The sequence below is a fragment of the Notamacropus eugenii genome, chromosome 7 (genome assembly GCF_028372415.1).
Source record: "Notamacropus eugenii isolate mMacEug1 chromosome 7, mMacEug1.pri_v2, whole genome shotgun sequence".
Taxonomy (NCBI): domain Eukaryota; kingdom Metazoa; phylum Chordata; class Mammalia; order Diprotodontia; family Macropodidae; genus Notamacropus; species Notamacropus eugenii.
Window position 1 is genome coordinate 14,192,208 of NC_092878.1, and position 60,948 is coordinate 14,253,155.

Sequence of the window (60,948 nt, forward strand, 5' to 3'; positions counted from 1 at the left end):
AATTTACGAAAGAAGAGCTTACATAGTTTTTTTGTGATCCATGCCTGGTACATTACTGAAAACTTACTAGAACTGTTAACTCATATGCTTTTTTTCTTATCTATATGAGTTATGACAATAGACTAAATATGTCTCCTGATGAAAATGTAAGAACAATGAAGTATTTGAAAATGATTTTTTTCCACAGAAATCACATTTTCAGAGTCACAAAATTGATGGAAATGTGGAGAGAATACAATGAATAGTGCTAAAATTTTTTAAAATTAAATTTGATTTATTTTCAGTATTCTACAGTTACTACCATATAACTTAAAATTTTCCCCTCCCTCCCCCTCTTTCCCCCCTCTTTCCTCCCCCCCCCAGAGATAGCATACAATTTTATATAGGTTCTACACATACACTCCCATTAAATACATTTTCACCATGGTTGTGTGGTGCTAAAATTTTTTGCCACTATCATAGAGTATTCCTTTGCAGATCTGAAGTTGATTATAGGGTCTTTCAGAAGTTCTTATTTGTAAATAATATTGTGCTGCTTTTGTCAAGGCCCAGAATACTGGAGATTCATGACCTCTTATGAAGAATAAAACTAATAGGTTACAGATTATGTTATACAATTCAAAAGGTTGCTCATTGATTTAGCCTGTCTCTCTGTCTCTCTGTCTCTGTCTCTCTCTGTTTTTCCATCTCTGTTTCTGTCTGTCTGTTTTATATAGGCCCTGAAAATGGACAATGCTCTGGTCCACAAATTGAATAAGAGAATGGGTTGTATTTCATGTGGACTATTATGTGGTGCCTTTAACAATCCCAATGTTTTTCCTGCCACAAATACTCATCCTTTTAACACCAATAATCTTCAAGAGATGAATATTATCTATATGGGAATTAAGAAGCAATAGCTCATACAATGAATCACAATTCATGACCCAAAGGACGATAGAGAGGCATGGTAGTGTAAGTAGACTGAAGTATATTATCGGTGATGAATTGCCTACAGGTAGAGTCATAAAATACACCATGAAGCAAAATGGAGAAGGAGGGCTCACCATTTGGTAAGAATAAGGGAAGAGAGAGAGTTGCATTAAGTTTTTAGCCCGATGTTTGAGTTTTTGGCTATTATTTTTAAAGAATTTCAGTGTTTTTTGAAAACATAAGTATGTGTTCAATCCGAATTTCTTGTATTTTTAATCTTTTTAAAATGAATGCATTATGACTTTTTTTCCTATCCCAATCATTTCCAAAACTCCTATTTTCAACCAGTCCTATAAGTATTCATTTATCACAAAGAAGAAGAGGTACGTGTAACCTATAACACAGTAACCATTCAACATTTCCAGCTTCCATAGTCCTCCACCTCTCCAAGGAAAGGAATAAGGTTCATTTCCTCATCTACTCCGCAGGTCTGGTTTCATCTTAGTTATAGTGTGATTTTAGTTTATGCGATTGTAGCTGTGGTTATTGAGTACTTCATCTTACTGAAAACTTACAAAATGCACCCATTTGGAACTTAAGGACAGAGAGGAAGGCTACCAGCATGTTCTATAGCTTGCTTATGGAGGATTTATAGGGTGAAGGATGACATGGATAAAGACTGCCTAGAATGAGAGGACTTGGAAGGTCCTCTCTCTGTGTGTTGGTCGCTCATCCATAAAATCAAAAAGTCAATTCTTGGTTCCCAAAGCAGTTAAGGGATATCTTTTATTTTCTGGACTTACTGTTGCTTTCATTCTGTGAATCCAAGAATAAGAAAAGAGAACAGTTGGTTTGTTAACAGGAGTGTGCTGGTAAATGTTTAACCAAAGGCTTTCTGAAGCAAGATGTATTTATGACATATTTTTAAATTTAATTTTTATGTTTCACATTTTCTTCATCTCTTTCTAAAGTCTAGAAATCAACATCAATTCTGGAATTTATTCGTTGATTTTCCAAGGTGTAAATGCTTACACTGAAAATTTAACAACCTCCAAAACAACCCTGATGGTTACACAGTGAAAAAGAGAAAATTAGCATTCTACACTAAAATCTCTAGTGCCACATGTACAGAGAGGGGCCACCAGGACTCAGTGTACAAGTGGTCTTTCACATCTGGGAAACACTACATCCTCATTTCTACCCCCTGAAACTCATAGCTTCAAGACAGAGTTCCAGTAACTTTTCTGATTGCCCCCAAGTTGTTAAGGTTTTCTCTCTCTTGAAATTATTTTGTATAATTTTGTAACTTCTTTGTATTTAACTATCTGTTTACATGTTTGTTGCCTTAGTAAAATGTAAAGTTCTTGATGGCAGGGACCATGTTGTTTTTAATTTGGTTTCCCAGGTAGGTGGCACAATGGATAGAGCTCTGTGATCTTCCTGACTTCAAAATGGGCCTCAGGCACTTACTAGCTGTGTGACCCTGGGCAAGTCACTGAACCCTGTTTGCCTCAGATTGCTCATTGATGAACCAGGCTAGAGAATGAAATGGCAAACTACTCCATTATCTTTGTCAAGCAAACCCCAAATGGGATCACTAAAGATCGAATGTGACTGAACATCTGTTTTTTGGATTCAAATGAATGGTATGTGTGTCATTAAAGGTCACATATAAAAGAGCAAACCATTAAATTGTTCCCTAAAGAAATTCATAGTTTCATAAATAATCACCTTTTGTTCTTTATACATTGAAATGTTCTCTTATTGATAAAGAAACTTCTATTTACTAAGACAATTTATACTAATAGTTCTAAACAAATTATGCAAAGGAGTCAACTTGTAGTTGTGTTACATCAAAGCCTTGATTTATATTTTTTCAGTTGATTTTTAATTTTAGCTTCTAAAATCATATCACCTCAGTGAATGGCCTCAGTCACAAATAATGTGAGTAGACTGTAAAAATGCGTCTGTTTCCAGCAGTCAATAGCAAAACGGAATGATGCCATCCAAAAAGTATAGAATTAGTGACACTATTTTGAAACCTATACGATCATCAGTGCTTTCAGGTCATAGTTTCATTTGATTTTTATTATGAGCTGAAATTCAACTGAACCAGGACAGTCAAGCAAGGTATGAAAACATGAACTTCCTGGGAAGATGTCTGATCTCAGCTCTTAACTCTCAGAAGTAGTAGGAGAAGAATATTTCTTTTTCAATTGACTTTTATTTATCTTTATGTGTCTTCCATTGTTTTGCTGAAGGTAAGCACTTAATCATTGTGTGATGAGTTGAATTGTCTGTCATTAGAGCATAGAACCACATGTAAAATTCATGTATGCAATTTTGTTTATTCTGAAGCTATCCCCATGACTTTTCTCAGAGCAGCCTTCATTTCCTTATTTCGGAGACTATAAATCAGAGGGTTTAAGAATGGTGTCACCACTAAATAGAATAAGCTTATGATCTTTTGTACATCACTTGAGTTTTCAGATGTTGGGCTCACATACATGATCATAAGGCTCCCAAAGAAGAGGCAGACTATGGCCAGATGAGATCCACAGGTGGAGAAGGCTTTACTCTGGCCAGCAGCTGAAGGAACTTTTAGCACAGCTCTTAGTAGGAGGATATAAGAGCCGAGGATATAGAGTATAGGGAGAAAGAGAACAAGGGAGCTTAGGATATAGAACAGAATTTCAGTGGCAGGAGCAGGAGCGCATGACAGAGACATCAGTGGATCCATGTCACAAATAATGTGGTCAATGATGTTGGGACCACAGAATGATAGTTGAGAGAGCTGGATAGTAGATAGAAAATAGCTTAAGAAGCCAAGCACCCAGCACACAGACATCAAGGTGAAACAATGCTTTAGGGTCATGATGGCTGGGTAATGTAGTGGGTGACAAATGGCAAGATAACGATCATAAGCCATGATGCATAGGAAATAGATTTCAGTTGTACCCAATGAGGAGAAGAAATAGAACTGGAGAAAGCAGCCAGCAAAAGAGATGGTTTTGGTCTCTGAGAGGAAGTTTTCTAACATGCTGGGCACAGTGGAGTTTATATACCAGAACTCCAGAAAGGCAAAGTTTCCTAAGAGGATGTACATGGGGGTGTGGAGTCTCTGGTCCCACCTCACTGCACACATGATGGCCCCATTCCCTACCATGGTCAGGATATAGATGATGAAGAAAAGAGAAAAGAGTGAGATTCGTGTTTCCCAGCGAGCAGAGAAACCCAAGAGGATGAATTCAGTCACAGTGTGTGCTCCTGACTTGTTCATTGAACTTCGAGCTGTGGAAAAGACAGAAAAGTTCATCACACCAATGACCTTGTATTTTAGACATTACTAGAACGAGGATTTTAATGAGGACTTTGTAGTGTTTGTAGAATAAAGATGTTGTCATTTGCAAATTAGTTTATAATAATCCCATATCTCTCTCAACCCACAGCCTCTCTATTTTTCCAGCAAACTTTTTCTGGTGCCTCATTCAAGGAAGAGGAGAAAGAAATAAGTATTTATTAAATGATTACTTTGTGATTACTTATGTACATAAACATATCTTGTTTGATTCTCAAATTCAGATTTCAAGCGACCATCATGTCTTCATTAGCACGATACCACAGACTCAGGCACCTGAAGAGAAAAGACTTCAGGATTTCCCTTGTCCTCGTCCAAGAATGTGGTAGCAACTTCCTAGGTATTTAAGGAAGATTTATTAAGGGAGACTTTTAGTGAAGGTAGCATTCAGTGACAGCAAGGTTAACAGCCCAGTTTTCAGAGCTTCATCTAGGTTAGCTGTGGTTCTTTGTATACCATGAAACATTTGCTTTCTTTCACTAACTCTGGCAGCAACGTTGAGGTCTCTTTTCTGAAACATCGGTAAATAATATTTTGGCAGTATTTTAATCTGCAGTGATTGGTTTAATCTGAATGAAAAGACAAAAACGAACTAATTCCTGACCTTAAGAAGCTTATACTTTCTCAGGATCTTCATTTAATTTCATTACAGCCGTTGAATTGCACTTTAAACATATCTCATTTGACATGGAAAATAGTGCTTGGAGTTAGGTGCCACAGATATTATTTTCTTGAATTTGTAGATGAGTAAACTGAGGCTCGGAGCTGTAAATTTACTTGACTATATATTATAGACCTAATAATATTGGTGGCAGGATTTGGATTCGGGTCTTTACTCTGAATTCAGCATTCTTTCTATCAAGTCATGTTGCTTAATGTAGCTAATGCATATTAAAAATACTGCAAATTGATACATTTTCATTACAGTAAAACATATCCTTATAAGGCCTAACCTTGGGTATTTACATTAAGAAGTCTAGTAGAGGCTTTTAATGCTAATAAATCAAAAGACAATGATTCATAGTACACAGTGCATACATTTTCCATATTACTAAGCAGATATGAAACCCAGTGCTTAGTACGGAATTTTCTGCTGCTGATTAAATGTATCCTTTATTGTGTCCTGATGCTTGATAAAGTTTATAATACTTTGCAGAACAATCATTTCTGCAAAGTTGTCTGTGAAGCAAATGCCACCAATCACAGAATCGCAGAGTTGGAAGAGACCACAGAGATCGTCTAATGTGATCTAATCCCGAGGTTTCAAACACACAGCACATGGGCTGCATGAGACCCACACCCTCTTGAGTATGACAGGAACCAGATTAAAATGTAAATGGGGAAACATATAACAAATAAAGAAAAATACAATAGAACCCAGATAATGTTGATTTATGTCCTCCCTCCTCAGTCAATATGTAGCCACAGGATCCTTCTGTATGATTTAGTAGCTCCATTTCTATTTGAATTTGACACCACCAGTCTAACCCACATGTGAACATGAATCCTCACCATAATGTAGCCCATAAGTGGTCATCTACACTTTGACTAAAGACCTGCCACAAAGGGTATCTTGTTCCCTCCTGAGACTATCCAACCTAATTTATGGTTAGCACCAATAGTAAATTCCCAATGAATGTCAAGCTTAAGTACCTTAGGGACTTTACCTGTGTTTCTCACTCTGTCTTCTGGGGCAGCTAGGTGGTGCAATGGATAGAGCACCAGTGCAGGAGTCAGGAGGTCCTGAGTTCAAATCTCACTTCAGACACTTGACACTCACTAGCTGGGTGACCTTGGGCAAATCACTTAACCCCAATTGCCTCATCCTGGCTCATCTCCAATCATCCTGATGAATATCTGGTCACTGGATTCAGATGACTCTGGAAGAGAAGTGAGGCTGGTGACCTGCACAGCACTTCCTCACTCAAAACAAAAGTCAAGTGCAAGTCATGTCATTATTTCTCCGATGGCATGGTCTCCTTCAGCAACGGACAAACACATACACTCTGCATCCAAATAGAATAAGTCTCATCCCTTTTACCTGTCTTAGTCCTTCAAATGTTTTTCTTTTTCTGGCTTAGCACTTTTGGTTCCATTGAACAATTCTTGTCAAGATCTTTAACCACAGGGTATTATCTTGAGGTCTTTCACCAGCATGGTCATTATCCTTCCTCTGGGTGTTCAATGTTCTTTCTAATATATGGCACCAAGAACTAACCATGCTATTTCAGAAATGATCTGACCAGGGGAGACTTTCACTTTTGGACAATAATTTCTGTAACTCATGTCTCTCTGGATGCAGTTCCATATTGAATGAATAACTTTTGATGATCACACTACTAATTCATTGAGGTTATAGTTCACTAAAACCCCCAGATGATTTTTGGATGGAATTGCTTTCCCCCTTTTATAACTTCTGTCCTCTCTTTTTTATTTCTACCATCAACCTAGAAGTACAGGTCTTCATTACCTCTTGCTTCGAATATAATTGTTCTTAACTTGTCTTCCTGACTATTGTCTCTTTTAACCCCAATCAATCCCAGAGAGATTGTGTCACACTACTGTCCAAAGATTTTATGACTTTTTTAATCTATTGAATAAATTCCAAATGACTTGATCACCAAAGTCCTTTCCAGTTCTTACATGCTATACTTCTGAATTCCTTATTCTTGTTGGTATTCAAAATTCACTCTACCTTTCTGGATAACATGTAACTGGCATACTTAAAAAGAAAGAAATGGCCTAAGAATGTACTTATTAGGCTTCGGCAGAACCCGAAGCCACAATTATTGAAAGATAACTACCTAGAGTGCTAACTCTGTCCAGATCAGCACAGTTTGACAAAAAAGAGATAATTCAGGAAACAATCTGGGGAAGACACAGCATGTACTCGTCTGGATACCTTACCCTCAGAGACAGCTGATTGTGCAGTGAATAGAGTGCTAGGCCAAGAGTTAGGAAGATCCGAGTTCAAATTTGATCTGAGGCATTTACTAGCTGTGTGACCCTGGGCAAGTCACTCAACTGTTGTCTACCTCAGTTTCTTCAACTCTAAAATGGTTATAATAATAGTACCCAACTTGTAAGGCTGTTGTGAGGATCAAATGAGATGATGTGTGTGTAAGAAGAGCTTAGCCAAGTTCCTGGCACATAGTAAAGGATGTATAAATGGTAATTCCCTTCTCTGGAAGGAAATCATGCTGTTGGGATATATGTGCAAACATACACAAAAGGGAATCAAATTTAGGACTCAAAGCGCCAGAGGTGTGTTGTCTCATCTCGACAAAAGGCTGAAATCTTTCCCTCCTCTCTCCTTATATTTGCTTCCTATGCATTTGTAGTATTGAGAAGGCCAGTGGAAATTGCATCATTAATTCATCTGTTGTGGCTTACTACTGAAATTTCCTGGTTAATCAAAGACTATAACCCAGTAGAGATATCAGGGCATTCTCCTAATCTTGAGACTAAATGAGCAGGGTTCCTGCTCATAAGATCAGCAGGGTTACCTTTTCATTGTTATAGCAACAATCTTATCTCCTACTCCCAGTGCTGTGCTGGAACCAAATCAGAGGATAGTGCAATTTTCACTGTGAGCATTTTTACTTGGGAATCAACAGAGAGTACCAATCAGGACTTGATTTATTGTTCTGCTGATTGCCTATGTCTAAAATACTCTTGAAAATAATGCTAACCATGTTATTTAAGCTGAAGGAGTATTGTGCCTACACTTCTCAAACCCCCTCCCAACCAATTTGTAAACATTTCTCAGCTTTCTTATTATAATCTATTCTTGAGTCAAACTAATTACCACCATCTTTGGACATGCCTAGCGCTTTTATTCAGCTTGATGCCTTCAAGTATGCTGCTTTCTTTCCTCTTTATCAGCATTCCTTCCCAAACCTATTGGTGAAGTTCTATTATTTCTTATAATTTTCTGTAGAAATAAAAAATGCATCTTTCCAATTGGGTGCTTAGAGTTAAGTATATTTTCTCTATAAATCTATCAATCACATGATTTCTCATAGGAAAACTGAATGGTCTATCTAGATTATCTTTCTGGAGTTTATATAGTTTAGGAACGATTTAATCTGGGGTTAAGTCAGGAGGAGACGTAGACACCCACCAAAGGCAACAAATCAGTATGGAAGATCAAGTAGAAAAAGGGGAAGAAAATCTACATTTGAACTATAACTTAAGACAAGCAGTCATAGTGGAGGGAATGCTACTGAAACATTAGCTGATGACATCATAGAATCCTGCAAAACCAATTCCTGGGTATTGTCTTAATGATGAATTCTGTACTAATAAGTTTCCACATGTATTGCTTATATGTCATGAATTATGCCTTATGACTTCATGTAGGAAGAAGAGGGGGGTCTAAAGTTGAGAATCACTCATAGACTTTTGAATGAATACTCAATATTAGCAACATCTTGTTGGAGGTCAATTTTGGGAGGAATACTGAGAATGCCAATTTCCAAATTATTCTAACAGTATATTTACATAAATGTACAGTATGTAGTGTTACTTGATACATAAAAATTGTAGGTCTCAAAGCATGCCAGAATTACAGAGATTAACTGTAGCCATAACTCAAATTTTCCTAGGAAGAATTGTGTAATGCATGGGCATGGAAAGAAAAGATAGCTACCCACTGTGGTCTTATCCAAAAGTTATGTCAAGAACTGAGAAGAGAAACACAAAGTTTGGGCTTTCCATTCAAACAATTCATTCACTCACCTGAAACTAAGCATTCTGGATTCTGCACTCTGTAGGTTTTTCTTCTGACCTCTGATCCATACTTAATGGTCACCCAGAATATTAAGAAAGCTCTATACTAACCGTGGCATTAACTTTGGAACTTTCCTTTTCTCAGCTCTGATGGAGTACAGAATAGACTGCACAGGAACAGAGAATGTTGGGTTCTTTCCAGTAATTAGTGCATAGAAGAAAGCAGAAAAACAATGATCAGATGATCATCAGCTTAGATGTTGTCTTTACTTGGTACTTGGCATTTCTAGTCTGGGTTGAAGAAGAAACCTCTGGAAAACCTGAGTGACCTTCCTGGACCCTCATTGGTTAAATAGATGAAGTTGTTCAATGAGTGGTATATGGTGTTTATTTTAAACCAGTTAATAGCTAGAAACTCTTAGAATCTGATCACTGATGAAAGGGATTTAAAAAGGGGTGTGGAGATGGCAGAGAGTCAGTCTCCCACAGGACATGATTTATGTTTCATGTAAATTATTTCTTTGAAGTCCCAGGTTTCTTCTCAGGCATTATTAGATGCTGCCTTAAATGTCCCTCCTGCATTAGCACCTCCTCCCTCATCAGTTTGGATGTACATTGGATACTTTGGTATAACTAGACATAATGAAGGAGATAAAAATTTGGGGAACTATCTTGGTGGATCTCAGGAGAGCTTCTATTTTTAAAAAAGGGGGATAATCTACTGAGAAACCATCATCTCTTGGGAAAGAGGAAAAGATTAATGATCCACAGGTGTCTTCACTGTCTGATGAAATGTTTCCTCAGGTGTAAAATGAGTCAGAGAGGGAAATGGCAAACCACTCCAATAGCTTTTGTCAAGGAAACCCTAAACTGAGTTACAAAGTGTCAGACATCGTTGAATAATGACTAAAGAACAACAATAGCACAGTGCTTATCTCAACATTTTGGTTCTCATTCCAGCAATTTTTCAAAAATATATCTGTTGCTAATCTTATGAGGATCAGATAATACATTGAAAAAGAGAAGTAATGCTCAAGTAGCAGTTTATTTGGAAAAAAATTTTGGGTTTCAGAATCTGCAAGGCTTTTATGAATGTCTTGAGATTCAATAGGAAAACAAAGTAATGGGATCTTTGGCAGCATTAAGAGAGGAAGAATCGCCAGGAATAAAGAAGTGATAGTTCTTCTCTACTCTGCCCTGATCATCAGGGTACTGCAAGGCCTTGAGACCATGTAATATGATAATTAGCTGAAGAAATTGAGGATGCTTCAGCTGGAAAAGAGAAGTCTTGATAGCTGTCTTTAAACACTGGAAGGGTGGTTGGGTGGGACAGAGCTGCCTTTGGGAGGTAATGGTTTATCTGTCATCAGAAGTCTGAAACTTGATGAACACATCAGAAATTGCATTCAATGGTTGCTAAGGTTCCTTTAAGTCTAAACTTTTGTGTTTCTGTGAAATCATGTTGATCCCAATAATGTGCTGCCTTGTAATTGTATCGATTCCCTGATTGCCAAGGCTTATGGTTCTCTGCTTCTCTTTTGCCACATATCATTTTTTAAAAAATTAATTTATTTGTTTTCAGTTTTCAACAATCACTTCCATATGTTTTAAATTTTCTTCCTCTCTCTCCCTGAGATTGAGAGGGCATGCAGTCTTATATGAGTTCTATACATACATTCTTATGAAACACATTTTCACATTAGTCATGTTGCATAGAAGAATTAAAATGAACGGGAGGAAACCATGAGAAAAACCAAACCAAAACGAAATGTAACACAACAGAAAACAGTCTGCTTCATTCTGCGTTCCAGTTCCATAGTTCTTTCTCTGAACGTGGATGGCATTTTGCCTCAAGAGTCCTTTGGGAATGTTCTAGGTCATTGAATTGCTGTGAGGGTTGTCTATCAAAAACAGTCCTCGCACACTGTGGCTCCTAGTTCTGTTCATTTCACTCAGCATCAGCTCATGTTAAATCTTTCCAGGCTTTTCTGAAGTCTTCCTGTTCATCGTTTCTCGTAGCACAATGGTATTCCATTGCATTCATATACCGTGACTTGTTCAGCCATTCCCCAATTGGCCACATATTGTTATATTGAATTAAGAACTACTAATGAAGAAAGTTACATAATCAAATGATTAGCTCCAGAATGAAATGGTCAGTGGAGCATCATATACTAATTTGCTTATGACGGATACACTGTAGTTATGACATATGTGAATAACTGTGTTGATGAGTGGATGAAGGTCAGCACTGTAATCATAACTCTAATGTTAGGAGGCCTAGGGCTGGGGGCTCCTGGCAAAGATACAGGTATGTGTCCATCACTTCCCTTGCATTTTAGATGATGGTTAGGATGTGTGGAGAGCTTAATTCTGATGTTCTTTCTGGACCACTTAACGACTTGATACCAGACTAGACTTTCCTGACATATATATATATATATATATATATATATGCATATATATATATATATAAACTCTATTTATGTGCCTGTTTTTGCCTACAGAGAGAGGTGCCATGTCTGAATGTGATTTTATTAGCCTGTCATCTTACAGCTTTGCATGTGGGCAATTCCAATGTATGAGTTGAGTATTCATAGCCATACTCACTGCAAGTTTGTAGCTAGCCCTATACCTGTCTTACAATTATACAATTTTGAGCTGAAGGTTACCATAGGGATTCTCTAGTCCAGAGGTATTAGACTCATGGTCTACTAAATTCTGGAGTGCCACCCAAATCAGGTTTAAACATAGTTGGGAAATATTTAACAAAACCAACAAAAACACAACATAGACAATGTTAATTTTTGACTTTCTGAACTAGTAAGTAGTCTATAGTTCTATATGAGTTTGATATCACTTCTCTAGTCTGTGTCCAAATACAAAATCATAGTAATTTGACCTGAAGTGACCTTAGATATCATCTAGTCTGGCCTCTCATTTTAGAGAACCTCACAGATCTTAAATGATTTGCTAAGACCAAATAAACAGTGACAGAACCAGGACTGGTGTTTGGGTCTCTTGTGTTTTCCTAATGTAGGGTTCTTTCCATCATATCCTTATATCCCATTTTGCCTATAGTAGATTGTGCCCTCATTGGGAGCCATGATAGTCTCATACTACTGTACACAAAGTTCTCTTGATTTTGTTCATTTCACTTTTCATTATGTCGGGCAAGTCTTTCCATGTTTTTCTAAAATTAACCAGCCTATAATTTCTTATAGCATGGTAGTATTCCATCACAATTATATACCACAACTTCTTTAGTCACTCTCCAATTCATGGGCATCCCCCAAATTTCCAATTTTTTGCCACCACAAAAAGAACTACTATAAATATTATAGAACATATAGGTTCTGTTCCTTTTTTTTCCTGATCACCTTGAAGTAATCAGTTATAATTCTCATTCCAACTTCTGTGGTGGAAAGTTGAAGAAGAAGGAGAATACCAAGAGGATATCTTGAGCTTAAGAAGGAGAAAAAGAAGAAAAAGAAGGAATTGTAAAGGTGATTTGAGGGCTATGGAATTGTGAAAAAGGTCACAGATTGAAACTGAGAAAGACAAAAGACTTAAGGAGAAGTTAAGGAGGAAGATCTGTGCTAAAGAAGATGGAAGACTAGAGATTCAACATAAGGAATTGACTTGAGAGGACTTTAGGAAGAGAGGAAAAAGATGAAGGACTAAAGAAGAAAAAGGTGAAGCAGAAGGAGGAGAATTATTTGAAGAGAAGGAAGGAAAAGAGGAAGAGATGGAGAAAAAAAGAACTCAAAGTAGATAAAGACAAGATAAGTAATAGGGAAAGGAAATGAAATCAGGTATGTTTTTCAAAATGCTAATTAGACTGTAGAGAAGCAAGGAGAGTGATTTCTCCAAACTTGAAGCCAAATAGTTTTCCATTTGTTTAGAGGGGATAATAACAACATCTGGATATACTCAACTTCAGGATTGGTGAGAATAGTACTTAGCATTTTCTTGCTGTGGGAGCTGGAATGTAGATTCAGGACATACTTGCTCCCAAGATTATAGTGGTCTGGATGGGTACCAACAATCATGGGTACAGATCTAGGGAGGTGTTGACCAAGGCAAAGACCAAGGATCTCACTTTCAGTGAGTATGGCCATGTAACGCCAATATGATGCCCACTGCAGCCACTATGAATGTGCATGCCTATTTCAAGGATAAATTCACAAAACATAAATAACTGTCTTCCTAAAAGATGAAATTAAGATATTTATTCCAATACCAGAAAGGCAAATCCACCATGGTAACAAAGAAGTTTATACACACCATCACCAATCCAGGGAGCACTACCATCCCCAAGCCTTCCCTCTATTAGGCCTCCCCACAAACAAGCTCCCCTAGGCAAAATTCCTCCCTCTCTCACTCATGCTAGCTGCTCTGCTCTGCCTGCTCTCTCTCTCAGCTCTGCCTCACTCTCACTTCCTGCCACACCCTTCATACTACACTCACTTAACAAGCTCCTCCCACCATGGACTCCATGCAACTCAAGCTCTATGTGACGCAGACTCCATCACAGTAGGCGGCTGGGCGAAAGCTCAAAGCAGGTCACATAGGCCCATTAATGGGTGGGAAAGATCTCCCCATTCCATTAACATTACAGGCCAGTAGGCACAATTTTGAATGACCTGCATTTAGTATGTAACGTTTTTATTTCTACAATAGTCAAATGATTGCTCTCTGGGTTTAATACATGGATTAGTCTTCCTTTTAGAAGAGAAGATAACAAGATTTAAGGACTTTTTTTCATTCTTTAGGTTATCAGGGAGAATGAAATAAAAGAAGTATTTTCTTAAAAACACAGAAGAAGGGCTTTGCTTTGCCAACAAAAAGAAAAGTTTTCTGCAGATTCAGATTAGCAAGTAGAATACTATCACATAGAGGAGAAAGTGAAGAAGAGATTCCATTAGCTACATGGAACTAAGAAAGATCTGAAGATCATCTTGGTAGGGAGGGACTGGAACCTCTTAAAAAGATGTAGCTGTTTTCTAAGGAATGAGGATGTGTATCTATGGGTGCTGCCAGATGAATGATCCTTTAGTTATTTTGGCTGTTCTTCCTGCATTTTCAAAGAGGACCAATGACATCACAGTGATATCTTGACTTGTGTGTGGATTGGATTTAAGTGAAGCAGAGTTGTATAAATTTGTCAGCCTCACTCTCTCTTCCATAGTCTTCTCAGTGTAGTGGCAAGATAAAAGTCAGGGTGACTGCTGATGACAGGGGATGCAGTGGATGATTTTGGTGCCTTTGATATCTGTCCAAACTCTAAGAGCTCATAATGCCTGCTTCAGTCACCTTCATGGTCATTGAAACAAATTGTTTTCATCTTCCCATTCTGCTGGAGGGAAGTCTTCACATGCTTGGAGTAAATATCCCTTTTGCTCACCAACAAGTCAGAAGCCTTTCAGTTACCCTTAATCTGGTTTAGCCTGTCTGCTGAAATGGTTTATCGGAATGTGGCTCATGTTCATGCTGCAGCTTTTTGGAGCCATAGGTAAGAGCTGGTGACTACTTGGACACCAAAGGTGGATAAGCATCCCTGAAAAGGACACAGCAAGCCCTCATGCCAGAGGTGCTAATTCTCCCTTAACACCCCACAGTGTCCCAGGAAGAAGAAGTATGTAGTGGTAGTAGGTGGATCCCTGATGAGGAGGACAGAGAGGATGCTATTTGTTCACCAAATAGCAATAGAGATGTCTGTTGTTTTCCCTGGTCATGTATTCAAGAAATGTCAGAAAATCTTCACAAGATTGGTCAGACAAGCTAACTATTAGTTGCAGTAATTCACATGTTCACATAATGCCAGAAGGATCTAGAAAGCATTTCTAATGATTTTAAGGACTTGGGCAAAATAAATAATCCCTGAATAGTTTATTGGCACATATCAGAATTCCATTGTTGTTGCTTATTGAACACCAAGGATTCAAAAGAGGAGGGCAAAATTGGGAAATCAAAAGTTGACTATGAAGACAGCATCTGAAGATTGTTCTTGGACCTCTGAAATGTGGCTTAAAATATGAAATATGAATAATGCATAAAAATAAAAAATAAATAGTGGCCTAAAATATAAATAAATTACAAATAAAATGTAAAATATTATTATTGACTATAATTCTTCAAATTTAATCAAAGTACTTTTAAACTGAAAAGAAAGTTTGAGAAAATTATCTCTCATATATTCTAAGGAAGGTAAGACAGAGTATCTTCAGTGTTAGTAGAATAGCATTTGAGATTCCCAGAGGTTCGCAGGAGACAAAGAATGAAACATTAGCCTGGTTTCAGGTATCTATAAATAAATGCACAAAGAATGGGTATTGGGCAACATGAGCAAGAGATTGTAAGGAAAAGAGACAAATTTGATCTCATATTTATCACTGAGACTTGTTGAGACTATAAACTGGATATATTTCCATATTAGAATAATAGCTAAAAGATACAGGATACAAAGAAACAAAGGAAAGATGGATGGTTCTGAACACAATGTGTAATATTGATTATAAGGCTTTTTTGAAAATGAAGTTAATTGCTGTTTATTTTGAATCCTCTGATATTCTGCTGTACACATGGCAATGCTGGTTTTTCTTTTCTTATTTTTCCTTTAAGTTTAGTATTTAAGTTTATAATGTTTCTTTTTCTTTTCTTACTGTGTATTTGAATTTTAGTATTTAAGTTCAAAAAAATTGAACAAAATAAAAAAGCATAAAAAGAAAAAAGATATATGACAGGAAAAAAAGGAGGAAGAATGTAATTTTATATTAAAACAATATACACAGGTGAGGAAATCTAATAACCAAAGCAGGGAAATATGGTAGAGTTGGTTTGTATGAAGACTGGAAAATGCTAGACTAGTTAGTGGGGAAGAGGAAATAGATGAAGTATTAAGAAAATAGACTACATATCTCACACTGAAATATATCATAGAAGTGATGGTAGACTTCCCTGTTAGAGTGTTCCCAGTCTGGTTTGACCTTCCTCTGATTTGGTCATGGTGGCCCATACTTCAGTGAATTGTCTAATTTCTCCAAAAGCATTCTAGATGACAATTCCAGATGACAACCCCATCTCTAAATATCATCTTTCTGTCAATGTAGCTCATGAGGTGAACACTCAACTGCAGTTTAGGTGAGGGGGATATCTTGCTCAAAATCTCTCTGGTTTATGTCCCTACTCAAGAGAACCAAAGAAATTATATATAAATATCTGGTTTAATTTGCTTTCTCAAAAGGTTCCTCAGATACTTTTGAAACACTCAGTTTTGTTAGAAAATGAATTTATTTTTATTTTCTTTTCTAGGCACAATTTTACCTACTTTATTAGTTTATTCCATTAAATGTTTTTTTGTTTTGAGGTCTGGCCCTGTGATTTCATCAGCGTAGGGAGTTTGTTGTGTGGAGATTCCTTCAACTAAATCAGATCTGTGACTTATCGGTAACTTATAGTCTTAGAAAGTTGCCTGGAGCACCCCTTGAGAAGTTAAATGATTTGCCCATGGTTACAGTAAATGAATGTCAAAGATGGGATTTGACTCGAGGTCATGCTGACATAATGATCACCTCTTATGCCATGCTGCTTCTTACCATTAAGTTAAGAAAGTGAAATTATATTCACTTATTATTAACTTTGGCAGAAATTGAGAATTTTAAGACCTCCTCAAGCCAACAGCTACTACTTCAACTTTTTACTGGGAGTGGTATGGAAAGAGCCCTTGTAGCTCATTCCAAAAATATTGAAAAGACTCAGAAAATGAAAGTCTATGAATTCAGGTTCTACAAATCAAGAAATTCCCATGATTTGGAAAGAAGATGAATGCAGAAAGAGGGTGCATCTCACTGTATATCATAATAGCTAAGCCTTTATAAATAAAGATGCATGGAATGGAAATTCCACTTAAAAAACTCTGGCTGAGCCTCACAAATGCATCCCAAATGTACCTAGATGCCATAGATCTTCTGCCACTGCTAGTTGTGTGTGAAATGATGACATGACTTGCACTTGACTTTGTTTTTGAGTGAGCGAAGGCTGTGCGGATCACCAGCCTCTCTTCTCCTCCAGAGTCATCTGAATTCAGTGACCAGATATCCAACAGGATGACTGAGAATGACCCAGGATGAGGCAATTGGGGTTACGTGACTTGCCCAAGGTCACACAGCTAGTCAATGTCAAATGTCTGAGGTGAGATTTAAACTCAGGTCCTCCTGACTCCTGCACTGGTGCTCTATCCACTACACCACCTAGCTGCCACTGCTAGTACTGAAGAAATGATTACAATACCAAAATGTCTCATAATGGCCTCTTATAAATGAGACATCACTATGTAGCTAATTTGATTGCTGGGCTTGGCCTCAGGAAGACCTCTTAGGTTGTAGCCCTAGGCAATTCACCTGACATTCATTCCTCTTAAAAAGATCCTTAGTATTCATCTGCTTTGTTGTATTCATCTGCTTTGTTGTATTCAGAGTAAAGAACTGTGGACTTGGAAAGAAAATGAATTTAAAAGCCTGTATTAACCATCTAGCATGTCCCAAGCAGTATGCTAAGTATTGGGGATTTAAACGTAAAATAAAGGTAGTCTGCATCTTGAAGAAACTTACATTTTAATATGGGAAGACAAAACAAAAGGGAGTGGTGAGGATGACTAGAGAGATGAATATTTTGTTTGGGAATGTTAGAGTGGAATTGAGTAGAGAAGAAATGGAGGGGAGCACACTGACAACCCAAACCTTTTACAACCTCCAGCACACCCCTGGCTGTTTACTAAAGAAGAGGTGATGCTTAGCATCTTCCACTAAAATCTCTTTTGTTTCTTTATTTTAGCTTCCAAAGCCATACTGCTTCACAGAGTGTTGCTAGGCACAAATAGAATGAGGTGATTGCATAAAAATGTGGTTTTTTTTTGCCAGAAGTCAATGTCCAAACATCATAGAACAACCCAAACTGCACAGAATCAATAATACCTTTTTGACACTTACAAGATCTTCTATGTTTGACAGGTAATGGTTGTACTTTATCTTAATGTCATTCAGCTGAAGCTCAGCTGGACCAGGAGAGGCAGTACATAAAAGGCTAAAGGATTGGAGACCTTTCTGGGATGATGCCCTCTTTCAATTCACTGAATTATAATCTTCAAACTAGTAGGAAGGTTATTTTCTGTATTATATTTTATTTATCTTTGCATCTCCTCCAATGTTTTGCCAATAAAAAGCATATGATTGTTTGCTGAAGTCATGAGAGTAATGAACCACATGTAAAATTCATATATGTGACTGTTTATTCTGAAGCTTTCCCCATTACTTTTCTCAGGGTAGCCTTTGTCTCATTTTGAAGGCTTTATAGATCAGGGAGTTTAAGAGGAGAATCTCCACTGAGTAAAACAAGGTTGTTATCTTCTGTACTTCTCCTGAGATGTTGGGTTCACATACATGATCACAGGTTCCCAAAGAAGAGACAGACCACAGCCACATGGGATCCAGGTATGGAAAAGGCCTTATGCTGGCCAGCAGCTGAAGGAACTTGCAGCACTGCTCCTAGTAGTTGGATGTTAGAGCCAAGGCTGTAAAGTATGTAGAGTATGGAGAGGAAGATGATGATGCAGCTTAAAATTTAGAACAGAATTACAGTGGCAGCAGGAGGAAAACGTGACAGGGTCATCACTGATCTATGTCACAAATAAAATGTTCAGTAATGTGAGGACCACAGAATGACTGCACATGCATTATCAAATTGTTTGCCATCCCAGGGAGAGACGAGAGAAGGAAGGGAGGAGTGAGGGGAGGGAGAGAATTTGGAACTCAAAATTTAAAAAAAACATTAAAAAAATTTTTTGCATGTAATTGGAAAAAAAGAAAACATTAAAAAAATGGAGGCAAGGGAGTCAGTAGTTCTACTAACTTAAAACCTCAATCTACGTAGTTGTTCCCTCAGTGGATTTTCCATTTTAGCTTCTTAATGGACAAAGGCTTAAACAATACGAGTAGATTATATAAAAATGTTGTCTATTCCCTGAAGCCTATAACAAAACAAAATGGTATAGTTCAAAGGGCATAGAATCAGTGATACCATAATGGTACCTATAAGATCAGGCATGTTTGCAAGGTAATAGTTCTACCTGGTTCTTTTTTTAGGTTTCACAAATGTTTTATTGATGCCCTTGCTTTGTACATCATGGTTGTTTCTAGATTTACACCGTTGTCTTCCCCCTCCCCCCATTGAACCCTCCTTTATAACAAAGAAAACCAATTATCAACAGTACCTCATAGTCACCATACTTAATAATGCATACAACATTCTACCCTACTGTATCCCTTCCTTCCCCACCCCTCCTTACAATGAGACAGGTACGTTCCTTTATTTATTCTCTAGGATCATTTTTCCCCTTTCTCAATTGTCCAGAGCTCAGATTCTTTCTTGAGATATTTTCCTTTCTATTTTAGTTGTCATTGTGGATAGTATATACTGTTTTTACTTATTTTAATCCATATTAGTTCATATAAATTTTTCCTTTTTTCTCTGAATTCCTTTGATCATATTACAAAATAATATAAACTACATTTATGTATCACAGTTTCCTAAGTTATTCTCCATCTGATGAGGATTCACATTGTTTCCAGTATTTTGCTACCTTAGAGAGTCCTTGTCATTCTTGCCTCTATCTTTGAACTCTTTGGGGCATATGTCTAGTAAAAGGATTTATTGGATCAAAAAATATAATCAGTGAAGTTACTTTTTTTAAAAAATAATTTCAAATGGTTAGCTAGGATGGTTGGACTTATTCACAACTCAACCAACAATATATGTGTTGTTTCTTCCCTCAGTCCCTCAAACACTGACTATTCCTCTTTTTGTTTTCTTGGTCAGGGTGAAAGGCAAAACTTCATTGAGCTTATAATTTGTATTTCTCATATTATTATTGATTTGGGGCACATTTTGAAATAGTCATTAGTGCAATTTATAACCTGCAGTTCTTTAAAAATGTGTTCATATTTTTTGATCATTTATCTATTGAGGAATGGCTCTTTTTTGTATCCTGAAACGTCAAAGTAGTCCTGTGAACACAAGTGGTATTCCATAAATTCTTCCTGTTGATTCAACTCAGCTTCTATTTATTGAAATAATTTGACTTTAATGAATAGTGAGAAGGAAAAAACTGTCAGGACTTTGAAATTAAGTGAAAAAGTACTATTAAACTTTCTGACAAATAGAGGTTTTTCCTTTCATCTCCCTTTAAAAACAAAATTGAATCTTATTTCAAAAATGTATCCATACTTTCATTTAGGAAACTTGAGGCGTTTGACAGTCTTGTCTCTGGAGTTCCAAATTTCATGCTTGCATTTACTTGGATTTGTCTCATGCTATCTGTGTGACTTTACACTAGTTCAGCAAAACGAGAATGAGAATCCAGAGACTCCAATTGATAGTTACTGCAATCTGTCTTCATTAATTTCATACTTCTATAAGACTGAGAACAGACATCCAGATTAGGGCACTGTGCTAAGAATCTGAAGTCTGAGAATAAGGAAGAACAGTTGAGGAATTGTGTGGTAGTGATAACAGAGGTAAGCTGCTTCATGGTATGGATGAGAGGCGCCTGATCAGATAACCCTTGTGTCTCTTGTTCTTTGGAAACCTTAAAAAAGGCCTTTGGCAGACCATAGGAAGACCTACTCTGATTCCTCAAGTAAAAAGAACTCAGCAGACACAAGCTAGGTTAGTTTGGTATGCCATGACCCAGACAGCTGAAGCTCTTTCAATACTCAACATCGAATTTGGAGTGAAAGCTGACTGAGTGGATTAAGATTAAATGTCTACATGAGTCCTACTGTTATTGAGTTGAGATATAGATGGATCACGACATGTTGCACATGAAAGGATGAGGAATCATCCTGAGATGTTCTCAACTCACCCCCAAAGTATAACCTGCAGCAGCAGTGGGAGACTGTGCCTTTCTCAATTGTCTTTATTCATCTTTGCATTTCCTCCATTGTTTTGCCCACAGGAAGCATGTAATCAATGTTTGATGAATTGTATTAGAGTATAGAACCACATGTGAAATTCACACATATGGCTTGTTTATTCTGAAGTGATCCCCATGAGTTTTCTTAGAGCAGCCTTCATTTCCTTGTTTCTGAGGCTATAGATCATGGGGTTTAAAAATGGTGTAACAACTGAATAGAACAAGGTTATTATCTTCTGTACTTCTCCTGAGTTCTCGGATGTTGGGCTCACATACATGATCATAAGGCTCCCAAAGAAGAGGCACACTACAGCCAGATGGGATCCACATGTGGAGAAGGCTTTCCTTCGGCCAGCTGCTGAGGGGACTTGCAGCACAGCTCTTAGTAACAGGATGTAAGAGCCAAGGATGTATAACATGGTGAGGATGATGATGAGGGAGCTTAGGATATAGAACAGAATTTCTGTGGCAGGATCAGGAATGCATGATAGAGCCATCAATGGATCCATGTCACAAAGAAAGTGGTCTATGATGTTGGGACCACAAAATGTCAGCTGGGAGAGCTGTACAGTAGAGAGAGAATAACTTAAGAAGCCAAGCACCCAGCACACAGACATCAAGGTGTAACAGTGCTGTAAGGTCATTTTGGTTGGGTAGTGTAGTGGGTGGCAGATGGCAAGATAACGATCATAAGCCATGATGCACAAAAAATAGGCTTCAGTTGCACCAAGGGAGGAGAAGAAATAGAACTGGAGGAAGCAACCAGCAAAAGAAATGGTTTTGGTCTCTGAGAGGAAGTTTTCTAACATGCTGGGAACAGTGGATGTGATGTACCAGATCTCTAGGAAGGCAAAATTCCCCAGTAGGATGTACATGGGGGTGTGGAGCCTCTGGTCCCACCTCACTGCACAGACAATGGCCCCATTCCCCATCAAGGTCAGGACATAGACTATCAAGAACAAAGAAAAGAGTGAGATTTGTATCTCCCAGTGACCAGGGAAGCCCAGGAGGACAAATTCAGTCACAGTGTGTGCTCCTGACTTGTTCCTTGTTTCCTGAGCTGTGGAAAAGACATAAGATACAATTCCATCAATTCCTTTGCATCTTGGGTATTTCTGGGATAATGAGGCCTTTTCAGAGTTTCTAGTGTTAATAACTCAGCCATATGAAACCAGACTCAATAATGTCAGCTTTTTTCCAGGCTGTAATCTCTCTAATTTTTTGTCCCAGTCAGCCCATATCTCCACTTTCTTGTACCATCCCTTCAGATTTCAACTTGTTATCATTTCTTGCTTACTAGGATTCTTAAGTCTTAGAACCTTGTAAAGAAAAAAGACAATAAGTTTTCCCTTTGACTTGCCCATTAAGATTTTTGTCCACCTCTTAGGTCGTTAAATAGGATTTGCTATTTAAGGGAAATTTTTAGTGTGTGTATAGTACAGTAACAACTGGGGAGGTAAACAATTCAATTTACAAAGTTTTGTCTAGGGTAGTTATGATTCTTTTTCTAGTATGAAATATTTGCATATTTTCCTTAGTTCTGTGGCAGCACATAATACCAAGTGCTCTTTTTATTTTCTGAAATACTAGCAACATTTTATTTTGGAGTGTTTGGCCTAATCTGAATGAAATTTCTTTGTTCAGCTATCCATACTGAGAAAAGTGTTCTATTCCAAAGTCCTTGATTTCATTCCCATTAAGGATCTTGGTTTAATTAAGGTTAAGAAGGAATCCTCACTCAAATAGATTTGGTTGGTAATAAAAGTAAGTGCAGGAAATTTATTTTTTGAATACTTAAATGAATAATGTCTTGAGCTTGCCTTTAACCAGGCTGAAAGACACAACCAACATGGGTATGTTTAAATAGAAAATGTCCCTTTGTTAACCAAAGGAACATTTAGTTTTATTGTGGACTAAATCAAGGGATGTAACCTTTTATTATTAAAGTCCTGGTTTCAGATAGGACTAACGTTTAAGTAGCCCCTAGTTTGGTCCTCTTGGGACCTATCTCTCTGGCTCACTGGACATGGTTAAAAAAAGGCCTATGTTGCCTCTCTTCAACATTTCCAGCAAGAAATTAATTTTCCTCTTCTGGTTCCCAAAGCTCACTGCCCCAAACCTTCTATAGTAACTCTTAATAATGAGAATGACACTGGATCTCAGCTAGAATCAGTGCCAAATTGATAAACCACCTGAAATTTATCAATGAATCAGTTACTTCTTTGACAGGATAAATCCCTCCCATGATGGGCTCCCCCAAAGCAAAAAAATGGTCCTGCATTTAGATTTCTTCTGATGCCAGACAGGCTGTTCTGTACTTGCTGATGAACCAGTTTATTGTCTCCTTGCAGAAACTGACTAAGAGACCTCAGCTGAAAAACAGAATGATTGTTAATAGCTTGACTTGTGCCAGGTGAAACCCTCTCTTGAGATACTGGGTTTATTTGTTACCTTGAGCTGTTTGTACCAATATGATTCCCCTCCAACAGTGTAATGATTATTCTTTTTCTTAGAGCAGAGATAGAATCAAGGGGAGACATTAGAGTTAATTTTTTTTGAGGTTAGAAATAAGCTTGCATAAGATTGCAATTAATTTTCTTCTTTCACCTCTTTTTATAAGTAGCTCCTTGGGCTATTTTATCTGCTTTTAACACTGAACATTTTCTAATACATTTTTTTTCAAAGAATCACTTTTAATCATATATAGATACATGTTCATCTGAGACAAAAACCTGAACATTATGCTATATTGTGCACCAACTTACCTGAGTGCATTGTTTTGCTGTCCAGAGCTTATACACAGTCAAATCCCTGCATTTGTGACTGATACTTAACCTGCAAGGAATTCAGAATGAGGATCAGATAATGATAAATAGTCAATACTTTAAAAACATAACTCCTTTTATGGTGATGCCTGCCAAATATTGCAGAAGGCTAGAACACCTCATGGAGCCTCTCATCTTGGTGACACATAAAACATACTTTTAAGTAACACACATTTCCCAAGTTTTACAACTGTTGGAATCAATCAATCAATCAATCAATCAATCAATCTACTGGATATTTATTGGGTTCCAATTATGTGCATGCACTGTGATAGTTTCTAGGATTGCAAAGACAAAAACGAACCCATCTTTGCCCTAAAGTTCTTGCATTTTGCCAGGATCTTCATTTACTATAATTGAAAATAGTTCAGCTATTTATAGTACCTTAAAACATGTTTCCTTTCTTACCCACAATAGTGCTGAGAGGTAGTTATTATTATCCTAACTTAGCAGATAAGGAAACTAAAGTTGAGAGATATATCCATGGCTACATGGGCAGTCAGCATTGTTGATGGGATTTGAATATAAGTCTCTTGACTCTGAATCCACTGTTCTTTTTATCATGTCATGCTGCCTAAAATAGCTAGTGCATATAAAAATTTTTGTGGATCAACATATTTTTATTACCATAAAAAAATTACATAACATGTTCATTTAGATATTTGAAGTAGGAAGTCTAGAATATATTTTTCATAATAATAAAGCAAAAGACAATGTTTTATAAGAATTAGAATAGACAATTTGGAAATCAGTAAGCTGATATGAAACAAGATGGTCATCGCAGAGTTATCCAATAATAATTACACATATTTACTTCCTATTATGTCCTGATACAGTCTCCTTTACACAACAGCTGCTTTCTGCTGTTGGGGAAGCTTGTTATCACAGTGGATACATCACCAGGACTGAAGTCAGGAAGACTTATCTTCCTGAATTAAAATCTGTCCTCAAACACTTACTAGCTGAGTGACCCTGAGCAAGTCATTTAACTCTGTTTGCCTCAGATTCCTCTTCTGTAAAATGAGCTGGAGAGGGAAATAAGGAATGACTTCAGTGTCTTTGCCAAGCAAACTGGAGATGGGATCATGAAGGGTCTGAGAAGACTGAACAGAAATAAATCTCTGTATTACCGAGTTTCTCTATTATGAGGCATATCTTATTGCTTCTTACAAGAAGAGTGGATTCTAAAGTTGAGGATCACTCATGGACTTTGGGAATGAATAGTCAATATTAGCAGTTTCTTGTTGGAGTTCAGTGTTGGGAGGAGTTGCACTAAAAAAACCAATTTCTAATTGGAATACCACCATATATTAACACAGCCTAGTATTTCATAGATTGGCATGTTCTTTGAATTATTTTTCCTTTCAAGAGAAAAATTGTATGCCTCAGAACATACCAATACATAAAGGGGATCTACCATAGCTCTGGTTCCAATCAGGTTTCCTATTGAGAACTGTGTGATGTACCACATAGAGACAGAAAATGTGTATGTAGTATGTTTCTTTAAATCATATAGTCATGATCTAAGAAACCCTGAGTTTGGGTTTCCCCAACCACAGTACTTATTCCCTCACCTGGAATCTTATCCCAAAGATTCTGAACAACTCTTTCTTCTAATCTCAGGTCAGCAGTTGTCACCAATTTCCTTCCCAAACTGTATCAACCATAGCATTAACTCTGAAACCTTCCTAGATCACTTCCCTTCCTTTATTCATTCAGTAAAAGATGTAGTTAAGTAGGTAAGTGTTTTAATAATGTATCCCTTATTATGACTTCATGCTCTGTTTCCCACCCTCCCCCCCACCCCCCCCCCCCCAGTGAACAGGTAAAAACTTTTGGGGAAAAAAGCTTCTCTTAGGGGTGTGATTCCTGTGGGAGACATTGAGAAACCGATAGAGAGAAGCTAAAGGGAGCCCTGGGGGACTCCCATAGGACACAATTGGTTTTTAATGTAAATCATTGTTCTGAAGTCCCACTTCTCTTCTCAGGCATCCTTGTTGGCTGGTTTGTATCTCTCACACATCACTCCTCCCTCCTTCATCCCAAATCCTCATCAATTTAGGGTATATTTCTTCTGAAGGTATAACTAGGGAGAGTAAAGTAAGAATCATATTTGGGGAATTATCTAGGATGACCTCAGGAGAACTATTGTTTGTTTAAGGAGGACCATTGAGAAATCATCTTGTTTTGGGAATGAGGAAGAGGTTCATAATACATTGAGGTCCTTGCTTTGCGTTGAAATGTTTGTCTCACACACTTTGACTTTTCCATGACTTCATTTTTGCATTGGATTTCTTTACTTGATCTACCAAGTGTCAAATTTGCATGACTAATTTTATTTAATACAATTCAAGATATAAAATTTTGAATTTTCTTTAGTTTCTGTCCTGTTCCCTTTATACTTTTATTTTCCAACAAACTATGATCAATTGAATAGTTTTTTTTTTTTTGAGATGGATCTTTTAATTTTGCTCAGAATGGAGGGAAATTGACCCTTGTGGCCTAGATTCCACTGATGATTGACATTGAAACATTGACTTGTTGCATTTTTGACCTGGGCTGGTTTGCCACTCCTTAAATAGCTGACTGGTCTCTTATTGCTCGAGGGTTCAGCATGTTTCTATTAGATGAAATGTTGACATTAGTCAGTTGTAGCCCTACTGTAGTGCAGAATTCTGAAACTTAAGTGATTCACTGGCTTTTGTTGCCCCTCATAGTAGGGATTATAAGTTTAGGCCACCATGCCTGCCTTGGATAGTCTATTAAATATATATTCACATAAACTGAGTTAAATATGATCTATGTAATAATATTCTAATTGAATCGTTACTATCCCCTGACAACATAGTGTTTGACTCAGTGTTCCAGTTCTCAATCCAAAGGTTTCTTCATTAACTGATTATTTACTGTTTTGGCTGGGACAATATTGCGCATTAAATTGGGTGGGGGAGGAAGGACTGGTAAGATAACAGTGTGTGAATAAAAGATGAAGTGTTTTAGGGGGAATCTATGAGGCAGCAATGTGTTCTCACAGTAAAAAAAAAGTAATAAGTTTTAGGTTGCATTTTGTTGTTCAGCTCTTTCGTCAGATTTTACTCTTTGTGATCCCATGTAGGGTTGTTGTTGCAAAGAGACTGGACTGATTCGCCATTTCCTTCTCTACCACATTTCACCTATGAGGAAAGTGACATTAACAGTCTTAAGTGGCTTGCCCATGGACACACAGCTACCAAGTGTCTAAGGCTGGATTTGAACTCAGTAAGATGAGCACTCTATTCCATGTGCTGCCTTAAGAGAGGCATACTGGACTAAGGAAGTGATAGTCCTCTTGCATTCTGCATGGTTAGAGTAAATCTTCAGTATTTTGTTTAGTTCTAGGTGCCAGATTTAGGATAGATTGTCTGAAGAGTTTCAATTATAAGACAATGAGGATGGGAAAGGCCCTGATTCAATGCCATATGATGACCAATTGAAGAAATTGAGGAAATTTTGCCTGAGGTAGACAAGATTGAGGGGAAATATGAGTATGAGGACTTAATCAACTGTCAGATAGAAGAAGGGCTACCTTGGGAGGTGATAGCTTCTGTCACTGGAGATCAATCTCCAGTTGAGACAAGCTAGATGGCAACTTGTTGGGTATGTTGTAGAGGTGATGTCTTTTTCATTAATGAATAGGACATGTTGTAAATCTATAATTTTGATTCTATAATCCTGTGATTCTGTGAAATAATGTTAAATGAGCATAGTAATGTGCTAAATTGTGACTGAGTTTATTCCTTGATTCCCAGGGTTTATTGTTCCTTGAATACCAGGACTGTTTTTCCTTTTTTCTATCTCCAGTGTATAGTGAAATATGAACTCTACCTAGCACAGCTGGGCACATAGTCAGCATTTAATAAATGCCTGTTGAATTAAAATGGAGACTAAAGTCCATTTTCCTACCTCACATCTCTTCCATAGTCAATTTTGTGCATACTAATGTATAGCCTACTGGGAAATTTTGGGAAGACAGTTTGCTTGTGAAGTAATGGAAGTGGGTTTATGGGGAGAGAAACACACACAGAGACACAGAGACAGACACACACAGAGTAATTTATTTAAACTGTTTTGCTTTTTAAAGTTACTTAGGAAACATCAACATATAATGTTTATATATACAAATAAGTTTAAATATGTAAAGAAGACCAGAAATGGGGCATTGTATATGAAAGTATGAATCTCTATTATGTACTAGTTTCTGTAAGAGGTACATTAACTTAAGTATAATAATACTAAAGTTGTCCTGATTGTGTTCTCTTTTGACCATCTTTATGTTCTCTTATGAGTCTTTAACAGTTCATTAATGATTTTTGTGTGCTCTCTCACTTCAGTACCACTCTTTCTTCCTCTTTACAACCCTGTTACCCAAAGAAAAACAAATTAAGTCTTCTTTTGTAACAAATAAATATGGTCAACCAAAATAAAAGCACTCATTGACTCGTAAATCTGTTTGAAAAATGTATTTCACTTTTTTAATGTGAAGGTGGTAGCATGCTTCATCATCAGTTGTTTGTAGTCAAAATCAGTTATTGCATGGTTCTGAATTCATAAGTTGTTTCCTTCATATTACAGTAGTCTTTGTAGAAATTGATCTCTTGGTTCTGTTCACTTCATTTTGCATCAGTTCATATAAATTTTTACCTCTGTCTCTGAATTTCTGCTTTTTATCATTTTCATGGTGCTATAATATTCCATTATGTTCACAGATTGTATTTTGTTTAGCCATTCCTCCTTAATTGTTTTATGGGAAAATGCATTTCAGATTCACAGCAATTTAACAAATCTTACCTTGGAATTGAACCGATAACCTTCATAAGTTATGAACTACTTATGGTAATGGTAACCTTTATCCATAGCTGATAAATTCTACTTTGTGGAAAGGTAATTTGTGGCCAAAAAAATTAATAGAAGACAGCATATGAACATATCAATAATCCCTAGGTACTATGTATGACTATGAAATTTAATTTTTAATTTATGTTATTTATACAGTGTTTCCCTCTTTATGTATTTGTATCACATCAAATTTTAGAAGTGAACACAAGCTTTTATTGACACAGGTCTCTTGCTTTCTGCTCACTATCAGCTTTAGCAGGCAAATGGTAGAATATTTGCAGTGACTCCTTTATATCTTTGTGTTTTTCTTAGGTTATCCTAAAATAGCTACCCAGTTTGATATTCACCATTGGATACATTCAGGTTGATGACCAGAAAATTTATTTTTGTCTTTCTTGCAGAAACAAAATTTTCAGAAAATACCTCATTGGCTCAATTGCCACATATTTGAGGTTTCTGAGTCTTATCTGAATTTCCTAAATATTTAGTTTGGAAAGCTCCCTCCTAAGTTCATTTTTGAAGTTCATCTTTTTTCTCCCACAGAATTTTGAAGATCTTGATTATGCATAAAGGAACCACTTACATGTTTATAAATCACATCCTTGGTGTTATCTGTCAATTTAGGAACTATTAAGTAAAGATTCATTTAAGTGAAAAATGAAAGAAGTAAAGTGTTTATGATGCCTCTAGCTTTCATTTGAAATCAGCACTATTTTATTTATTTACATATATAAATGTACATACAGGTACACACATATATATGTATTTAACTAATATATATGTAAAATATGTTACCCAATGAAATCTTTTTTTGGTTTCAGTGAGTCTTAGTAGGACTAGTGTTCTAGAAACATCATTACCATAAACAAACAACAAAAAGGTAGAAAAACCACAAGTAATTTTATTGGATTTTTTCAGGTCATTGCCTGTACAGTACCTGGTATATACTGCTGGCTAATCAATATTTCCTTCATGAATCAGCATAAGTAGCACAGCTAGGGAGGTTGTGCTATAAACCTCAGTTCTTTACATGTTCATTTCAGCCTGATGTTATAATTCCTCCCACACCAGCCATGTGTCAGAGGGACAACTTTGGCACATTGGCTGAAATGCTGGGCAAATATCATGTTCTTCCCCTCCACTGTCAGTGTAAAAAAATGCTTCCCCACGGTTTGTAAAAGCTTCAAGGTGATTTGCATAGCCCAGAAATTAGGTTCTTGGAAAATGTCAGGAATCAAAAAGAATTCACTGAGCTTAATCCAAGAAAGAGAAGGAATTTAATCTACTTTGTGTTGCTGATGAACCAGTCAAATTAAGAACAGATTTTTGTAGCTGACTACCTGTCAGGTATAATTCCTATGTCTGAATTAGAGAACTGAGAATGCTGCTTGGACGTTGGCCAGGGACAGTCTCCCAACAGAGGACACTTCCTTTGAAGAAGAAAAGCTGTATTAACAGATGAACAAAAGCAGTTTCAAAAGTAGAGAGTAGATGTGAAGACAGAAATGGAGAAGCAGTAAAGTAGTGATGACTGTTGGGAGACAAGAGACAGAGGTGTGAGAGATGTTCTGTGCAACAATGTTTCCTTTTCCAGCAGTGTCGATTGTTTGGGGAGTGTTTTGTCTCCCATTGAAGTAGAAGTTTGTGGAAGATTGTCCTTTGTGTATGTACGTGTGTGTGTGTGTGTATGTGTGTGTGTGTGCGCGTATGTGCAGAATGATTTTAACAGTTAGTTTCCCACTGTTATGTACTGGGTTATTCTGTCTTCATTCAATGTTATGCTATTTGATTTATGCTTCCTACTTTATCTGTCGTCTGCCTTCTTCAAGAAACAAGGACAAAAACCAAAAACCAACTCTGCTTGGTGTGTTGGTAAAGAAGGTACTGAATGAAAAAATGAGCTGTATTTGCACAATTGTGTGTACCTAAACACCTTTACTGAAACTCAGGCAGGATTAATTCCAAATCTGAGTAGGATCCTTACTATATATTGGTGTAGCAGTGGCTTCGATTCCATTTAGGGGCAGCTAGGTGGCATAGTGTACAGAGCACTGGGTCTGTACTCACTAAAAACTACCTTTAAGTCTAGTCTCAGACACTTGTGTTATGACTCTGAGCAAATCCATTAATCTTTGTTTGCTTCAGTTTCCTCAACTATAATATGGGGATAATAATAACATCTATTTCTCAAGATTGTTGTGAGCATCAAATGAGATGGTATGTGTATATTTAGCACAGCATCTGGCATGTAGTAGGCACTATGGAAATACTCATTACTATTATTATTCCATGAAGATAGAAATATAAAATAATTAGTCATGAGAGGAATGAACCACATGTAAAATTTATATATGTGACTGTTTATTCTGAAGCTATTCTCATTACTTTTCTCAGGGTAGCCTTTGCCTCATTTTGAAGGCTTTATAGATCAGGGAGTTTAAGAAGAGAATCACCACTGAGTAAAACAAGGTTTTTATCTTCTGTACTTCTCCTGAGATGTTGAGTTCACATACATGATCACAGGCTCCCAAAGAAGAGACAGACCACAGCCACATTGGATCCATGTATGGAGAAGGCCTTATGCTGGGCAGCAGCTGAGGGAACTTGCAGCACTGCTCTTAGTAGGAAGATGTTAGAGCCAAGGCTGTAGAGTACGTAGAGTATGGAGAGGAAGATGATGATGAAGCTTAGGTTATAGAACAGAATGACAGTGGCAGCAGGAGGGAAACATGACAGGGCCATCATTGGTCTATGTCACAAATAAAATGTTCAATAACGTTGGGACTTCAGAATGACTGCACATGCATTATCCAATTGTTTGCCATGCAAGGGACAGGTGAGAGAAGGAAGGGAGGAGTGAGGGGAGGAAGAGAATTTGGAACTCAATATGTAAAAAAAAAATAAAAAAAATTTTTTACATGTTATTGGAAAAAAATAATACATTAAAAAAATAGAGGCAAGGGAGTCAGTAGTTCTACTAAATGGCAACCTCAGCCTATATAATTTTTCCCCCAATAGATTTTCCATTTTAGCTTCTAAATGGCCAAAGGTTTAAACAATATGAGTAGTTTATGTAAAAAGGTTGTCTATTCCCAGAAGCCGACAGCAAAACAAAATGGGATTGTTCAAAGAGCACAGAATGAATGACACCGTAATGATGCCTGTAAGATCAGACATGTTGGCAAGGTAATAGTTGTATCTGCTTCTTTTTTATGTTTCAAACACTTTTTATTGATTCCTTTGATTTTCACATCACAGTTATTTCTAGATTGTCTCCCCCTACCCTCATCAAAGCCTCCTTTATAACAATGGAAAACTATGATCCAAAGTACTTCATAGTAACCATATTTAATAATATATACAACATTTTACCCTACTATATCCATTCCCTACTAACCCCCTATTACAAAGGGACAAGTATGATCCATTATCTATTCTAGAGGATCACTCTACTCCTTTTTCAATCATTGGGAGCTCAAGTTCGTTCTTGAGATAATTTCCTTTTTATCTTAGTTGTCGTTGTGAATAGTATATACTGTTTTCACTTATTTTAATTCATATTACTTCATATAAATCTTCCTATTTTCTCTTAATTTCTTTTATCACATTGCAAAATAATATAAACTACCTTTATGTATCACCGTTAACTCAGTTATTCTCCATCTGACGAGCATTCACATTGTTTCCAGTATTTTGCTACCTTAGAGAGTCCTGCTGTGATTTCTTTGTACCTTTGAACTCTTTGGGGCATATGTCTAGTAAAAGCATTTATTGTGTCAAAAACAAGATCAGTGAAGTTATTTTTTAAAAAATAATTTCAAATGGTTAGCTAGAATGGTTGGACTTATTCACAGCTCAACCAACAATATATGTGTTCTATCTTCCCACAATCCCTGGAACACTAACTATTCCTCTTTTTGTTTTCTTGGTCAGGGTGAAAGGCAAAACTTCATAGAGCTTTTAATTGGCATTTCTCATATTATTATTGATTTTGAGCACATTTTCAAATAGCTATTAGTGCAATTTATAACCAGAAATTCTTTAAAAAAGTGTTCATATTTTTTGATCACTTATCTATTGAGGAATGGCTCTTTTTTGTATCCTCAAGGGGCAAAGTAGTCCTGTGAACACAATTGATATTCCATAAATTCTTCCTGTTGATTCAACTCATCTAGTATTTATTGAAATAACTTGATATTAACGAATAGTGGGAAGGAAAAAGCTATCAGGGCTTTGAAATTAAATGTAAAAGTGCCATTAAGCTTTCTGAAAAATAAAGGTTTTTGCTTTCATCTCCTCTTTAAAAAGCAAATTGAATCTTATTTCAAAACTGTATCCTTCCTTTCAATTAGTAAACTTCAGAAGTTTGATAGTCTTTTCTCTGGAGTTCCAAATTTCATGCTTTCATGTACTGGGATTTGTTTCTTGTTTTCTTTCTGACTTTACACCCTCTTAACCCCACGTGTGCAGAAGGAGAATGAGAAACCAGAGACTCCAGTTGATACATACTGCAGTCTGTCTTCATTAATTTCATACTTGTATAAGACTGAGAACAGACGTCTGGATTAGGGCACTGTGCTGGGAATTTCAAGTCTGACTTAGAAGGAAGAACAGTTGAGGAGTTGTGTGTCTCTACTAAGTTGTGTAGAAGTGGGGAGAGAGGAGAATGATGGTGATTCCAGAAGTAAGCTACTTCATGGTATGGATGAGAGGCACCTGATCAGATAACCCTTGTGTCTCTTGTTCTTTGGAAGCCTTGAAGACCATAGGAAGACCATAGGAAAACCTGCTGTGATCCCTCAAGTAAAAAAAACTGAGCAGAATCAAACTAGGTTAGTTTGGTATGCCATGACCCAGATAGATGATGCTCTTTTAATAAGCAACATAGAATTTGGATTGGAGGCTGACTGAGAAGATTCTTGATTCTTACTGTCATTGAGTTGAGTTGAGATATAGATGGATCAGGACATGTTATGCAGGAAATGTTGAGGAATATCCTGAGATGTTCTTGACTCACCCCCAAAGTATAGCCTTCAGCAGCAGTGGGAGACTGCGCCTTTCTCAATTGTCTTTATTCATCTTTGTGTTTCCTCCGTAGTTTTGTCCACAGGAAGTATGTTATCAATGTTTGATGAATTATGTTAAAGTATAGAACCACATGTAAAATTCAAAAACATGACTTGTTCATTCTGAAGTGAATCCCAGGACTTTTCTTAAAGCAGCCTTCATTTCCTTGTTTTTGAGGCTATAGATCATGGGGTTCAAAAGTGGTGTCACAACTGAATAGAACAAGGTTATTATCTTCTGTACTTCTCCTGAGTTCTCAGATGTTGGGCTCACATACATGATCATAAGGCTCCCAAAGAAGAGGCACACTACAGCCAGATGGGATCCACATGTGGAGAAGGCTTTCCTCCGGCCAGCTGCTGAGGGGACTTGCAGCACAGCTCTTAGTAGCAGTATGTAAGAGCCAAGGATGTATAACATGGTGAGGATGATGATGAGGGAGCTTAGGATATAGAACAGAATTTCAGTGGCAGGCGCAGGGGCACATGATAGAGCCATCAATGGATCCATGTCACAAATAAAGTGGTCAATGATGTTGGGACCACAAAATGTCAGCTGGGAGAGCTGTACAGTAGAGAGAGAATAACTTAAGAAGCCAAGCACCCAGCACACAGACATCAAGGTGTAACAGTGCTGTAAGGTCATTTTGGTTGGGTAGTGCAGTGGGTGGCAGATGGCAAGATAACGATCATAAGCCATGATGCACAAAAAATAGGCTTCAGTTGTACCAAGGGAGGTGAAGAAATAGAACTGGAGGAAGCAACCAGCAAAAGAAATGGTTTTGGTCTCTGAGAGGAAGTTTTCTAACATGCTGGGAACAGTGGATGTGATGTACCAGATCTCTAGGAAGGCAAAATTCCCTAGTAGGATGTACATGGGGGTGTGGAGCCTCTGGTCCCACCTCACTGCACAGACAATGGCCCCATTCCCCATCAAGGTCAGGATATAGACTATCAAGAACAAAGAAAAGAGTAAGATTTGTATCTCCCAGTGACCAGGGAAGCCCAGGAGGACAAATTCAGTCACAGTGTGTGCTCCTGACTTGTTCATTGTTTCCTGAGCTGTGGAAAAGACAGAAGACACAATTACATAAGTTCCTTTGCGTCTTGGGCATTTCTAGGATAAGGATTTTAATGAGGCCTTTGCAGAGTTTCTAGGGTTAATAACTCAGCCAAATGAACCCAGATTCAATAATATCAGCTTCTTTCTAGGCTGTAATCTCTCTATTTTTTTGTCCCAGTCAGCCCATACCTCCACTTTCTTGTACCATCCTTCAGATTTCAACTTGTCATCATTTCTTGCTTACTAGGATTCTTAAGACTTAGATCCTTGTAAAGAAAAAAGACAGTAAGTTTTCCCTTTGACTTGCAAATTAAGATTTTGTCCAGCTCTTAGGTCGTTTAATAGGATTTGCTATTTAAGGGAAAGTTTTTAGTGGGTGTATGGTACAGTAACAATTAGGGAGGTAAACAATTCAATTTACAAATGTTTTTCTAGGTTAGTTGTGATTCTTTTCCTAGTATGAAATATTTGCATATTTTCCTTAGTTCTGTGGCAGCACATAATACCAAGTACTCTTGTTATTTTCTGAAATACTAGGAACATTTTATTTTGGAGTGTTTGGCCTAATCTGAATGAAATTTCTTTGTTCAGCTATCCATACTGAGAAAAGTGTTCTATTCCAAAGTCCTTGATTTCATTCCCATTAAGGATCTTGGTTTAATTAAGGTTAAGAAGGAATCCTTACTCAAATAGATTTGGTTGTAATAAAACTAAGAGCAGGAAATTTGTTTTTTGAATACTTAAAAGAATAATGTCGTGAGCTTACCTTTAACCAGGCTGAAAGACAGAACCAACATGGGTATCTTTAAATAGAGAATGTCCATTTGTTAACCAAAAGAACTTTTCGTTTTATTATGGACTAAATCAAGGGATGTAACCTTTTATTTTTAAAGTCTGGGATTCAGATAGGACTAATGTTTAAGTAACCCCTAGTTTGGTCCTCTTGGGACCTATCTCTCTGGCTCACTGGACATGGCTCAAAAAAGGCCTATCTTGGCTGTCTTCTACATTTCCAGCAAGAAATTAATTTTCCTCTTCTGCTTTGCAAAGCTCACTGCCCCAAACCGTGGGTAGTAACTCTCAATAATTAGAATGACACTGGATCTCAGTTAGAATCAGTTCAACAAAGAGGAGTTGTCAAATTGATAAACCCCCTAAAATTTATCAATGAATCAGTTACTACTTTGACAGGATGAATCCCTCCCATGATGGGCTCCCCCAAAGCAAAAAAATGGTTCTGCATTTAGATTTCTTTTGATGTCAGACAGGCTGCTCTGTACTTGCTGATGAACCATTTTACTGTCTCCTTGCAGAAACAGACTAAGGGACCTCAGCTGAAAAACAGAATGATTGTTAATAGCTTGACTTCTGCCAGGTGAAACCCTCTCTTGAGATATTTGTTCCCTTGAGCTGTTTCTACCAATACAATTCCCCTCCAACGGTGTAATGATTATTCCTTTTCTTAGAGCAGAGATAGAACCAAAGGGAGACATTAGAGTTAATTTTTTTTGAGGTTAGAAATGAGCTTGCATAAGATTGCAATTAATTTTCTTCTTTCACCTCTTTTTATCAGTAGCTCCTTGGGCTATCTTATCTTCTTTTAACACTGAACATTTACTAACAGATTTTCTTTTCAAAGAATCACTTTTAATCACATATAGATATATGTTCATCTGAGACAAAAAACTGAACATTATGCTGTATTGTGCACCAACTTACCAGGGTGCATTGTTTTGCTGCCCAAAGTTTATGGATAGCCACATCCCTGCATTTGTGACTGATACTTAACCTGCAAGGAAGTCAGAATGAGGATCAGATAATGATAAAATAGTCAATACTTTAAAAACATAACTCCTTTTCTGGTGATGCCAGCCAAATATTGTAGAAGGCCAGAAGATGTCATGAAGCATCTCATCTTGGTGATGCATAAAACATACTTTTAAGTAACACACATTTCCAAAGTTTTACAACTGTTGGAATCAATCAATCAATCAATCTACTGGATATTTATTGAGTTCCAATTACGTGCATGCACTGTGATAGTTTCTAGGCATGCAAAGACAAAAATGAACCAATCTTTGTCCTAAAGTTCTTGCATTTTGCCAGGATCTTCATTTACTACAATTAAAAATAGTTCAACTATTTATAGCATCTTAAAACATGTTTCCTTTCTTATGCACAATAGTGCTGAGAAGTAGCTGTCATAGCTATCATTATCCTAACTTAGCAGATAAGGAAACTAAAGTTGAGAGATATATCCATGGCTACATGGGCAGTCAGCATTGTTGGTGGGATTTGAATGTAAGTCTCTTGACTCTGAATCCACTGTTCTTTTCATCATACCATGCTTCCTAAAATAGCTAGAGCATATAAAAATTTTTGCAGATCAACATATTTTTATTACCATCCACAAAATTCATAACATGTTCATTTAGATATTTGAAGTAGGAAGTCTAGGAGATATTTTTCATAATAATAAAGCAAAAGACAATGTTTGATAACCGTTAGAATAGACAATTTGCAAATCAGTAAGGTGATATGAAACAAGATGGTCGTCGCAGCGTTATCCAATACAATTACATATATTTACTTCCTATTATGTCCTGATACAGTCTCCTTTACACAACAGCTGCTTTCTGCTTTTGGCGAAGCTTGTTGTCACTGTGGATATAGTACCACTAAGAGACCTCAGCTGAAAAACAGAATGATTGTTAATAGCTTGACTTCTGCCAGGTGAAACTCTCTCTTGAGATACTGGGTTTATTTGTACCCTTGAGCTGTTTCTACCAATACCATTCCCCTCCAACAGTGTGATGATTATGCCTTTTCTTACAGCAGAGATAGAACGAAGAGGAGACATTAGAGTTAATTTTTTTTTTGAGGTTAGAAATGAGTTTGCATAAGATTGCAATTAATTTTCTTTTTTCACCTCTTTTTATCAGTAGCTCTTTGGGCTATTTTATCTGCTTTTAACACGGAACATTCTCTAACATTTTTTTTTTCAAAGTATCACTTTAATCATATATAATCATAGACTTATCTTCCTGGCCTCAAAACTTATTAGCTGAGTGACCCTGAGCAAGTCACTTAACCCTGTTTGCCTCAGATTCCTCATCTATAAAATGAGCTGGGGAGGGAAATAAGGAGTGACTTAAATGTCTTTGCCAAGAAAACTTGAGATGGGATCATGAAGGGTCTGAGAAGACTGAACAGAAATAAATATCTGTATTACCGATTTTCTCTATTGTGAGGTATTCCTTATTGCTTCTTACAAGAAGAGTGGATTCTAAAGTTGAGGATCACTCATGGACTTTGGGAATGAATAGTCAATATTAGCAGTCTCTTGTTGGAGTTCAGTGTTGGGAGGAGTTGCACTAAGAAAGCCAATTTCTATTTGGAACACCACCGTATATTAACACAGCCTAGTATTTCCTAGATTGGCATGTTCTTTGAATTACTTTTCCTTTAAAGATAAAAATTGTATGCCTCAGAACATGCCAACATACAAAGGGGATCTACCATAGCTCTGGTTCCAATCAGGTTTCCAGTTGAGAACTGTGTGATGCACCACATAGAGACAGAAAATGTGTATGTAGTATGTTTCCTTAAATCATATAGTCACTATCTAAGAAACCCTGAGTTTGGGTTTCCCCAACCACAGTACTTATTCCCTCACCTGGAATCTTATCCCAAAGGGTCTGAACAACTCTTTCTTCTAATCTCAGGTCAGCAGTTGTCACCAATTTCCTTCCAAAACTCTGTATCAATCAAAGCAAAAACTCTGAAACCGTCCTAGACCACTTCCCTTCCTTTATGCATTCAGTAAAAGATGTAGTTAAGTAGGTAAGTGTTTTAATAATGTATCCCTTATTATGACTTCATGCTCTGTTTCCCCCCGCAGTGAACAGGTAAAAACTTTTGGGGAAAAAAGCTTCTCTTAGGGGTGTGATTCCTGTGGGAGACATTGTGAAATGGATAGAGAGAAGCTAAAAGGAGCCCTGGGGGACTTGCATAAGACACAATTGGTTTTTAATGTAAATTATTGTTCTGAAGTCCCACTTCTCTTCTCAGCATCCTTGTTGGCTGGTTTGTATCTCTCTCACACCACTCCTCCCTCCATCATCTCAACTCCTCACGAATTTGGGGTATATTTCTCCTGAAAGTATAACCAGGGAGAGTAAAGTAGGAAACATACTTGGGGAAGTATCTAGGATGACCTCAGGAGTACTATTGTCTGTTTAAAGAGGGCATTGAGAAATCATCTTGTTTTGGGAATGAGGAAGAGGTTCATAATACACTGAGGTTCTTGCTTTGTGTTGAAATGTTTGTCTCACACACTTTGACCTCATGACTTCATTCTGGCATTAGATTTCTTTCCATGATCTATCAGGTTAAATTTGCATGACTAATTTTATTTAATACAATTCAAGATATAAAATTTTGAATTTTCTTTAGTTTTTATCCTATTCCTTTGATATTTTTATTTTCCAACAAAATACGATCAACTGAATAGTTTTTTTTTTTTTGTGATGGATCTTTTAATTTTGCTCACATTGGAAGGAAATTGACCCTTGTGGCCTAGATTCCACTGGTGATTGACATTGAAACATTGACTTGTTTCATTTTTGACCTGGGCTTGTTTGCCTCTCCTTGAATAGCTGACTGGTCTCTTATTCCTCAAGGGTTCAGCATATTTTTATTAGATGAGATGCTGACATCAGATCAGTTCTAGCCCTACTGTAGCTTCAAATTCTTAAACTTCAGTGATTCACTGGCTTTAGTTTTCCCTTGTAGCAGAGATTTTACGTTTAGGCCACCATGCCTGCCTTGGACAGTCTATTAAATATATATTCACATAAACTGAGTTAAATATGATCTAAGTAATAATCTAATTGAATAGTTCCTATCACCTAACAACATAGTGTTTGACTCAGTGTTGCAGTTCTCAGTCCAAGGTTTCTTCATTAACTGATTGTTTACTGATTTGATTGGGGTGAGATTGCTCATTAAATTGGATAGGGGAGGAAGGACTGGTAAGATAGCAGTTTGTGTGAATAAAAGATCAGATATTTTAGGGGGAGTCTATGAGGCAGCGATGTGTTGCCACAGTAAAAAAAAAAAATGTAATGGGTTTTCGTTTGCATTTTATTGTTCAGCTATTTTCGTCAGATTTTACTCTTTGTGACCCCATTTGGGCTTTTTGTTGCAAAGATACTGGACTGATTTGCCATTTCCTTCTCTAGCACATTTCACCTATGAGGAAACTGACATTAACAGGGTTAAGTGGCTTGCCCATGGTCACACAGCTACCAAGTCTAAGGTTGGATTTGAACTCAGAAAGATGAGCACTCTATTCCATGTGCTACCTTAGGAGAGGCACAGCTTATAAGACTAAGGAAGTGATAGTTCTCCTGCATTCTGCATGGTTAGAGTAAATCTGCAGTATTTTGTTTAGTTCTAGGTGCCAGATTTAGGAAAGATTGTCTGAAGAGTTTCAATTATAAGACAATGAGGATGGGAAAGACCCTGATTCAATGTCATATGATGATAAATTGAAGAAATTGAGGAAATTTTGCCTGAGGTAGACAAGATTGAGGGGAAATATGATCATAAATACTTAAACAACTGTCAGACAGAAGAAGGGCTACCTTGGGAGGTGATAGCTTCTGTCACTGGAGATCAATCTCCAGGTGAGAGAAGCTAGATGGCAACTTGTTGTTTGGCATGTGGTAGAGGCGATTTCTTTTTCATTAATAAGTAGGACTACATGTTGTAAATATATAATTTCAATTCTATAATCCTGTGATTCTGTGAAATAGTGTTAGGTGGGCATAGTAATGTGCTAAATTGTGCCTGAGTTTTTACCTTGATTCCCAGGGCTTATTGTTCCTTGAATATTATTTTTCCTTTTTTCTATCTCCTTTTTGGTGAGGAACCACTTACATTTTTAGAAATCGCATCCTTTGTATTATCTGTCAATTTACTAACTATTAAGTAAAGATTCATTTAACAATTAAAAAAATGGAACAAGTAAAGTTTTTATGATGCCTCTAGCTTTCATTTGAAATCAGCACTATTTTATTTATTCACGTATATAAATATACATACAGATACACACATATATATGTATTTATCTAATATATATGTAAAATACATTATTCAATGAAATCTTTTTTTGGTTTAAGGGAGTCTTAGTAGGGCTAGTGTTCTAGAAACATCATTATCATAAACAAACAACAACAAAAAGGTAGATAAACTAGAAGTAATTTTATTGGATTTTTTCAGTTCATTGCCTGTACAGTACCTGGTATATACTGCTGGCTAATCAATATTTCCTGCATGAGTTAGTATAAGTAGCACAGCTAGGGAGGTTGTGCTATGAAACTCAGTTCTTTACATGTTGATTTCAGCCTGATGTTATAATTCCTCCCACATCAGCCATGTGTCAGAGGGACAACTTTGGCACATTGGGTGAAATGTTGGGCAAATATCATGTTCTTCCCCTCCACTGTCAGTGTAAAGAAATGCTTCCCCATGACTTGGAAAAAATTTCAAGGTGATTTGCATAGCTCAGAAATTAGGTTCTCAGAAAATGTCAGGAATCAAAAAGAATTCAAAAAGCTTAATCCAAGAAAGAGAGGGAATTTAATGTACTTTGTGTTGCTGATGAATCAGTCAAATTAAGAATAGATTTTGGTAACTTTGTGACTACATGTCAGGTATAATTCCTATGTCTGAATTAGAGAACTGTGAATGCTGCTTAGCACATTGTCCAGGGACAGTCCCCCAACAGAGGACACTTCCTTTGATGAAGAAAAGCTGTATTAACAGATGAACAAAAGCAGTTTCAAAAGTAGAGAGTAGATGTGAAGACAGAAATGGAGAAGCAGTAAAGTAATGATGACTGTTGGGAGACAAGAGACAGAGGTGTGAGAGATGTTCTGTGCAACAATGTTTCCTTTTCCAGCAGGGTCAATTGTTTGGGTAGTGTTTTGTCTCCCATTGAAGTAGAAGTTTGTGGAAGATTGTCCTTTGTGTATGTACGTGTGTGTGTGTGTGTGTGCGTATGTGCAGAATGATTTTAACAGTTAGTTTCCCATTGTCATGTACTGGGTTATTCTGTCTTCATTCAATGTTATGCTCTTTGATTTATGCTTCCTACTTGATCTGTCATCTGTCTTCTTCAAGAAACAAGGACAAAAACCAAAAACCAACTCTGCTTGGTGTGTTGGTAAAGAAGGTACTGAATGAGAAAATAAGGTGTATTTGCATAATTGTGTTTACCTAAAACATCTTTACTGAAACTCAAGCAGGATAAATTCCAAATTTGAGTAAGATCCTTACTATATATTGGTGTAGCAGTGGCTTCGATTCCATTTAGAGGCAGCTAGGTGGCATAGTGTACAGAGCACTGGGTCTGTACTCACTAAAAACTACCTTTAAATCCAGTCTCAGACACTTTTTTTATGACTCTGGGCAAATCCATTAATCTTTGCTTGCTTCAGTTTCCTCAACTATAATATGGGGATAATAATAACATCTATTTCTCAAGATTGCTGTGAGCATCAAATGAGATGATATTTGTATATTTAGCACAGCATCCGGCATGTAGTAGGCACTATAGAAATACTCATTATTTTTATTCCATGAAGATATAAATATAAAATAATTATTTTACCCAAAAGGGATTTATAATTTGGTTTAGTATTAATTTTCCCGGAAAAAAAAAGACATGAGGTCATAGGTTTGGAACTCCAAGAGACACCTTGGAGGCCATTAGATGCAACCTTCTCATTTTATAGAGGAGGAAATTGGGGCTGGGAGAGGCATAGTGACTGGCTCAGAGACAAATAGCTTGCTCCCCTTTGCCATGTCTAGATTCTCCCCCTGTCACCATCACTAAGTAATCTCTCTTTTTGTGAGGTTCACACAACTTTTATCTGCCATCCAGTCAAAATCATGCTAGCTACTGCATATAGACTTCTAAGACACTCTCTTTTTTGTCTCAAATGAGTACCTGAATCACAATTTTTCTCTTTCTCCCAAATTTGGCCCCCATACTAGAGGACTTCAACATATCTAGATTCTACCTTAAATACTCTAACCTTACCGCAACGCTATGCTTGCCTCAGTACCCCAGGTGCAGGCTCTAGGAGGAACCATGGGCACAGCAGAGAAGGAGGTGAATGCCCAGGAGGAGGAACCATAAACAGAGGCCAGAGACCTTGGCTTTTTTAAAGTAAGGTCTTTCCCAAGTCACAGTTTGAGGAAATGTCCAATTAGTGACTAAGGCTAGGTAAGAAATGTGGCAAAGAATGCCCTCTTTCATCTAGAAAAAAAAATCTATGTGAGAGGGGGAAAGCCTCAGGGTTTTGGGCCAAACAGAAATAATTGATATTTACCTTCACTCTGAGCCATCAAAAATCAAACAATGAATAAGTGAAACTTGGGCTGGGACCTATTGTTGGCCAATCAATCAGTACCAGTGATGTGGGTTTAAGGTATGATCCTTAAAAACGAAATCTAGCTTGCAAATCCCAAGATGTGTTGTGAAGTTTCAGAGATCAAAATTTGTATTTCTTTGGGCAAATCACCTGTAGGTAAGAGTTGCACAGTAGATAGAACACTGAGTCTGGACTCAGGAAGACTCTATGTGGAAGACTGAAAAAATAACTTAATCTTTGTCTCCATTTCTCCATCTGCCAAATGAGCATAATAATAGCCCCTACCTCTTAGGGTTCTTGTGAGGATAAAATCAGATAATATTTTTAAATATTTAAAAATATTTAAATAATTTTGCAAATATCTAAATAAATTTTCAAAACATAAAGTACAATGGAAGTGCTAGCTAGTATTACTGTTGTATCTGTATCCCTAACACATGTATTCCAACATACCTTTCACACAGTTTTTGCCTAAAGAGTGTTTTTCTTTTCTCTCCATAGGAATTGTTATTTAAACACATAAGATTTAGAGCTAGTCATTGACCTTAAAAATCCCTTCTATTGTAGCCAAGGTAATTGAAACCCAGAGTTTTAAAATAACTTGCTTAGGATCTCCAACAAATAAAAACAAAGCTGAAATTCCACCTTTGCTCTTGTAACCCCTGAAGCAGTGTTTGTTCCATTATACCACACTGCCTCATATATTCACAAGCGCCCTTATTTCACAGTTGTGAAAGGAACCTGAAACTGCCACCTTCCTACATGGTTTTAATTTTGACAAAATATGTAAAAATGGAGTTTGTCAAACTACAAATAAAAACAAAGTCAGGAAAGAGAAGGGACACGATAGTCAGTAAAATTTAATAATTGGATTCCATTCAATAGAACATACATTTATTGCCTGCCTTCTACGTGTGAATTGCATTAAGGAATACAAAGACACAACCATCACAATCCTCATTGTTAAGGAACTTATAATAGAATAGTAAGATAAGACATTTACAGATCTATTTGAGACAAAGGAAAAAGTAAAAAAGATGCAGAAGAAAGACAAAGAAGAAAAAATTATGTTTCCTTTAAAAATAATCCCTTTCCTCATTTCTTACTGCAGTGGTGTGCTATCATATGCACATACTACAACTTAGCCATACCTTGACTGATAGGCATCCTCTCAGTTTTCTGCTATTACAGAAAATATGCTATTTTCTGCACTATGCTATTACAAAAGAATTGCTATAAATATCTTTGTACATATGGCTCTTTTTCATCTTTCTTTGATCTCTTTATGAACTGATATAGAGCAAAATGAACAGAACCAGAAAAAAATGGATATTAAAACATCAAGATTATAAAACAAACTCTTTTGAGAACTTTTACAAATTGATGATGAATGGAATGAGCAGAACCAGGAGGACAATTTGTATAATAATAACATTGTACAGGAAAATGATTTTAAAAACTGTTAGAACTATGATCGACACAAGGAGCATTCATGATTCCAGAGGACCAGTGATGAAACATGTTATCCACTGCAGGAAGGTGATAGATTTAGGGTACAGTAGTATAAATACACAGCACACACGAAAGTAGAGATCCACGAAACAACACTTTTCCCCTTGACTTGATATTTGTTACAAGATCTTTGTTTTTCTATCTTTCCCCCTCCAGTGAAGTGGGAAAGAGAGAAAATACTTTTTGTTAATTTAAACAAAAATAGAGAGGTGATTTAATGGGGAGGTACTACTGTGAAATGTTATAAGCACTTTCATATAAGATCGCTTCATTGTTAATTTTACTTACAGTGTTTTTCTAAATTGTGACAACTCACAAAGCAGGAGTAACTATAACAAACAAAAAACAAATAAAAATTAATATCCTAGAAGAGATTAAAGTGGAAAATGTAACTTAAAGTTGGAAGGAGTAGGAAAAACTGCATGAAAGAAGAGTTTTATGATTTCGACTTTTAAGGAACAGAAAGGTTAGGAAGGTAGCAATATAGAGAAAGTATGCTCTAGACCTAAGGGATTATGTTTGAACTTGACAAGATGAGATTGGGAAAGATTTAGTGGTCTTTCACTGGAATATAGCAAGTATAAAAGGAAATAGAACACATCTGGAAAGGAAGGTTGGAGTTAGACTGTTAAAGAGCAGAAAGTCTTAGTTGAAAATATTAATTTTATCTGATAAGCCATCCGGTGCTGTTAAGGACCATAAAGTCTTAGTTGAAAATATTAATTTTAGCAGATAAGCCACTCAGTGCCATTGAAACATGAGTAAGGGAGTAAATGACAGGACTCTCTTTATTTGGACAAGTAGATAGGGTGGATTGGAGAAAGGAAAGATGGGATTCAGGAAGAAGAACTAGGATCTTGTTACAATTTTATAGTTGAGATAATCAAAATAATAGCAGTATGAATGGAAGTCAAGGAACCAGTAAGAGTGATATTGCCAAGGATGAGGTGACAAGGTTTGAGAAAAGATTGGATGTGAAGATTGAGGGAGAGGAATGTATAATATATGATTATAGTATTTTGAACTTCATTACTGGACAGATGTCCAATAATGTCATCACTGAGTAATCAGTAAAAATATGGAAATTGGAAAGAGGGGTACATTTTTAGGGAACGATGATAAGTCAAAATTTTACCATGCTGGATTTGAAATGCAAGTGGCATATTATGGTAAAGATGTGCAAAAGACCACTGCAAATGAAGGATTGAACATGTTTCTCATATGTTGATCTTTTTCATTTTTGATTTTTTCACCTAAGATAGACATTGCACCATCTATCTTGGGTCCCAAAGATTCCTTTTGTGGACACTATATATAATGTTCATTTGCTCAGTATTTTCCTTAGGGCATCCTTCATGTCCTTGTTCCTAAGGCTGTAGATCAAAGGGTTTAAGAATGGGGTCGCCACAGAATAAAAGAGGGTCACAATTTTCTGTGCTCCTGCTTCATGGCCTGATGTTAGTTTCACGTACATCACCATCACAGAGCCATAGAACAATGACACCACAGTCAAATGGACCCACAGGTGGAGAAGGCTTTACGCTGGCCTGCTGCTGAAGGAACCCTCAACACAGCTCTCAGGACCATGACATAGGTTCCCATGATGAAGAGAAAAGGAATAAACAGTGGCAAAGAATTCACAAAGGAGCAGGTGAATTCTACCAAAGGGGCTCTGGTACAAGTGAGAGCTAGACATGGGTCTGGGTCACAAAGAAAGTGATCTATGACTCTGGAGCCACAGAAAGACTGTTGGGAGATGAGAATGACGGGAGCTAGGAACCAGAGAAATCCAGACACCCAGCAGGTGACCACCAGGTTCATGCACAGTTGTCCTGTCATGATGATGGGAAAATGCAGAGGTTGGCAGATGGCCAGATAGTGATCAAATGCCATAATGGCCAGAAAAAACCATTTTGTACCACCTAAGGACAAGAGAAAGTAGAACTGGAGGAAGCATTCCAGATGACAATTCCAGATGACAGCCCTATCTTCAAATATCATCTTTTTTCAATGTACCTCAGGATGTGAACACTCAGCTACAATTTAGGTGAGGGGGATATCTTGCTCAAATTTCTCTGGTTTATGTCCCTATTCAAGAGAACCAGAGAAATTATATATAAATATCTGGTTTAATTTTCTTTCTCAGATACTTTTGAAACACTCAGTTTTGTAAGAAAATGAATTAATTTTTATTTTTTTCTCGTTAAGATTTCACCTACTTTATTAGTTTATTCCATTAAATGTTTTTTGTTTTGGGGTGTGACCCTACGATTTCCTCAGTGTAAGGAGCTTGTTGTGTGAAGATTCCTTCTACTAAATCCACTTATCTGTAATTTATAGTCTTAAAGAGTTGCCTAGAGCACCCCTTGAGAAGTTAAGTGACTTGCCCATAGTTATGGTAAATGTGTGTCAAAGATGGGATTCGAATTTAGGTCGGGCCAACGTAATGATCACCAATTATGCCATGCTGCTTCTTACCATTTAGTTAAGAAGGTTGAATTTTATACATTTATTATTAACTTTGGTAGAAATTGAGAATTTTTAGGCCTCATCAAACCACCAGCTACTATTTCAATTTTCTACTGGGAGCAGTATGGAAACAGCCCTTGTAGCTCATTCCAAAAATATTGAAAAGCCTCAGAAAATGAAAGTCTATGAATTCAGCTTCTACAGATGAAGAAAATCTCATGATTTTGAAAGAAGATGAATGCAGAAAGAGGGTGCATTTATTTGTATATCATAATAGTTAAGTCTTTATAAATAAAGATCCATGGAATAGAAATTCCACTTAAAAAACTGGGTGAGTCTCACAAATGCATCCCAAATGTACCTAGATGCCATTGTATGGCATGGGTCTTCTGCCACTGTTGGTACTGAAGAAATGATTACAATACCAAAATGTGTCATAATGGCCTCTTATAAATGAGACATCACTATGCCCCTAATTTGATTGCTGGGCCTGGCCTCAGGAAGACCTCTTAGGTTGTAGCCCTAGGCAATTCACCTGACATCCATCCCTCTTAAAAAGATCCTTAGTACTCATCTGCTCTGTTGTATTCTGAGTAAAGAATTGAGGACTTGCAAAGAAAAAGAATTTAAAAGCCTGTATTAAACATCTAGCATGTCCCAAGCAGTATGCTAAGTACTGGGGATTTAAACGTAAAATAAAGGTAATCTGTGTCCTGACGAAACTTTCATTTTAATATGGGAAGACAAAACAAACTGGAGTAGAGAGATGAATATTTGTTTTGGGAATGTTAGAGTGGAATTGAGTAGAGAAGAGATGGAGGGGAGCACACTGACAACCCAAACCTTTCACAAACTCCAGCACACCCCTGGCTGTTTCCTAAAGAAGAGGAGATGCTTAGCATCCTCCACTGAAATCTCTTTTGTTTCTTTATTTTAGCTTCTAAAACCATATTGCTACTGTTGACCTGAAAACTTTGTTAAGAAAAGGCAACAGGCTGAATGCATACATTTTATGATTTAATTAATTAATCAATTCCCTATTAAAGAAAATGGTAACATAATGCATTATGGAGCCAGAAATGTTCTGGTTACCCCGTGCAGAAATCTTCTGGCTTATATACATTTTGCTGTGAGAAAGGAACTCTCCTAATTGAGCAAATCATAAATTCAGTGAGACAGGACAATGAACAAAGCAATGTTGGTCAGGCCTTGGGATTCCAGCTGGGTAAACAATGTCTCGGTGATAAAGAAGGAAATCCCACCACTAGTAAGTGGCAGGCTTCCTGCCCTAAACAGATAACTGACATAGGAAAGGGTAAACAAAGTTGAATAGAAATTACGACCTAAGATGTCTATATTTTCTTTACCATTAATATGCCATAACATAGTATATGTCTATAAATATTAAGATATGGAAAACGTCCCATTATTCAAGATAGTGTCTTAGGTTAAAGATCTCCTAAGGAATGTAGAGTCAGCCTTGGCTGGCTTTGTTGACATAGGAAGAGGCACTCTCTGAGTTTGCTTCAGAGAGAACAAAGAGATTATTCCAAAATTTTATATTAAACATTATCACTTCATAGAATGGTGCTGGGCACAATTAGAATGAGTTGATTGTATAAAAATGTGTTTTTGTTTTTTTTTGCCACAATCCAATGTCAAAAGATCATAGAACAATCCAGATTGCACAGAATCAATAATGCCATTCTGACACTTACAAGATCTTCTATGTTTGACAGGCAATGGTTGTACTTTATCTTAATGTCATTCAGCTGAAGCTCAGCTGGGCCAGGAGAGGCAGTACATGAAGGGCTAAAGGATGGGAAACCTTTTGGGATGATGCCCTCTTTCATCTCACTGAATTACAATCTTCAAACTAGTAGGAGAAGGTTATTTTCTCCATTATATTTTATTTATCTTTGCATCTCTTCCAATGTTTTGCCAATAACAAGCATATTATTAACATTTGCAGAAGTCATGAGAGTAATGAACCATGTGTAATATTCATATATGTGACTGTTTATTCTGAAGCTATCCTCTTTGCTTTTCTCAGGGTAGCCATTGTCTTATTTCTAAGGCTTTATAGATCAGGGAATTTAAGAGGAGAATCACCACTGAATAAAACAAGGTTGTTATCTTCTATACTTCTCCTGAGATGTTGGGTTCACATACATGATAACAGGCTCTCTAAGAAGAGACAGAACACGGACACATGGGATCCATGTATGGAGAAGGCCTTACCCTGGCCTGCAGCTGAAGGAACTTGTAGCACTGCTTTTAGTAGTTGGATGTTAGAGCCAAGGCTGTAAAGTACGTAGAGTATGGAGAGGAAAATGATTATGCAGCTTAGAATACAGAACAGAATTACAGTGGCAGCAGAAGGAAAACATGACATGGCCATCATTGGTCTATGTGACAAACAAAACGCTCAGTAATGCTGGGACTACAGAATAACTGCACATACATTATCAAATTGTTTGCCATCCCAGGGAGAGGTGAGACAAGGGAGGGAGGAGTGATGGGAGGGAGAGAATTTGGAACTCAAAATTTAAAAAGAAATTTAAAAATTTTTTCATATGTAATTGGAAAAAAAGTAAAACATTAAAAGAATGGAGGCAAGGGAGTCTGTAGTTCTACTAAATTGAAGCCTCAGTTTATATAGTTGTTCCTCCAGTAGATTTTCCATTTTAGCTTCTAAATGGACAAAGGCTTAAACAATGTGAGTAGATTATATAAAAATGTTGTCTATTCCCTGAAGCCTATAACAAATCAAAATGCGATAGTTCAAAGGGCATAGAATCAGTGACATCACAATGGTACTTATGAGATCTGGCATGTTTGCAAGGTAGTTCTACCTGGTTCTTTTTTTATGTTTCACAAATGTTTTATTGAGGTCCTTGCTTTGTACATCATGGTTGTTTCTAGATTTACACCATTGTCTTCCCCTACGCCCATTGAACCCTCCTTTATAACAAAGAAAACCAATTATCAAAAGTACTTCACAGTCACCATATTTAATAATATATACAACATTCTACCCTACCGTATCCCTTCCTTCCCCACCCCTCCTTACAACAAGACAGGTACGTTCCTTTATGTATTCTCTAGGATCATTTTTCCCCATTCTCAGTTATCCAGAGCTCAGATTCCTTCTTGAGATATTTTCCTTTCTGTTTTAGTTGTCATTGTGGATAATGTATACTGTTTAAACTTATTTTAATCCACAGTAGTTCATGCAAATCTTCCTATTTCTCTGAATTCCTTTCATCATATTACAAAATAACATAAAGTACATTTATGTATCACAGTTTCCTAAGTTATTCTCCATCTGATGAGCATTCACCTTGTTTCCAGTATTTTGCTACCTTAGAGAGTCCTTGTCATTCTTGTTTCTGTCTTTGAACTCTTTGGGGCATATGTCTAGTAAAAGGATTTATTGGATCAAAAAACATAATCAGTGAAGTTACTTTTTTAAAAAATAATTTCAAATGGTTAGCTAGAATGGTTGGACTTATTCACTGTTCAGGCAGCAATACATGTGTTGTTTCTCCCCACAATCCCTCAAACGTTGACTCTTTTTGTTTTCTTGGTGAGGGTGAAAGGCAAAACTTCATCGAGCTTATAATTTGTATTTCTCATATGATTACCGATTTGGAGCACATTTTGAAATAGTCATTAGTGCAATTTGTAACGTTCAATTCTTTAAAAAAATGTTCATGTTTTTTGATCATTTGTCTATTGGGGAAAGACTCTTTTTTGTATCCTGAAAGGGCAAAGTAGTCCTGTGAACACAAGTGATATTCCATAAATTCTTCCTGTTGATTCAACTCAGTTAATATTTATTGAAATAATTTGATATTAATGAATAGTGAGAAGGAAAAAGCTATCAGGGCTTTGAAATTAAATGTAAAAGTGCCATTATGCTTTCTGACAAATAGAGGTTTTTCCTTTCATCTCCCCTTTAAAAAGAAAATTGAATCCTATTTCAAAACTGTATCCTTCCTTTCATTTAGGAAACTTGAGGTGTTTGACAGTCTTGTCTCTGGAGTTCTAAATTTCATGCTTGCATTTACTTGGATTTGTCTCATGCAATCTTTCTGACTTTACACCACTTCAGCAAAAGGAGAATGAGAAAGCAGAGACTCCAGTTGATTCCTACTGCAATCTGTCTTCATTAATTTCATACTTCCATAAGACTGAGGACAGACATCCAGATTAGGCCAGTGTGCTGAGAATTTGAAGTCTGAGAATGAAGGAAGAACAGTTGAGGAGTTGCGTGTCTCTGCTAAGTTAGTTGTGTAGAAGGGGCAGAGAGGAGAATGGTGGTGATAAGAGAGGTAAGCTGCTTCATGGTATGGATGAGAGGCGCCTGATCAGATAACCCTTGTGTCTCTTGTTCTTTGGAAACCTTGAAATGGCCTTTGGCAGACCATAGGAAAATGTGCTCTGATTCCTCAAGTAAAAAGAACTCAGCAGATACAAGCTAGGTTAGTTTGGTATGCCATGACCCAGACAGCTATTCAACATGGAATTTGGAGTGAAAGCTGACTTAGTGGATTAAGAGTAAACATCTACATGAGTCTTACTGTTAGTGAATTGAGATATAGATGGATCAGGACATGTTGCACATGAAAGGATGGGGAATCATTCTGAGATGTTCTCAATTTACCCCCAAAGTATAACCTTCAGCAGCAGTGGGAGACTGTGACTTTCTCAATTGTCTTTATTCATCTTTGTATTTCCTCCACAGTTTTGTCCACAGGAAGTATGTAATCAATGTTTGATGAATTGTGTTAGAGTATAGAACCACATGTGAAATTCATACATATGGCTTGTTTATTCTGAAGTGATCCCCGTGAGTTTTCTTAGAGCAGCCTTCATTTCCTTGTTTCTGAGGCTATAGATCATGGGGTTTAAAAATGGTGTCACAACTGAATAAGACAAGGTCATTATCTTCTGTACTTCTCCTGAGTTCTCGGATGTTGGGCTCACATACATGATCATAAGGCTCCCAAAGAAGAGGCACACTACAGCCAGATGGGATCCACATGTGGAGAAGGCTTTCCTTCGGCCAGCTGCTGAGGGGACTTGCAGCACAGCTCTTAGTAGCAGGATGTAAGAGCCAAGGATATACAGCATGGGGAGAAAGAACATGAGGGAGCTTAGGATATAGAAGAGATTTTCAGTGGCAGGAGCAGGAGTGCATGATAGAGACAACAGTGGATCTATGTCACAAATAATGTGGTCAATGGTGTTGGGACCACAAAATGTCAGCTGGGAGAGCTGTACAGCAGAGAGAGAATAACTTAAGAAGCCAAGAACCCAGCACACAGACATCAAAGTGTAACAGTGTTGTAAGGTCATTTTGGTTGGGTGGTGCAGTGGGTGGCAGATGGCAAGATAACGATCATAAGCCATGATGCACAAAAAATAGACTTCAGTTGTACCAAGGGAGGTGAAGAAATAGAACTGGAGGAAGCAACCAGCAAAAGAAATGGTTTTGGTCTCTGAGAGGAAGTTTTCTAACATGCTGGGAACAGAGGATGTGATGTACCAGATCTCTAGGAAGGCAAAATTCCCCAGCAAGATGTACATGGGGGTGTGGAGCCTCTGGTCCCACCTCACTGCACAGACAATGGCCCCATTCCCCATCAAGGTCAGGACATAGACTATCAAGAACAAAGAAAAGAGTAAGATTTGTATCTCCCAGTGACCAGGGAAGCCCAGGAGAACAAATTCAGTCACAGTGTGTGCTCCTGACTTGTTCATTGTTTCCTGAGCTGTGGAAAAGACAGAAGACACAATTACATCAGTTCCTTTGCGTCTTGGGCATTTCTAGGATAAGGATTTTAATGAGGCCTTTGCAGAGTTTCTAGTGTTAATAACTCAGCCATATGAAACCAGACTCAATAATGTCAGCTTCTTTCCAGGCTGTAATCTCTCTAATTTTTTGTCCCATTCAGCCCATACCTCCACTTTCTTGTACCATCCTTCAGATTTCCACTTGTCATTATTTCTTCCTTACTAGGATTCTTAAGACTTAGATCCTTGTAAAGAAAAAAGACAGTAAGTTTTCTCTTTGACTTGCTCATAAGAATTTTGTCCACCTCTTAGGTGGTTAAGTAGAATTTGCTATTTAAGGGAAATTTTTAGTTTGTGTACGGTACAGTAACAACTAGGGAGGTAAACAATTTATAAAGTTTTTTCTAGGTTAGTTGTGATTCTTTTCGTAGTATGAAATATTTTGCATGTTTTTCCTTAGTTCTGTGGAAGCAAATAATACCAAGTGCTCTTGTTAATTTCTGAAATACTAGCAACATTTTATTTTGGAGTGTTTGGCCTAATCTGAATGAAATTTCTTTTTTCAGCTATCCATACCTAGAAATCAGTGTTCTATTCCAAAATCCTTGATTTCATTCCCATTAAGGATCTTGGTTTAATTAAGGTTAAGAAGGAATTCTCCCTCAAATAGATTTTGTTGGTAATAAAAGTAAGTACAGGAAATTTATTTTTTGAATACTTAAATGAATAATGTTCTTGAGCTTACCTTTAACCACGCTGAAAGACACAACCAACATGGGTATGTTTAAATAGAGAACATCCCTTTGTTAACCAAAGGAACTTTTAGTTTTATTATGGACTAAATCAAGGGATGTAATCTTTTATTATTAAAGTCTGGGTTTCAGATAGGACTAACGTTTAAGTAACCCCTAGTTGGTCCTCTTGGGACCTATCTCTCTGGCTCACTGGACGTGGCTAAGGAAAGGCTTATGTTGCCTGTCTTACACATTTCCAGAAAGAAATTACTTTTCCTGTTCTGGTTCCCAAAGGTCACTGCCCCAAACCGTGTGTAGTAACTCTTAATAATGAGAATGACACTGGATGTCAGCTAGAACCAGTTCACCAAAGAGGAGTTGCCAAATTGATAAACCACCTGAAATTTATCAATGAATCAGTTACTTCTTTGACAGGATAAATCCCTCCCATTATGGGTTCCCCCAAAGCAAAAAAAATGGTCCTGCATTTAGATTTCTTCTGATGCCAGATAGGCTGCACTGTACTTCCTAATGTATCAGTTTATTGTCTCATTTCAGAAACTGACTAAGAGACCTCATTAGAAAAACAGAATGATTGTTAATTGCTTGACTTCTGCTAGGTGAAACCCTCTCTTGAGATACAGCCTTTATTTGTTCTCTTGAGTTGTTTCTACCAATACAATTTCTCTCCAACAGTGCAATGATTACGCCTTTTCTTAGAGCAGAGATAGAACCAAGAAGAGACATTAGAGTTAATTTTCTTTTGAGATTAGAAATGAGTTTGCATAAGATTGCAATAATTTTCTTTTTTCACCTCTTTTTATAAGTAACTGATTGGGCTGTCTTATCTTCTTTTAACAGTGAACATTTACTAACAGATTTTCTTTTCAAAGAATCACTTTTAATCATATATAGATATATGTTCATCTGAGACAAAAACCTGAGAGTTACAGTATATTGTGCAACAACTTACCAGGGTGCATTGTTTTGCTGTCCAGAGCTTATGGATAGCCAAATCATTGCATTTGTGACTTATACTTAACCTGCAAGGAATTCAGAATGAGGATCAGATAATGATAAATAGTCAATACTTTAAAAACGTAACTCCTTTTATGGTGATGCCAACCAAATATTGCAGAAGGCCAGAAGACCTCATGGAGCCTCTCATCTTGGTGATGCATAAAACGTACTTTTAAGTAACACACATTTCCCAAGTTTTACAACTGTTAGAATCAATCAATCAATCAATCTACTGGATATTTATTGAGTTCCAATTATGTGCATGCACTGTGATAGTTTCTAGGATTGCAAAGACAAAAATGAACCCATCTTTGCCTTAACGTTCTTGCATTTTGTCAGGATCTTCATTTACTATAATTAAAAATAGTTGAACTATTTATGGCATTTTAAACGTCTCTTTTGTTATCCACAATAGTGCTGAGAAGTAGCTGTCATAGCTATTATTCCTAACTTAGCAGATAAGGAAACTAAAGTTGAGAGATATATCCATGGCTACATGGGCAGTCAGCATTGTTGGCGGGGTTTGAATATAAGTCTCGACTCTGAATCCACTGTTCTTTTTATCATACCATGCTTCCTAAAATAGCTAGTGCATATAAAAATTTTTGCAGATCAACATATTTTTATTACCATCCACCAAATTCATAACATGTTCATTTAGATATTTGAAGTAGGAAGTCTAGAAGATATTTTTCATACTAATAAGGCAAAAGACAATGTTTTATAACAGTTAGAATAGACAATTTGCAAATCGGTAAGCTGATACGAAACAAGATGGTCATCACAGCTTTATCCATTAATAGTTACATATATTTACTTCCTATTATGTCCTGATACATTCTCCTTTATACAACAGTGGCTTTCTGCTGTTGGAGAAGCTTGTTGTCACAGGAGATATAGCACCAGGCCTGAAGTCAGGAAGACTTATCTTCCTGACCTCAAACCCTTACTAGCTGAGTGACCCTGAGCAAGTCACTCCACCCTGTTTGCCTGAGATGCCTCATCTGTAAAATGAGCTGGAGAGAGAAATAAGGAATGACTTCAGTGTCTTTGCCAAGCAAACTGGAAATGGGATCATGAAGGGTCTGAGATGACTAAACAGAAATAAATATCTGTATTATCGAGTTTCTCTAGTATGAGGTATACCTTATTGCTTGTTTCAAGAAGAGTGGATTCTAAAGTTGAGGATCACTCATGGACTTTGGGAATGAACTGTCAATATTAGCAGTTTCTTGTTGGAGTTCAGTGTTGGGAAGAGTTGCACCAAGAAAGCCAATTTCTATTTGGAATACCACCATATATTAACATAGCCTAGTATTTCATAGATTGGCATGTTCTTTGAATTATTTTTCCTTTCAAGAGAAAAATTGTATGCCTCAGAACATGCCAACATACAAAGGGGATCTACCATAGCTGTGCTTCCAATCAGGTTTCCTACTGATAACTGTGTGATGCACCATATAGAGACAGAAAATGTGTATGTAGTATGTTTCCTTAAATCATATAGTCAAGATCTAAGAAGAGAAACCCTGAGTTTGGGCTTCCCCAACCACAGTACTCATTCCTTTACCTGGAATCTTATCCCAAAGAGTGTGAACAACTCTTTCTTCCAATCTGAGGTCAGCAGTTGTCACCAATTTCCTTCCAAAACTATATCAACCATAGCATTTTCTCTGAAACCTTCCTAGATCACTTCCCTTCTTTTATGCATTCAGTAAAAGATGTAGTTAAGTAAGTAAGTAAGTAAGTGTTTTAATAATGTGTCCCTTATTATGACTTCATGCTCTGTTTTCCCCCACAGTGAACAGCTAAAAACTTTTGGGGAAAAAAGCTTCTCTTAGGGGTGTGATTCCTGTGGGAGATATTGTGAAATGGATAGAGAGAACCTAAAGGGAGCCCTGCAGAGACTCCCATAGGACACAATTGGTTTTAATGTAAATTATTGTTCTGAAGTCCCAGTTCTCTTCTGAGGCATCCTTGTTGACTGGTTTGTATCTCTCATACACCACCCCTCCCTCCTTCATTCCAATTCCTCATCAATTTAGGGTATATTTCTTCTGAAGGTATAACTAGGGAGAGTGAAGTAAGAAACATACTTGGGGAAGTATCTAGGATGACCTCAGGAGAACTATTGTTTGTTTAAAGAGGACCATTGAGAAATCATCTTGTTTTGGGAATGAGGAAGAGGTTCATAATACACTGAGGTTCTTGCTTTGTGTTGAAATGTTTGTGTCACACACTTTGACTTTTTCATGACTTCATTTTTGCATTGGATTTCTTTACTTGATCTATCAGGTGTCAAATTTGCATGACTAATTTTATTTAATAAAATTCAGGCTATGAAATTTTGAATTTTCTTTAGTTTTTGTCCTGTTCCTTTGATATTTTTATTTTCCAACAAACTCTGATCAACTGAATAGTTTTTTTTTGAGATGGATCTTTTAATTTTGCTCAGAATGGAGGGAAATTGACCCTTGTGGCCTAGATTCCACTGGTGATTGACATTGAAACATTGACTTGTTTCATTTTTGACCTGGGCTGGTTTGCCACTCCTTAAATAGCTGACTGGTCTCTTATTTCTCGAGGGTTCAGCATGTTTCTATTAGATGAGATGTTGACATTAGTCAGTTGTAGCCCTACTGTAGTGCAGAATTCTGAAACTTAAGTGATTCACTGGCTTTAGTTTCCCCTCATAGTAGGGATTATAAGTTTAGGCCACCATGCCTGCCTTGGATAGTGTATTAAATATATATTCACATAAACTGAGTTCAATATGATCTATGTAATAACGTTCGAATTGAATCGTTACTATCACCAAACAACACAGTATTTGACTCAGTGTTCCAGTTCTCAATCCAAAGGTTTCTTCATGAACTGATTATTTACTGATATGATTGGGACAATATTGCACATTAAATTGGGTGGGGGAGGAAGGACTGGTAAGAGGACAGTGTGTGAATAAAAGATCAGGTGTTTTAGGGGGAATCTATGAGGCAGCAATGCGTTGTCACAGTAAAAAAAAAAGAATGAGTTTTGGGTTGCATTTTGTTGTTCAGCTCTTTCGTCAGATTTTACTCTTTGTGATCCTATTTGGGGTTGTTGTTGCAAAGATACTGGACTGATTCGCCATTTCCTTCTCTAGCACATTTTGCCTATGAGGAAAGTGACATTAACAGGGTTAAGTGGATTGCCCATGGTCACACAGCTACCAAGTGTCTAAGGTTGGATTTGAACTCAGAAAGATGAGCACTCTATTCCATGTGCTGCCTTAGGAGAGGCATAGCTTACAGGACTAAGGAAGTGATAGTTCTCCTGCATTCTGCATTGTTCGAGTAAATCTGCAGTATTTTGTTTAGTTCTAGATGCCAGATTTAGGAAAGATTGTCTGAAGAGTTTCAATTATAAGACAATGAGGATGGGAAAGGCCCTGATTCAATGCCATATGATGACCAATTGAAGAAATTGAGGAAATTTTGCCTGAGGTAGACAAGATTGAGGGGAAATATGATTATAAGGATTTAAACAACTGTCAGAGAGAAGAGGGGCTACCTTGGGAGGTGATAGCTTCTGTCACTGGAGATCAATGTCCAATTGAGACAAGCTAGATGGCAACTTGTTGGGTATGTTGTAGAGGCAATTTCTTTTTCATTAATGAGTAGGACTACATGTTGTAAATCTATAATTTCAATTCTATAATCCTGTGATTCTGTGAAATAATGTTAAGTGAGCCTAGTAATGTGCTAAATTGTGACTGAGTTTATTCCTTGATTCCCAGGGTTTATTGTTCCTTGAATACCATAACCGTTTTTCCTTTTTTCTGTCTCCAGTATATAGTGAAGTATGAACTATACCTAGCACAGCTGGACACATAGGCAGCATTTAATAAATGCCTGTTGAATTGAAATGGAGACTAAAGTCCATTTTCCTACCTCACATCTCTTCCATAATCAATTTTGTGCATACTAATGTATAGCCTACTGGGAAATTTTGGGAAGACAGTTTGCTTGTGGAGTAATGGAAGTGGGTTTATGGGGAGAGAAACACACACAGAGACACAGAGACAGACACACACAGAGTAATTTATTTAAGCTTTTTTGCTTTTTAAAGTTACTTAGGAAACATCAACATATAATGTTTATATATACAAATAAGTTGAAATATGTAAAGAAGACCAGAAATGGGGCATTGTATATGAAAGTATGAATCTCTATTATGTACTAGTTTCTGTAAGAGGTACATTAACTTAAGTATAATAATACTAAAGTTGTCCTGATTGTGTTCTCTTTTGACCATCTTTATGTTCTCTTCTGAGTCTTTAACAGTTCATAAATGATTTTTGTGTGCTCTCTCACTTCAGTACTACTCTTTCTTCCTCTTTACCACCCTATTACCCAAAGAAAAACAAGTTGAGTCTTCTTTTGTAACAAATAAATATGGTCAACCAAAATAAAAGCACTCATTGACTCATAAATCTGTTTGAAAAATGTATTTCACTTTTTTAGTTTGAAGGTGGTAGCATGCTTCATCATCAGTTGTTTATAGTCAAAATCAGTTATTGCATGGTTCTGAATTCATAAGTTGCTTCCTTCATATTACAGTAGACTTTGTAGAAATTGATCTCTTGGTTCTGTTCACTTCATTTTGCATCAGTTCATATAAATTTTTACCTCTGTCTCTGAATCTCTGCTTTTTATCATTTTCATGGTGCTATAATATTCCATTATGTTCACAGATTGTATTTTGTTTAGCCATTCCTTCTTAATTGTTTTATGGGAAAATGCATTTCAGATTCACAGCAATTTAACAAATTTTATCTTGGAATTGAACTGATAACCTTCATAAGTCATGAACTACTTATGGTAATGGTAACCTTTATCCATAGCTGATAAATTCTACTTTGTGGAAAGGTAATTTGTGGCCATAAAAATTAGTAGAAGAAAGCATATGAACATATCAATAATCCCTAGGTACTACATATGACTATGGAATTTAATTTTTAATTTATATTATTTATACAGTGTTTCCCTTTTTACATATTTGTATCACATCAAATTTTAGGAGTGAACACAAGCTTTTATTGACACAGGTCTCTTGCTTTCTGCTCACTATCAGCTTTAGCAGGCAAATGGTAGAATATTTGCAGTGACTCCTTTATATCTTTGTCTTTTTCTTAGGTTATCCTAGAATAGTTACCCAGTTTAATGTTCACCATTGGGTATATTTAGTTTGATGACCAGAAAATTTACTTTTGTCTTTCTTGCAGAAACAAAATTTTCAGAAAATACCTCATTGGCTCAATTGCCACATATTTGAGGTTTCTGAGTCTTATCTGAATTTCCTCAATATTTAATTTGTAAAGCTCCCTCCTAAGTTCATTTTTGAAGTTCATCTTTTTCTCCCATAGAATTTTGAAGATCTTGATTATGCATAAAGGAACCACTTACATTTTTAGAAATCACATCCTTGGTATTATCTGTCAATTTAGTAACTATTAAGTAAAGATTCATTTAAGTGAAAAATGAAAGAAGTAAAGTGTTTATGATGCCTCTAGCTTTCATTTGAAATCAGCACTATTTTATTTATTTACATATATAAATGTACATACAGGTACACACATATATATGTATTTAACTAATATATATGTAAAATATGTTATCCAATGAAATCTTTTTTTGGTTTCAGTGAGTCTTAGTAGGGCTAGTGTTCTAGAAACATCATCATCATAAACAAACAACAAAAAGGTAGAGAAACCACAAGTAATTTTATTGGATTTTTTCAGCTCATTGCCTGTACAGTACCTGGTATATACTGCTGGCTAATCAATATTTCCTGCATGAATCAATATAAGTGGCACAGCTAGGGAGGTTGTTCTATAAACCTCTTTACATGTTCATTTCAGCCTGATGTTATAATTCCTCCCACATCAGACATGAGTCAGATGGACAACTTGGGCACATTGGCTGAAATGCTGGGCAAATATCATGTTCTTCCCCTCCACTTTCAGCGTAAAAAAATGCTTCCCCATGGTTTGTAAAAGCTTCAAGGTGATTTGCATAGCTTAGAAATTAGGTTCTCAGAAAATGTCAGGATTAAAAAAGAATTCACTGGGCTTAATCCAAGAAAGAGAAGGAATTTAATCTACTTTGTGTTGCTGATGAACCAGTCA

General features: G+C 36.9%; 4 protein-coding genes across 6 annotated transcripts; all 4 read right to left on the minus strand.

The window, feature by feature from the left end:
• Nucleotides 1–3,259: 3,259 nt before the first annotated feature.
• Nucleotides 3,260–6,578, minus strand: LOC140513863 (olfactory receptor 11H4-like). 2 transcript variants are annotated; one of them, XM_072623841.1, is made up of 2 exons: nt 6,553–6,578; nt 3,260–4,196 (listed from the first exon to the last, which is right to left on the minus strand). In XM_072623841.1, exons 1-2 carry the CDS (start codon nt 6,576–6,578, stop codon nt 3,260–3,262), a joined length of 963 nt encoding a protein of 320 aa, XP_072479942.1. The 2 variants fall into 2 exon arrangements, with proteins under 2 accessions (XP_072479942.1, XP_072479941.1); XM_072623840.1 differs by lacking the exon at nt 6,553–6,578 and having other exon boundaries at nt 3,260–4,228.
• A 14,510-nt stretch (nt 6,579–21,088) lies between these two features.
• Nucleotides 21,089–31,414, minus strand: LOC140514064 (olfactory receptor 11H4-like). The gene is made up of 2 exons (XM_072624049.1): nt 31,217–31,414; nt 21,089–22,087 (listed from the first exon to the last, which is right to left on the minus strand). The coding sequence occupies exons 1-2, from the start codon at nt 31,412–31,414 to the stop codon at nt 21,089–21,091; spliced, it is 1,197 nt and encodes a 398-aa protein (XP_072480150.1).
• A 2,442-nt stretch (nt 31,415–33,856) lies between these two features.
• LOC140513338 (olfactory receptor 11H4-like) lies at nt 33,857–38,728 on the minus strand. The gene is made up of 2 exons (XM_072622956.1): nt 38,708–38,728; nt 33,857–34,795 (listed from the first exon to the last, which is right to left on the minus strand). The coding sequence occupies exon 2, from the start codon at nt 34,787–34,789 to the stop codon at nt 33,857–33,859; it is 933 nt and encodes a 310-aa protein (XP_072479057.1). The 5' UTR covers nt 34,790–34,795; nt 38,708–38,728.
• Nucleotides 38,729–50,352: 11,624 nt separating this feature from the next.
• LOC140513691 (olfactory receptor 11H4-like) lies at nt 50,353–56,609 on the minus strand. 2 transcript variants are annotated; one of them, XM_072623587.1, is made up of 2 exons: nt 52,092–52,995; nt 50,353–50,360 (listed from the first exon to the last, which is right to left on the minus strand). In XM_072623587.1, the coding sequence occupies exons 1-2, from the start codon at nt 52,993–52,995 to the stop codon at nt 50,353–50,355; spliced, it is 912 nt and encodes a 303-aa protein (XP_072479688.1). The 2 variants fall into 2 exon arrangements, with proteins under 2 accessions (XP_072479688.1, XP_072479689.1); XM_072623588.1 differs by lacking the exon at nt 50,353–50,360 and adding an exon at nt 56,592–56,609 and having other exon boundaries at nt 52,063–53,001.
• Between the last annotated feature and the right edge of the window lie 4,339 nt (nt 56,610–60,948).

Excerpts from the sequence above, each read along its gene's own strand:
- LOC140513863 (XM_072623840.1), bottom strand. The coding sequence starts at position 4,228 with ATGAACTTTTCTGTCTTTTCCACAGCTCGAAGTTCAATGAACAAGTCA.
- LOC140514064 (XM_072624049.1), bottom strand. The coding sequence starts at position 31,414 with ATGGCCCTGTCATGTTTCCCTCCTGCTGCCACTGTCATTCTGTTCTAT. Across the intron at positions 22,088-31,216 it reads ATGGATCCAATGTGGCTGTG|AAATACCCAAGATGCAAAGG; the intron begins GTCTGTCTCTTC and ends TCATTATCCCAG.
- LOC140513338 (XM_072622956.1), bottom strand. The coding sequence starts at position 34,789 with ATGAACAAGTCAGGAGCACACACTGTGACTGAATTTGTCCTCCTGGGC.
- LOC140513691 (XM_072623588.1), bottom strand. The coding sequence starts at position 52,995 with ATGAACAAGTCAGGAGCACACACTGTGACTGAATTTGTTCTCCTGGGC.